The following is a 72,089-nucleotide window of genomic DNA, read 5'->3' on the forward strand; positions in this document are numbered from 1 at the left end:
CATTAACACTCTGATATACCCCACAACCCTCACTGTAATACTCTGATGAAACCCACACCCCTCACTGTAACACTCTGATGAACCCCACATCCCTCACTGTAACAATCTGATGAATCCCACACCCCTCACTGTAACACATTGTAGAACCCCACACCCCTAACATTAACACTCTGATATACCCCACAACCCTCACTGTAATACTCTGATGAACCCCCCACCCCTCACTGTAACCCTCTGAAGAACCTCACACCCCTCACTGTAACACTCTGATGAGCCCCACACCCCTCACAGTAACACTCTGATATACCCCACACCCCTCACTGTAATACACTGATGAACCCCACACCCGTCACTGCAACACTCTGATGAACCTCACAGCCCTCACAGTAACACTCTGATGAACCCCACACCCATCACTGTAATACTCTGATGAACCGCACTCCCCTCACTGAAACATTCTGATGAACCCCACACCCCTCACTGTAATACTCTGATGAGCCGCACACCCCTTCGTGTAACACTCTGATGAACCCCACACCCCTCACTGTAACACACTGATGAACCCCACACCCCTCACTGTAATACTCTGATGAACCGCACATCCCTCACTGTAACACTCTGATGAACGCCACAACCTCACTGTACCACTCTGATGAACCCCACACCCCCCACAGTAACACTCTGATGAACCACACACCCCTCACTGTAACTCTCTGACATACCCCACACCCCACAGTGTAACACTCCGATATACCCCACACCCCTCACTGTAATACGCTGATGAACCCCACACCCCTCACTCTAACACTCTGGTGATCCCCACCCCCCTCAATGTAATACTCTGATGACCCCCACACCCCTCACTGCTGTACTCTGATGAACCCCACACCCCTCACTGTAACACGCTGATGAACCCCACACCCGTCACTATTACACTCTGATGAACCCCTCACCCCTCACGTTAACACACTGATATACACCACACCCCTCACTGTAACACATTGATATACCCCACACCCCTCACTGTAAAACTCTGATGAACCTCACAGAACTCACTGTAACGCTCTGATTAACCCCACATCCCTCACTGTAATACTCTGATGACCCCCACACCCCTCACTGTAACACTCTGATGAACCCCACACCCCTCACTGTAACACTCTGATATACCCGACACCCCTCACTGTAACACAGTGATAAACCCCACACACCTCACTGTAACACTCTGATGATCCCCACACCCCTCACAGTAACACTCTGATGAACCCCACACCCCTCACTGTAAAACTCTGATGAACCCCACACCCCTCACTGTAACTCTCTGATGAACCGCACACCCCTCACAGTAACACTCTGATGAACCCCACACCCCTCACTGTAATACTCTGATGAACCCCACACCCCTCACTGTAACACTCTGATGAACCTCACAGAACTCAATACAACACAATACAATACAAATCGCTTTATTGGCATGATAAGGTACATCTTATGTTGCCAAAGCATCAAAATACATTTATGGTTGAACACATGAACGCGGTTCCATTCATACAGTGTATAAACAGCTATATCCCTGAGTTTATAAATATATTTTCGCCTGGTTTATATATACTCTTGTCTTAGTTTACTGGTTGTCCCTCTGTTCATGGCAAGCTGTAACATAGTGTGCCGCCAGTGTTACACAGCTTCTCTCCTCCCCCAGTAGGAATGGGAGTTTTTGGTTGTCAGTCAGATTTCTGAATTCAGGGCATATTTGTGAGAATTTTTGATAGAAATTCTCTCTGATGCCCTGATATTTTCCACAGGCTGTGAGGAAGTGCATCTCCATCTCAACTACTCCCTGACTGCAGTGAGAGCATATCCTGTCTTCTCTTGGCAGCCTGGTCTGCCTGTGTCTGCCTTTTTCGATCGCTAGGCTATGTTCGCTAAGTCTTTACCTTGTCAAGGTTCTTCTCAGTTTGTTATCCTTTACCATGGTCAGGTAATCAGCTATGTTGTATTGTCTGTTTAGGGCCAAGTAGCAATTGAGTTTGCTTTGGGTTTTTGTTGTTTCTGCCCAATATGACAGATATTTTTCCTTTTGCTTAGCGACGATTGTGTTGGGTCGAATTCTTTGTGTTACCCTGTCACTGTCCTGGGGCTGGTTATTGTTAGTTTTGTTATTAGTTACTTTATTGAGTCCCAGGACTAGTTGACTGAGGGTATTCTTCTTTATGGTCAGCTCTTGGCATTTCAGGGCGTCGTAGTGATAGCATTGGGGGTTGCTCATTTGTAGGTGATTCCAAAATTTGGTGGCTCTTTTTTGGATAGTGATTATTAATGGGTATTGGCCTAGTTCCGCCCTGCATGTGTTGTTTACTGTTTTCCTTTGAGTCCGGAGGATACTTTTACAGAATTCCGCATGTAGGATCTCAATTGGGTGATTGTCCCATTTTGCAAAATCTTGTTGTGTTAGTGGTCCCCAGACCTCACTGCCATATAGTGCAATTGGTTCAATTACTGATTTGAAAATTTTGAGCCAAATGCTAATTGGGATTTCTATTTGGATTGATTTTTTGATGGCATAGAAAGCCCTTCTTGCTTTCTCTTTCAGTTCATTCACAGCCAGTTTGAAGTTTCCCGTAGAACTGATTTTTAAGCCCAAGTATGTGTAGTGAGTGGTTTGTTCAATTTTGGTTGTTCCTACTGTGAAATTTATTGTGGGTCCATGTTGTTTGGATCTTTGCTGGAACACAAGGACTTTGGTTTTTTGGGGATTTATTGTCAGGGCCCAAGTCTGGCAGTACGACTCCAGCAGGTCCAGGTTCTGCTGTAGACCCTCCTTAGTTGGTGACAGCAGAACCAGGTCGTCGGCATAGAGGAGGAATTTAACCTTGGATTCATATAGGGTGAGGCCGGGTGCTGTAGATTGTTCAAGTAGTTTTGCCAATCCATTAATGTAAATATTAAAGAGTGTCGGTGAGATTGGCGAGCCCTGCGTCACCCCCCGCCCCTGTGGGAAGTATTTTGTTTGTTTGTCTCCAATTTTAACTGCACATTTATTGTTTGTATACATTGATTTAATTACATCATATGTTTTACCTCCTACCCCGCTTTCGATAAGTTTCAGGAATAAACCGTCATGCCAGATGGAGTCAAAAGCCTTCTGGAAATCTACAAAGCATGCGTAGATTTTGCTTTTGTTATGGTGAACGTGTTTGTCAATTAGGGTCTGTAGGGTGAAGATATGATCGGATGTTCTATAGTTTGGCAGGAATCCAATTTGGCTTTTACTCAAGACATTGTGCTCTTCAAGGAAGTTTATAAGTCTTTTGTTTATGATGCTACAGAATACCTTCCCCAGGTTACTGTTTACACAGATGCCTCGATAGTTGTTTGGGTCGATTTTGTCCCCACTTTTGTATATGGGTGTTATGAGTCCTTTGTTCCAGATGTCAGGGAAATAACCGACACTCAGAACCAAGTTGAAGAGTTTTAGGATAGCCAGTTTCAGTTTTTCGTCTGCGTGTTTAATCATCTCGTTTAGTATGCCGTCTGTCCCGCAAGCTTTTCCTGGTCGCAGGTCCTTGAGTTTTTCAAGAAGTTCTTTTTCTGTTATTATGGCGTCTAGCGGGTTTTGGTTATCTTTTATGGCCATTTCAAGCTTTTCAAGTTTTTTGCGTATTTGGTGTTGCTCTGGTCCTAGTGTGTTTTTCTGGTATAATTTTTCAAAGTGGTTTACCCATGTGTCCCCAATTTGAATGGACAAATCGTCGTGTTGTTTTTTGTGTAGTGTTTTCAAGTTGTCCCAGAAACAATTCGACTCAATGGATTCCTCCATGGAGCTGAGTGTATTCTTAATAAATTGCTCTTTTTTGGTCCTGAGTGTGTTTCTGTATTGTGTTAGCGTCTGACAATAAGTAAGGCGTAATTCCTCGTTTTCTGGATGTCTGTGTTTTTGGTTTGATAGTTTTCTAAGTTTTTTCCTCATGTTATGGCAATCATGGTCAAACCATTTTTCATAGTTTTTTGTTTTGGGTTTGTTCTTGCGAGCTTTCAAGTTTGCATTTGTTGCCAAATTATCAAAAATATTGTTTAGTTTACTAACTGCCCGGTTTACGCCTTCTTTACTGTGAGTGTATATGTTATCCAGAAAGGTGTCTAAGAGAGCTTGAGTTGATGCATTGCTAATTGTTTTCTGGTATTTTTCCGTGTCGTTTTTGGCCCATCTGTACGATTTTTTGGTGTTGTACAGTTTACTGGGTTGTGTTTCTATGTTGTTTGTTTCTGTCTTTTTGAGAAACATAGTAATTTGACTGTGATCTGACAGTGTTGTTTGTGGTTTGACTGTGAATGCTCTGAAAGAGGATGGGTCCAAGTCTGTAATCATATAGTCTACTGTGCTGCAGCCAAGAGGTGAGCAGTAGGTCGATCTTCCTAGGAGGTCTCCTATGAACCTACCATTGACAATGTACAGACCCAGGTTTCGACAGAGCTGTAGTAGCTGTTTACCGTTGGTATTTGACTGCTTGTCGCAGTTATGCCTGTATGGAAGGGAAGGGATGTCAAAGTGGTTATTCCCGAATACGTAATTGTTTCCCTGATTATTGGTGAAGTCTGGTTCTTCGCCCGTTCTTGAATTGAGGTCCCCACAGATCAACACGTTCCCCTGGGCCTGGTATTGGATAATTTCCCCCTCCATGTTGGAGAAGGTGTCCACTTTGTAGTACGGGGAATCGATTGGAGGGATATAAAGTGCACAAATGTAAACATCTTGGGTGTTTGAGATAATCTCCCTCTCAAGTTTGAGCCACATATGGTTTTCGCCCTTTTTTATAAATTTGATGTAATTCTTAAGTTCTGTTTTAAACCAGATCAGTATGCCTCCGGAGTCTCTGCCTTGGGTTACACTTGGTAATTTATTGGAGGGGACCACTAGCTCAGTGTACCCTTGGGGACAGCCGGTGTGTCCTTTTCCTTTATACCAAGTTTCCTGTAAAATGATAATATCTAGATCTTTAGTTTCCTCTATGAACTCTGGGGTCCTACTCTTCACTTCTCGCAGTGAAGAGCGTAGACCTTGGATATTCCAGGTCGAAATATATAAGGATTTCATGTTAAGTTTTATCTTTTTCTATGATAGGTTAAAGAGTGGTACGTGTTTGTCGTGTCTAAGTGTGGGGAAAAAAAATCACCCCAGTTGTCTACAAAAGTTAATACAATTTGGTTACAGTTCTTTCTATTAATTAGTCCTTGATCCATAAGGCGGAAGTAGATGCTGCTGCACATCTGCTTATTGTCTCTTAATGGATTGTTTCTGTCTGAGGTATTGCGTACGTCCTGTGCATCTCTCCCTCAGTCTGGCTGGTAGCGGTCCTATTCCCCTGTGGGACAGGAGTGGTGCAGGTCTGATAATGTTGTTTTGCATGGGGATCCTCTCCGGTCTCGGTTGGTGTGGTGGTGGTCTTTGTAGTGTTCCTGATATGTACCCCGCTGATCTCTGGTGGTCGGGGGGGGGTCCTCTTGGAGTCTGGGTATGGACCCGGTTAAAAGCGACGTCCTTCAGGGCTTTAGCAAAGATCGGTATTTTTTTGCCTTTGGATGTGGACGTGGTCGTAAAGACATTCTTCATCGAGGGTGGGGTGTTGGGCCAGGTGTACGTTGTGGTTTGATTCGCATTCTGTTGCTATGCTGGCATTTATCTCATGAATTGTGTTGTTGTTGAAGTCTGTTCTCGGCAATATTGTGGAAACAGTGATTCTTGTGTTTGGAAATGTACTGCTTGTCTTCCTAATCATTGCTCTGAGCGATGTTGCTACCTCTTTCTGTTTGGCCTTTAGGTCATTTGTGCCCGTGTGTATTATTATGTGTTGGGGGCAGCCTAATCTGGCTTTGGTCAGCCATCCCATGGCTCTGTCTGTTGTTGGGCACCAAATCTTTTCTACTTTACTTCTAGGGAAGAGCTTTTTCTCCCATAGAAATTTCCCATTTGAGTCTATGAGTATTACGACGTCAGCCTTGTTTGTGTTTACTGTCTGGTGGCTTTCGCCTGGACTCATAGTGTGTGTGCTGGGCTGGGGTGTCTGGTGTGTGCATACCTCTTGTGAGCGGCTCGCTTGTGGTTCCATGGTGGTGGGGGAAGATTGCGAGTCAGCATGCTGGTCGGTCTGTGTGGCACCCCTTGTATTGTGTGCCTGTTGCTTTTGTTCCGTGTGGGAGTGCAGCCGTTCCGTCCGGCTCTGTCTTGTCTTATCTCTAGTCTCTGGTTGCTGGTCTAATGGTGTTTTCTCTCCTCTATGGCTCTCTTCTTTTTCCTGCAGCTCTTTCACCTGATTCTTAAGTAGATTCACCTGGTTATCAAGTCTATTCAGCTCTCTCTTGTGTCTCTCCCTCTCCTGCTTTTGTTTGTCATTCAATTTGAGGACCTCCTCTCTAAGTTTAACCATCTCTATCTCTAATTGATAAAATTTATCTTTTGGTTGTATCTGGCTGTGTGATCCCGGGGTATGTGCCTGGTCGGCCCTGGAAGGCTCACTCACTTCCTGGCTAAGCTGGTCGGCCCTGGAAGGCTCACTCACTTCCTGGCTATGCTGCTCTTCTCTTGGTGGGCTGGGAATGGTAGTGGAACTATGTGTGGCTTCCTCCGTGGTAGTTATGCTGGGGTTTGTCAGTTGTATCGTGTGGCTGTGGTTCCCCGGGGTTAGTGTCTGGTTTGAACTGTGTGGCTCGTTTATCCCTTGACCATGCAGATTTTCTCCTGGTAAGTTGTCAATGTTGGGGGGAGTGCGGGCCACTCTGGGGCTGTTCATTCCCCTCGTAGTTGATCTTTTCAGTGTCCTGAAGGCCGTTGCAAATTTGTCGAGGTTGCCTTGCACTAATATTGTTCCGGTATTGTACGCGTTGACAGTCGTGATTGAATTGTCTCCTGGTGTGTTAATTTTCATTATGGACCCATTTGCGGTATTTTTTAGCTTAACACTGGTATAGTGTGATTTTATTGCTCTGATCCAAGCCGCTGGCTGATCTGAGTAGAATATGAGGTTACTTTTTGTCCCATTGTTGTAACAGTCAGTAAAGAGAGTTTCTGGTTTTTCTCTCATCTGAGCATGCTTGATCGTTTTTATAGCTTTTTTTGTGGTGTTGGGGGGAATCTGGAAGCGGGGCTGTTGTGGATCTTCTGATTCGCTCATTTTTGGTAAAGTATTGTTGATCTTAGAATAAGCTTTTCTGGGGCACCGGGTTTGGTGTTACCCTCTCCCTGTTCGCGAACTTTCCCGGTCCCCCTCTCCGAACCCGTGGTCCCTGGGCCTCGGCTCCTGGGTTCACCCTTCTCAGGTCTGAGTCTGTGAGCCACTGTTTCCCGGTGCCTTCGGGCTGTTCCCCTCCCCCTCAGAGGTCTCTGGGCCTCTGTTTCGGCCTGGCTCCTCGGGCCTTTCCCTGGGCCTCCCTCCCTGGGCCCTGTACTCACGGTCTTGGTTGCGAGCCTTCTGGTTGCTCTCCTTCTCCTCAGAGGTCTCTGTGCCTGCTGGCCTGGCTCCTCGGGCCTTTCCCGTGCTGGATTGTTGGGCTGTGGCCCGAGTCCCCTCGGCTGTGCTGATTGCTGGATTTCCGGGCTGCGTTCCGAATCTCCTCGGCTGTGCCGATATCTGCGATGCGGCCCGAGTCCTCTCCGCTGTGCCGATTGCCGGGCTGCGTTCTGGATCTCCTCGGCTGTGCCGATTTCTGGGATGCGGCCCGAGTCCTCTCCGCTGTGCCCGTTGCCGGGCTGCGTTCCGATTTCTGGGATGCGGCCCGAGTCCCCTCGGCTGTGCCGGTTGCTGGACCGCTGGGCTGCGGCCCGAGTCACCTCGCCTCCTCGAACTCGGTCCCGATGCCGCCGACTCAACCACCGCTGCTGAAGCCCCGTGTGGCTGCCGTTCACTGGTTTGTGTAGTTCTTCTCTTGTTTCTTTTTTTTTTTTTGCTTTGGCTTTTTTTTTTCCTCTATTTTCCTCTGGGTTTTTTTTTTTCTTTGGTAGTCTTTCTGGCGGTCTTTTCCTTCTCTACTTTGTCTAGACTAATCTAAACTTAAACTAACCTAAACTAAACTAACTTAACTAGAACTAAATTTAATTTTAAAACCTTTTTAAAAATTGAAATGAAATGAAACTTTTTTTTCCCCACTTTAGACACTAAAAACACTAAAATCTCAGCAGCCCATCTTCAGCATGTGTATTCACTCCGTCTGCAATTCTGAACTCACAGTAACACTCTGATGAACCCCACACCCATCACTGTAATACTCTGATGAACCGCACTCCCCTCACTGTAACATTCAGATGAACCCCACACCCCTCACTGTAATACTCTGATGAATCGCACACCCCTTCGTGTAACACTCTGATGAACCCCACACCCCTCACTGTAACACACTGATGAACCCCACACCCCTCACTGTAATACTCTGATGAAGAGCACACCACTCACTGTAACACTGTGATGAACCCCACACCCCTCACTGTAACACTCTGATGAACGCCACAACCCTCACTGTACCACTCTCATGAACCCCACAACCCTCACAGTAACACTCTGATGAACAACACACCCCTCACTGCAACACTCTGACATACCCCACACCCTAAAGTGTAACACTCCGATATACCCCACACCCCTCACTGTAATACTCTGATGAACCCCACATCCCTCACTGTAACTCTCAGATAAACCCCACATCGCTCACTGTAACACTCTGATGAACCCCACACCCCTCACTGTAACACTCTGGTGAACCCCACACCACTCACTGTAACACTCTGAGATACCTCACACCCCTCACTGTAACACTCTGATGAACCCCACACCCCTCACTGTAATACTCTGATGAACCCCACACCCCTCACTGTAATACTCTGATGAAACCCACACCCCTCACTGTAACACTCTGATGAACCCCACACCCTTCACAGTAACACTCTGATGAACCACACATATCTCTCTGTAACACTCTGATGAACCCCACAACCCTCACTGAAACACTCTGATGAACCCCACACCCATTACTGTAATACACTGATGAACCCCACACTCCTCACTGTAACTCTCTGATATACCCCACACCCCACAGTGTAACACTCCGATATAAACCACACCCCTCACTGCAATACTCTGATGAACCCCACATCCCTCACTGTAACACTCTGATGAACCCCGCACCCCTCACTGTAACACTCTGATGAACCCCGCACCCCTCACTGTAATACTTTGATGAACCCCACAACCCTCACTGTAATACTCTGATGAACCCCACACCCCTCACTGTGATACTCTGATGAACGCCACACCCCTCACTGTAATACTCTGATGAACCCCACAACCTTCACTGTAACACTCTGATGAACCCCTCACCCCTCACAAAAACACTCTGATAAACCCCAAACCCCGCACTGTAACACTCTGATGAACCCCACACCCCTCACTGTAATGCTCTGATGAAGCCCACAACGCTCACTGTAACACTCTGATGAACCCCACACACCTCACTGTAACACTCTGATGAACCCCACACCACTCACTAAAACACTCTGATGAAACCCACACCCCTCACTGTAATACACTGATGAACCCCACACTCCTCACTGTAACACTCTGATATACCCCACACTCCTCACTGTAACACTCTGACATACCTCATACCCCACAGTGTAACACTCCGATATAAACCACACCCCTCACTGTAATACTCTGATGAACCCCACATCCCTCACTGCAACACTCTGATGAACCCCACACCCCTCACTTTAACGCTCTGATGATCCTCACACCCCTCACTGTAATACTTTGATGAACCCCACACCCCTCACTGTAGTACTCTGATGAACACCACAACCCTCACTGTAATGCTCTGATGAAACCCACACCCCTCACTGTAACACTCTGATGAAACCCACACCACTCACTGTAACACTCTGATGAACCGCACACCCCTCACTGTAACACTCTGATGAACCCCACACCCCTCAATGTAATACTCTGATGAACCCCACTCATCTCACTGCTGTAATCTGATGAAACCCACACCCCTCACTGTAACACGCTAATGAACCCCACACCCCTCACTGTAACACTCTGATGAACCCCTCACCCCTCATGTTAACACACTGATATAACCCACACCCCTCACTGTAACACACTGATATACCCCACACCCCGCACTGTAACACATTGATATACCCCACACCCCTCACTGTAACACTCTGATGAACCCCACACCCCACACTGTAACACTCTGATGATCTCCACATCCCTCACTGTATTAATCTGATGAACCCCACACCCCTCACTGTAATACTCTGATGAAAACCACACCCCTCACTGTAACACTCTGATGAACCCCACACCCCTCACTGTAACACTCTGATGTACCCCACACAACTCACTGTAATACTCTGATGAACGCCACACCTCTCATTGTAACACTCTGATGAAGCCCACACCCCTTACTGTTACACTCTGATGAACCCCACGCCCCTCACTGTAACACTCTGATGAACCCCTTACTGTAACACTCTGATGAACCACACACCCCTCACAGTAACACTCTGATGAACCCCATATCCCTCACTGTAACATTCTGATGAACCCCACACCCCTCACTGTAACACTCTGATGAACCCCACACCCCTTACTGTAACACTCTGATGAACTCCACAACCTTTACTGTAACACTCTGATGTACCCCACACTCCTCACTGTAATACTCTGATATACCCCACACCCCTCACTGTAACACTCTGATGTACCCCACACCCCTCACTGTAATACACTGATGAACACCATACCCCTCACTGTAATACTGTGATGTACCTCACACCCCTCACTGTAACACTCTGATGAACCCCACAACCCTCACTGTAACACTCAGCTGAACACCACACCCCTCACTGTATTACTCTGATGAACCCCACAACCCTCACTGTAATACACTGATGAAACCCACACCCCTCACTGTAATACTCTGATGAACCCCACACACCTCACTGTAACACTCTGATGAACTCCACATCCCTCACTGTAACAATCTGATGAATCCCACACCCCTCACTGTAACACTTTGTAGACCCCCACACCCCTCACATTAACACGCTGATATACCCCACAACCCTCACTGTAATACTCTGATGAACCCCACACCCCTCACTGTAACACTGTGAGGAACCCCACACCCCTCACAGTAACACTCTGATGTACCCCACACCCCTCACTGTAACACTCTGATGAACTGCAGACCCCTCACTGTAACACTCTGTTGAACCCCACCCCCTTCAATATAATACCCTGATGACCCCCACACCCCTCACTGCTGTACTCTGATGAACCCCACACCCCTCACTGTAACACGCTGATGAACCCCACACCCGTCACTATAACACTCTGATGAACCCCTCACCCCTCACGTTAACACACTGATATACCCCACACCCCTCACTGTAACACTCTGATATACCCCACACCCCTCACTGTAACACACAGATAAACCCCACAACCCTCACTGTAATATTCTGATGAACCCCACACGCCTCACTGTAATACTCTGATGAACCCCACACCCCTCACTGTAACGCTCTGATTAGCCCCACATCCCTCACTGTAATATTCTGATGAACCCCATACCCCTCACTGAAACACTCTGTTGAACCCCACATCCCTCATTGTAACACACTGATATACCCGACACCCCTCACTGTAACACAGTGATAAACCCCACACCCCTCACTGTAACACTCTGATGATCCCCACACCCCTCACTGTAACACTCTGATGAACCCCACACCCCTCACTGTAATACTCTGATGAACCCCACACCCCTCACTGTAACACTCTGATGAACCCCACACCCCTCACAGTAACACTCTGATGAACACCACACCCCTCACTGTAGCACTCTGATGAACCCCACACCCCTCACTGTAACACTCTGATGAACCTCACAGCCCTCACAGTAACACTCTGATGAACCCCACACCCATCACTGTAATACTCTGATGAACCGCACTGCCCTCACTGAAACATTCTGATGAACCCCACACCCCTCACTGTAATACTCTGATGAACCGCACACCCCTTCGTGTAACACTCTGATGAACCCCACACCCCTTACTGTAACACACTGATGAACCCCACACCCCTCACTGTAATACTCTGATGAACCGCACACCCCTCACTGTAACACTGTGATGAACCCCACACCCCTCACTGTAACACTCTGTTGAGCGCCACAACCCTCACTGTACCACTCTGATGAACTCCACACCCCTCACAGTAACACTCTGATGAACCACACACCCCTCACTGTAACACTCTGACATACCCCACACCCTAAAGTGTAACACTCCGATATACCCCACACCCCTCACTGTGATACTCTGATGAACCCCACATCCCTCACTGTAACTCTGATAAACCCCACATCGCTCACTGTAACACTCTGATGAACCCCACACCCCTCACTGTAATACTCTGGTGAACCGCACACCCCTCACTGTAATACTCTGATGAACCCCACACCCCTCACTGTAACACTCTGACGAACCCCACACCCCTCACAGTAACACTCTGGTAAACCCCACACCCCGCACTGTAACATTCTGATGAGCCCCACACCCCTCACTGTAATACTCTAATGAACCCCACACCCCTCACTGTAACACTCTGATGAACCCCACACACCTCACTGTAACACTCTGATGAACCCCACAACCCTCACTGAAACACTCTGATGAACCCGACACCCATCACTGTAATACACTGAGGAACCCCACACTCCTCACTGTAACACTCTGATATACCCCACACTCCTCACTGTAACACTCTGACATACCCCACACCCCACAGAGTAACACTCCGATATAAACCACACCCCTCACTGTAATACTCTGATGAACCCCACATCCCTCACTGTAACACTCTGATGAACCCCACACCCCTCACTGTAACACTCTGATGAACCCCACAGCGCTCACTGTAATGCTCTGATGAAACCCACACCCCTCACTGTAAAACTCCGATGAAATCCACACCACTCACTGTAACACTCTGATGAACCGCACACCACTCACTGTAACACTCTGATGAACCCCACACCGCTCAATGTAATACTCTGATGAGCCCCACACCCCTCACTGCTGCACTCTGATGAAACCCACACCCCTCACTGTAACACGCTAATGAACCCCACACCCCTCACTGTAACACTCCGATGAACCCCTCACCCCTCACGTTAACACACTGATATACCCCACACCCCTCACTGTAACACACTGATATACCCCACACCCCTCACTGTAACACACTGATATACTCCACACCCCTCACTGTAACACACTGATAAGCCCCACACCCCTCACTGTAATATTCTGGTGAATCCCACACCCCTCACTGTAATATTCTGATGAACCCCACACCCCTCACTGTAGCACTCTGATAAACCCCACATCCTTCACTTTAATACTCTGATGAACCCCACACCCCTCACTGTAACACTCTGATGAATGCCACACCCCTCACTGTAACACACTGATATACCACACACCCCTCACTGTAACACACTGATAAACCCCACATCGCTCACTGTAACACTCAGATGAAACCCACACTCCTCACTGTAACACGCTGATGAACCCCACACCACTCACTGTTGTACGGTGATGAACCCCACACCACTCACTGTAGTACGCTGATGAACCCCACACCCCTCACAGTAACACTCTGATGAACCCCACACCCCTCACTGTAATACTCTGATGAAAACCACACCCCTCACTGTAACACTCTGATGAACCTCACACCCATCACAGTAACGCTCTGATGAACCCCACAACCCTCACTGTAATACTCTGATGATCCGCACACCCCTCACTGTAACACTCTGATGAACCCCTCACCCCTCACAGAAACACTCTGATAAACCCCAAACCCCGCACTGTAACACTCTGATGAACCCCACACCCCTCACTGTAATGCTCTGATGAACCCCACACCGCTCACTGTAACACTCTGATGAACCCCACACACCTCACTGTAACACTCTGATGAACCCCACACCACTCACTAAAACAGTCTGATGAAACCCACACCCCTCACTGTAATACACTGATGAACCCCACACTCCTCACTGTAACACTCTGAAATAGCCCACACTCCTCACAGTAACACTCTGACATACCCCATACCCCACAGTGTAACACTCCGATATAAACCACACCCCTCACTGTAATACTCTGATGAACCCCACATCCCTCACTGTAACACTCTGATGAACCCCACACCCCTCACTTTAACGCTCTGATGATCCTCACACCCCTCACTGTAATACTTTGATGAACCCCACACCCCTCACTGTAATACTCTGATGAACACCACAACCCACACTGTAATGCTCTGATGAAACCCGCACCCCTCACTGTAACACTCTGATGAAACCCACACCACTCACTGTCACACTCTGATGAACCGCACACCCCTCACTGTAACACTCTGATGAACCCCACACCCCTCAATGTAATACTCTGATGAAAACCACAACCCTCACTGTAACACTCTGATGAACCTCACACCCATCACAGTAACGCTCTGATGAACCCCACAACCCTCACTGTAATACTCTGATGATCCGCACACCCCTCACTGTTACACTCTGATGAACCCCACACCCATCACTGCAATACTCTGATGAACCGCACACCCCTCACTGTAATACTCTGATATACCCCAAACCCTCACTGTAATACTCTGATGAACCACCCACCCCTCAGTGTAACGCTCTGATGAACCCCACACCCCTCACTGTAACACACTGATGAACCCCACACGGTTCACTGAACACTCTGATGAACCCCACACCGCTCACTGTAATACGCTGATGAACCGCACACCCCTCACTGTAACACTCTGATGAACCGCACACCCCTCACTGTAACACTCAGATGAACCCCACATCCCTCACTGTAACACTCTGCTAAACCCCACATCCCTCACTGAAACACTCTGATGAACCCCACACCCCTCACTGTAATACTCTGTTGAACCCTACACCCCTCACTGTTACACACTGATATACCCCACGCCACTCACTGTAACACTCAGACATACCCCACAACCCAGAGTGTAACACTCCGATATACACCACACCCCTCACTGTAATACTCTGATGAACCAGACATCCCTCACTGTAACACTCTGATAAACTCCACATCCCTCACTGTAAAACTCTGATGAACCCCACACCCCTCACTGTAATACTCTGATGAACCCCACAACCCTCACTGTAATACTCTGATGAACCCAACACCACTCACTGTAATACTCTGATGAACCCCACACCCCTCACTGTAACACTCTGATGAGCCCCACAACCCTCACTATAACACTCTGATGAACCCCACACCCATCACAGTAATACTCTGATGAACACCACACCCCTCACTGTAACACTATGATGATCACCACATCCCTCACTGTAACACACTGATATACCTCACATCCCTCACTGTAACACACTGATGACCCCACAACCCTCACTGTAATGCTCTGATGAAACCCACACCCCTCACTGTAATACTCTGATGAACCCCACACACCTCACTGTAACACTCTGGTGAACTCCACATCCCTCACTGTAACAATCTGATGAATCCCACACCCCTCACTGTAACACTTTGTAGAACCCCACACCCCTCACATTAACACTCTGATATACCCCACAACCCTCACTGTAATACTCTGTTGAACCCCACAACCCTCACTGTAACACTGTGATGAACCCCACACCCCTCACTGTAACCCTCTGATGAAACTCACACCCCTCACTGTAACACTCTGATGAACCCCACACCCCTCACAGTAACACTCTGATGTACCCCACACCCCTCACTGTAACACTCTGATGAACCGCACACCCCTCACTGTAACACTCTGTTGAAACCCACCACCCTCAATGTAATACTCTGATGACCCCCACACCCCTCTCTGCTGTACTCTGATGAACCCCACACCCCTCACTGTAACACGCTGATGAACCCCACACCCGTCAGTGTAACACTCTTATGAACCCCTCAAACCTCACGTTAACACACTGATATACCCCTCACCCCTCACTGTAACACACTGATATACCCCACACCCCTCACTGTAACACTCTGATATACCCCACACCGCTCACTGTAACACACAGATAAACCCCACACCCCTCACTGTAACACTCTGATGATCCCCACACCCCTCACTGTAACACTCTGATGAACCCCACACCCCTCACTGTAATACTCTGATGAACCCCACACCCCTCACTGTAACACTCTGATGAACGCCACACCCCTCACGGTAACACACTGATATACCCGACACCCCTCACTGTAACACAGTGATAAACCCCACACCCCTCACTGTAACACTCTGATGATCCCCACACCCCTCACTGTAACACTCTGATGAACCCCACACCCCTCACTGTAATACTCTGATGAACCCCACACCCCTCACTGTAACACTCTGATGAACCCCACACCCCTCACTGTAATACTCTGATGAACCCCACACCCCTCACTGTAACACTCTGATGAACCTCACAGTCCTCACAATAACACTCTGATGAACCCCACACCCATCACTGTAATACTCTGGTGAACCGCACTCCGCTCACTGTAACATTCTGATGAACCCCACACCCCTCACTGTAATACTCTGATGAACCGCACACCCCTTCGTGTAACACTCTAATGAACCCCACACCCCTCACTGTAATACACTGATGAACCCCACACCCCTCACTGCAATATTCTGATGAACCGCACACCCCTCACTGTAACACTCTGATGAACGCCACAACCCTCACTGTACCACACTGATGAACACCACACCCCTCACAGTAACACTCTGATGAACCACACACCCCTCACTGTAACACTCTGACATACCTCACAGCCTAAAGTGTAACACTCCGATATACCCCACACCCCTCACTGTAATACTCTGATGAACCCCACATCCCTCACTGTAACTCTCTGATAAACCCCACATCCCTCACTGTAACACTCTGATGAACCCCACACCCCTCACTGTAACACTCTGGTCAACCCCACACCCCTCATTGTAACACTCTGATGAACCCCACACCCCTCACTGTAACACTCTGATGAACCCCACACCCCTCACAGTAACACTCTGATAAACCCCACACCCCGCACTGTAACACTCTGATGAGCCCCACACCCCTCACTGTAATACTCTGATGAAACCCACTCCCCTCACTGTAACACTCTGATGAACCCCACACACCTCACTGAAACACTCTGATGAACCCCACACCGCTCACTGTAATACTCTGATGAACCGCACACCCCTCACTGTGACACTCTGATGAACCCCACACACCTCACAGTAACACTCTGATGAACCCCACTCCCCTCACTGTAACACTCTGATGAACCCCACACCCCTCACAGTAACACTCAGATGAAGCGCACACCCCTCACTGTAAAACTCTGATGAACCCCAAACCCCTCACAGTAACACTCTGATGAACCCCACACCCCTCAGTGTAATACTCTGATGAACCCCACACCCCTCACTGTAACACTCAGATGAACCCCACACCCCTCACTGTAACACTCTGCTAAACCCCACATCCCTCACTGAAACACTCTGATGAACCCCACACCCCTCACTGTAATACTCTGTTGAACCATACACCCCTCACTGTAACACTCTGATATACCCCACACCCCTCACTGTAACACTCAGACATACCCCACAACCCACAGTGTAACACTCCGATATACCCCACACCCCTCACTGTAAAAATCTGATGAACCCCACACCCCTCACTGTAACACGCTGCTGAACCCCACAACCCTCACTTTAATACTCTGATGAACCCCACGCCACTCACTGTAATACTCTGATGAACGCCACACCCCTCACTGTAACACTCTGATGAGCCCCACACCCCTCACTGTAACACTCTGATGAACCCCACACCCATCACAGTAATACTCTGATGAACACCACACCCCTCACTGTAACAGTCTGATGACCCCACAACCCTCACTGTCATGCTCTGATGAAACCCACACTCCTCACTGTAACACTCTGATGAAACCCACACCACTCACTGAAACACTCTGATGAACCCCACACCCCTCACTGTAACACTCTGATGAAACCCACACCGCTCACTGTAATACTCTGATGAACCCCACACCCCTCACTGTAATACTCTGATGAACCCCACACCCCTCACTGTAATATTCTGATGAACCCCACACCCCTCACTGTAACACTCTGATGAACCCCACAACCCTCACTGTAATACTCTGATGAACCCCACACCACTCACTGTAATACTCTGATGAACCCCACACCCCTCACTGTAACACTCTGATGAACCTCGCAAACCTCACTGTAATACTCTGATGAACCCCACACCCCTCACTGTAACACTCTGATGAACCCCACACCTCTCACAGTAATACTCTGATGAACACCACACCCCTCACTTTAACACTCTGATGATAACCACATCCCTCACTGTAACACACTGATATACCTCACACCCCTCACGGTAACACACTGATGACCCCACAACCCTCACAGTAATGCTCTGATGAAACCCACACGCCTCACTGTAATACTCTGATGAACCTCACACCACTCACTGTAATACTCTGATGGACCCCTGATCCCTCACTGTAAAGCTCTGATGCAACCCACTACCCTCACTGTAACACTCTGATGAACCCCACCACCCTCACTGAAACACACTGATAAACCCCACACCCCTCACTGTAACACTCTGATGAACCCGACACCCCTCACAGTAACACTCTGATGAACCTCACAACACTCACTGTAATACTCTGATGAACCCCACACCCCTCACTGTAACCCTCTGATGAACCCCACACACCTCACAGTAACACACTGAACAACCCCACACCCCTCACTGTAACACTCAGATGAACCCCACACCCCTCACTGTAACACTCTGATGAACCCCACACACCTCACTGTAAAACTCTGATGAACCACACACCCCTCACTGAAACACTCAGATTAACTCCACACCCCTCACTGTAATACCCTGATGAACCCCACACCCCTCACAGTAACACTCTGAACAACCCCACACCCTTCACTGTAACACTCAGATGAACCCCACACCCCTCACTGTAACGCTCTGATGAACCTCACACCCCTCACTGTAATACTCTGATGAACCCCACAACCCTCACTGTAATGCTCTGATGAAACCCACACCCCTCACTGTAACACTCTGATGAAACCCACACCACTCACTGAAACACTCTGATGAACCCCACAACCCTCACTGTAACACTCTGATGAAACCCACACCGCTCACTGTAACACACTGATGAACCCCACACCCCTCACTGTAACACACTGATGAACCCCACACCCCTCACTGTAATACTCTGATGAACCGCACACCCCTCACTGTAACACTGTGATGAACCCCACACCCCTCACTGTAACACTCTGATGAACGCCACAACCCTCACTGCACCACTCTGATGAACCGCACACCCCTCACAGTAACACTCTGATGAACCACACACCCCTCACTGTAACACTCTGACATACCCCACACCCTAAAGTGCAACATACCGATATACCCCACACCCCTCACTGTAATACTCTGATGACCCCCACATCCCTCACTGTAACTCTCTGATAAACCCCACATCGCTCACTGTAACACTCTGATGAACCCCTCACCCCTCACTGTAACACTCTGGTGAACCCCACACCCCTCACTGTAACACTCTGAGATACCTCACACCCCTCACTGTAACACTCTGATGAACCCCACACCCCTCACTGTAATACTCTGATGAACCCCACACCCCTCACTGTAATACTCTGATGAACCCCACACCCCTCACTGTAACACTCTGATGAACCCCACACCCCTCACAGTAACACTCTGATAAACCCCACACCCCGCACTGTTACACTCTGATGAGCCCCACACCCCTCACTGTAATAATCTGATGAACCCCACACCCCTCACTGTAACACTCTGATGAACCCCACACACCTGATTTTAACACTCTGATGAACCCCACAACCCTCACTGAAACACTCTGATGAACCCCACACCCCTCACTGTAATACACTGATGAACCCCACACTCCTCACTGTAACACTCTGATATACCCCACACTCCTCACTGTTACACTCTGACATACCCCACACCCCTCAGTGTAACGCTCCGATATAAACCATTCCCCTCACTGTAATACTCTGATGAACACCACATCCCTCACTGTAACACTCTGATGAACCCCACACCCCTCACTGTAACACTCTGATGAACCAAACACACCTCACTGTAATATTTGATGAACCCCACACCCTTCACTGTAATACTCTGATGAACCTCACAACCCTCACTGTAATGCTCTGATGAAACCCACACCCCTCACTGTATCACTCTGATGACACCCACACCACTCACTGTAACACTCTGATGAACCGCACACCCCTCACTTAAACACTCTGATGAACCCCACACCGCTCAATGTATTACTCTGATGAACCCCACACCCCTCACTGCTGTACTCTGATGAAACCCACACCCCTCACTGTAACACGCTAATGAACCCCACACCCCTCACTCTAACACTCCGATGAACCCCTCACCCCTCTCGTTTAAACACTGATATACCCCACACCCCTCACTGTAACACACTGATATACCCCACACCCCTCACTGTAACACTCCGATGAAACCCTCACCCCTCACGTTAACACACTGATATACCCCACACCCCTCACTGTAACACACTGATATACCCCACACCCCTCACTGTAATATTCTGATGAACCCCACACCCCTCACTGTAATACTCTGATGAACCCCACACCCCTCATTTTAACACTCTGATAAACCCCACATCCTTCACTTTAATACTCTGATGAACCCCACACCCCTCACTGTAACACTCTGATGAATACCACTCCCCTCACTGTAACACACTGATATACCACACACCCCTCACTGTAACACACTGACAAACCCCACATCCCTCACTGTAACACACTGATGAAACACACACTCCTTACTGTAACACTCTGATGAACCCCACACCCCTCACTGTAGTACGCTGATGAACCCCACACCCCTCACAGTAACACTCTGATGAACCCCACACCCCTCACTGTAATACTCTGATGAAAACCACACCCCTGACTGTAACACTCTGATGAACCTCACACCCCTCACAGTAACGCTCTGATGAACCCCACAACCCTCACTGTAATACTCTGATGATCCACACACCCCTCACTGTAACACTCTGATGAACCCCACACCCCTCACTGTAATACTCTGATGAACCGCACACCCCTCACTGTAACACTCTGATGAACCCCACACCCCTCACTGTAACACTCTGATGAAGCGCACACCCCTCACTGTAAAACTCTGATGAACCCCACACCCCTCACAGTAACACTCTGATGAACCCCACGCCCCTCAGTGTAATACTCTGATGAACCCCACACCCCTCACTGTAACACTCAGATGAACCCCACATCCCTCACTGTAACACTCTGCTAAACCCCACATCCCTCACTGAAACACTCTGATGAACCCCACACCCCTCACTTTAATACTCTGTTGAACCCTACACCCCTCACTGTAACACTCTGATATACCCCACACCCCTCACTGTAACACTCAGACATACCCCACAACCCACAGTGTAACACTCCGATATACCCCACACCCTTCACTGTAATACTCTGATGAACCAGACATCCAATACTGTAACACTCTGATAAACCGCACATCCCTCACTGTAAAACTCTGATGAACCCCACACCCCTCACTGTAATACTCTGATGAACCCCACACCCCCCACTGTAACACGCTGATGAACCCCACAACGCTCACTGTAATACTCTGATGAACCCCACGCCACTCACTCTAATACTCTGATGAACCCCACACCCCTCACTGTAACACTCTGATGAGCCCCACACCCATCACTGTAACACTCTGATGAACCCCACAACCCTCACTGTAATACTCTGATGAACCCCACACCACTCACTGTCATACTCTGATGAACACCACACCCCTCACTGTAACAGTCTGATGATCACCACATCCCTCACTGTAATACTCTGATGACCCCACAAGCCTCACTGTAATGCTCTGATGAACCCCACACCCCCCACTGTAACACTCTGATGAAACCCACACCACTCACTGAAACACTCTGTTGAACCCCACATCCCTCAATGTAATAATCTGATGAACCCCACACCCCTCACTGAAACACACTGATATACCTCACATCCCTCACTGTAACACACTGATGACCCCACAAGCCTCACTGTAATACACTGATGAACCCCACACCCCTCACTGTAATACTCTGATGAACCCCACATCCCTCAATGTAATAATCTGATGAACCCCACACCCCTCACTGTAATACTCTGATGAACCCCACAACCCTCACAGTAATACTCTGATGAACCCCACACCACTCACTGTAATACTCTGATGAACCCCACACGCCTCACTGTAACACTCTGATGAACCTCACAACCCTCACTGTAATACTCTGATGAACCCCACACCCCTCACTGTAACACTCTGATGAACCCCACACCCCACACAGTAATACTCTGATGAACACCACACCCCTCACTTTAACACTCTGATGATCACCACATCCCTCACTGTAACACACTGATATACCTCACACCCCTCACGGTAACACACTGATGACCCCACAACCCTCACTGTAATGCTCTGATGAAACCCACACCCCTCACTGTAAAACTCTGATGAACCTCACACCACTCACTGTAATACTCTGATGAACCCCTGAACCCTCACTGTAAAGCTCTGATGCAACCCACTACCCTCACTGTAACACTCTGATGAACCCCACCACCCTCACTGAAACACACTGATGAACCCCACACCCCTCACTGTAACACTCTGATGAACCCCACACCCCTCACAGTAACACTCTGATGAACCTCACAACCCTCACTGTTATACTCTGATGAACCCCACACCACTCACTGTAACACTCTGATGAACCCCACACCCCTCACAGTAACACTCTGAACAACCCCACACCCCTCACTGTAACACTCAGATGAATCCCACACCCCTCACTCTAAAACTCTGATGAACCCCACACCCCTCACTGTAAAACTCTGATGAACCACACACCCCTCACTGAAACACTCAGATAAACCCCACACCCCTCACTGTAATACTCTGATGAAACCCACAGCCCTCACTGTAACACTCTGATATACCCCACACCCCTCACTGTAACACTCTGACAAACACCACACCCCACAGTGTAACACTCCGATATATCCCACACCCCGCACTGTAATACTCTGATGAACCCCACACACCTCACTGTAATACTCTGATGAACACCACACCCGTCACTGTAACACTCTGATGAACCTCACACCCCTCACTGTAATACTCTGATGAACCCCACAACCCTCACTGTAATGCTCTGATGAAACCCACACCCCTCACTGTAACACTCTGATGAAACCCACACCACTCACTGAAACACGCTGATGAACCCCACAACCCTCACTGTAACACTCTGATGAAACCCACACCGCTCACTGTAATACTCTGATGAACCCCACAACCCTCACTGTAATACTCTGATGAACCCCACACCCCTCACTGTAACACGCCGATGAACCCCACACCCCTCACAGTAATACTCAGATGAACACCACACCCCTCACTGTAACACTCTGATGAACACCACATCCCCCACTGTAACACATTGATATACCTCACACCCCTCACTGTAATACTCTGATGAACCCCTCAACCCTCACTGTAATGCTCTGATGCAACCCACAACCCTCACTGTAACACACTGATGAACCGCACACCCCTCACTGTAACACTCTGTTGAACACCACCCCCTTCAATGTAATACTCTGATGACCCCCACACCCCTCACTGCTGTACTCTGATGAACCCCACACCCCTCACTGTAACACTCTGATGATACCACACCCGTCACTGTAACCCTCTGATGAACCCCTTACCCCTCACGTTAACACACTGATATACCCCACACCCCTCACTGTAACACACTAATATACCCCACACCCCTCACTGTAACACTCTGCTATACCACACACCCCTCACTGTAACACACAGATAAACCCCACAACCCTCAGTGTAATATTCTGATGAACCCCACATCCTCACTGTAACGCTCTGATTAACCCCACATCCCTCGCTGTAATACTCTGATGAACCCCACACCCATCACTGTAACACTCTGATGAACCCCACACCCCTCACTGTAACACACTGATATACCCGACACCCCTCACTGTAACACAGTGATAAACCCCACACCCCTCACTGTAACACTCTGATGATCCCCACACCCCTCACTGTAACACTCTGATGAACCCCACACCCCTCACTGTAATACTCTGATGAACCCCACACCCCTCACTGTAACACTCTGATGAACCCCACACCCCTCACAGTAACACTCTGATGAACCCCACACCCCTCACTGTAATATTCTGATGAAACCCACACCCCTCACTGTAACACTCTGATGAACCTCACAGCCCTCACAGTAACACTCTGATGAACCCCACACCCATCACTGTAATACTCTGATGAACCGCACTCCCCTCACTGTAACATTCTGATGAACCCCACACCCCTCACTGTAATACTCTGATGAACCGCACACCCCTTCGTATAACACTCTGATGAACCCCACACCCCTCACTGTAACACACTGATGAACCCCACACCCGTCACTGTAACACTCTGATGAACCGCACACCCCTCACTGTAAAACTGTGATGAACCCCACACCCCTCACTGTAACACTCTGATGAACGCCACAACCCTCACTGTACCACTCTGATGAACCCCACACCCCTCACAATAACACTCTGATGAACCACACACCCCTCACTGTAACACTCTGACATACCCCACACCCTAAAGTGCAACACTCCGATATACCCCACACCGCTCACTGTAATACTCTGATGAACCCCACATCCCTCACTGTAACTCTCTGATAAATCCCACATCGCTCACTGTAATACTCTGATGAACCCCACACCCCTCACTGTAACACGCTGAAGAACCCCACATCCCTCACTGTAACTCTCTGATAAATCCCACATCGCTCACTGTAATTCTCAAATGAACCTCACACCCCTCACTGTAATACTCTGATGACCCCCACAACCCTCACTGTAATGCTCTGATGAAACCCACACCCATCACTGTAACACTCTGATGAAACCCACACCACTCACTTAAACACTCTGATGAACCCACACCCCTCACTGTAACACTCTGATGAAACCCACACCCCTCACTGTAACACTCTGATGAAACCCACACCCCTCACTGTAATACTCTGATGAACCCCACACCCCTCACTGTAATACTCTGATGAACCCCACACTCCTCACTGTTATACTCTGATGAACCCCACACCCCTCACTGTAATATTCTGATGAACCCCACACCCTTCACAGTAACACTCTGATGAACACCACACACCTCACTGTAACACTCTGATGTAACCCACACCCCTCATAGTAACACTCTGATGAACCGCACAACCACGACTGTAATGCTCTGATGAAACCTACACCCCTCACAGTAATACTCTGATGAACCCCACACCCCTCACTGTAATACTCTGATGCACCCCACAACCCTCACTGTAACACTCTGATGAACCCCACACCCCTCACTATTACACTCTGATGAACCCCACACCCCTCCCTGTAACACTCTGCTGATCCCCACACCCCTCACTGTAACACTCTGATGAACCCCACACCCCTCACTGTAATACTCTGATGAACCCCACACCCCTCACTGTAATACTCTGATGAACACCACACACCTTACTGTAACACTCTGATAAACACCACACTCCTCACTGTAACACTCTGATGTACCCCACACCCCTCACTGTAATACTCTGATGACCCCCACAACCCTCACTGTAACACTTTGATGAAACCCACACCCCTCACTGTAACACTCTGATGAACCCCACACCCCTCACTGTAATACTCTGATGAGCCCCACACCCCTCACTGTAACACTCTGATGAAACCCACACCCCTCACTCTAATATTCTGAAGAACACCACACCCCTCACTGTAACCCTCTGTTGACCCTCACACCCCTCACTGTAATACTCTGATGAACCCCACAACCCTCACTGTAATACTCTGATGAAACCCACACCCCTCACTGTAATACGCTGATGAACCCCACACCCCTCACTGTAACCCTCTGATGAACCTCACACCCCTCACTGTAATACTCTGATGAACCCCACACCCCTCACTGTAACCCTCTGATGAACCTCACACCCCTCACTGTAATACTCTGATGAACCACACACCCCTCAATGTAACACTCTGATATACCCCACACCTCTCACTGTAACACTCTGATATACCCCACACCCCTCACAGTAACACTCTGATGTACCCCACACGCCTCACTGTAATATTCTGATGAACCCCACACCCCTGACTGTAACACTCTGATGTACCCCACACCACTCACTGTAACACTCTGATGAACCCCACACCCCTCACTGTAACACTCTGATGAACCCCACACCCCTCACTGTAACACTCTGATGTACCACACACCCCTCACTGTAACACTCTGATGAACCCCACACCCTTCACTGTAACACTCTGATGAACCCCACACCCTTCACTGTAACACTCTGACATACCCCACACCCTCACTGTAATATTCTGATGAACCCCACACCCCTCACTGTAACATGCTAATATACCCCACACCCCTCACTGTAACACTCTGAAATACCCCGCATCCCACAGTGTAACACTCCTATATACCCCACATCCCTCACTGTAATGCTCTGATGAACCCCACACCCCTCACTGTAACACTCTGATGAACCCCACACCCCTCACTGTAATACTCTGATGAAACCCACACCCCTCACTGTAATACTCTGATGTATTCTACACCCCTCACTGTAATACTCTGATGTACCCCACACCCCTCACTGTAACACTCTGATAATCACCTCACTTTAATCCTCTCTTACTTATCCCAAAACTCTCACTGTGACGCTCCGATATACCCCAATCACCACATTTTAACACTCTGATATACCACTCACCCCTAAATGTAACACGCTGATATACCCTACACCGCTCACTGTAACACTCTGATGTACTCCACACCCCTCACATTGGCACTCTGATATACTCCACACCCCTCACATTGGCATCTGATATACCCCACACCCTTCACATTGGCACTCTGATATACTCCTCACCCCTCACATTGGCACTCTGATACACCACAAACCCCTCACATTGGCACTCTGATATACTCCACACCCGTCACATTGGCACTCTGATATACTCCACACCCCTCACATTGGCACTCTGATATACTCCACACCCCTCACATTGGCACTCTGATACACTCCACACCCCTCACATTGGCACTCTGTTGTACTCCACAACCCTCACATTGGCTCGCTGACATACTCCACACCCCTCACATTGGCACTCTGATATACTCCGCACCCCTCACATTGGCACTCTGATATACACCACACCCCTCACATTGGCACTCTGATATACTTCACACCCTTCACATTGGCACCCTGATGTACCCCACACCCCTCACATTGGCACTCTGATATACTCCTCACACCTCACATTGGCACTCTGATATACTCCACACCCCTCACATTGGCACTCTGATATACTCCACACCCCTCACATTGGCACTCTGATATACTCCGCACCCCTCACATTGGCACTCTGATATACTCCACACTCCTCACATTGGCACTCTGATACACCACAAACACCTCACTGTAACACATCGATATATTCCACACCCCTCACTGTAACACCCCGAAATGTCCCACACCATTCACTGTAATACTATGATATACCCCACACCACTCAGTGTAAGACTTTCATATACCCCACACAACTCAATATAAGACTCTGATATACACCACACCCCTCACTGTAAGAGTGATTTATCACCCACCCCTCAATTTTACAGTGATATAGCCCACACCTCTTACTGTAACACTGTGATTTATCCCACACCTCTCGCTGCAACACTGTGATTTATCCCACACCTCTCGCTGTAACACTGATATACCCCTCACCCCTCGCTGTAACACTGTGATATATCCAACACTCCTCACTGTAACACTCTGACATACCCCACACCCCTCTCTGTAACACTGATATACCTCACCCCTCACTGTAACACTGATATGCACCACAACCCTCACTGTAAGACTCTGATATACCCCAAAACCCTCACTTTAACACACTAATATGCCCCACATCCCACACTGCAACAGACTGATATACTCCACATCCCTCACCCCTCACTGTAACATTCTGATACATACCACACCCCTCACTGTAACACTCTGATATACCCCACACCCCTCACTCTAACTCTCTTATATCCCACGTGTCTCACTGTAACACTCTGATATACCCCACATACCGCACTGTAACACACTGATGTACTCCACATCCCTCACCCCTCACTGTAACATTCTGATATATACCACACCCCTCACTTTTACACTCTGATATACCCCACATCCCTCACTCTAACTCTCTTATATCCCGCGTGACACACTGTAACACTTTGATATACCCCACACATGCACTGTAACAGTCTGATGAACCTCACACCCCCCACTGTTACACTCTCTGATATATTCCTTACCCCTCACTGTAATCCTGATATACCCCACACCACTCACTGTTGTATGCCAGTTCGATCCCATGGGCTTCAATTTTGGTAACATGCGATATCTTGTCAAGCACCTTTTCAATTATAGGTAAATTGGGACAGTGTGAGCAGTATCAATCATACAACCTTATAATTGGTGAGCCAAGTGTTGTTCTCAATTTGTTTAGCGTACTTGATGCCCCACTCTGATCACAGTCCGCTTCTGGTTTCAATCAATGAATTACAAAATCATTGATTTTAATCCTATTTTATTTTTTCAATGTATTTGTTGTCAGGATATGTTTGATGCTGTCAGGGCCGGGTCACTTGCCCTTCCCTAGTTACCCATGAGAAAATGTTTGGCCTTCATCTTGAGCCGCTGCAGTCCCTGTGGTGAAGGTGGTCCCACAATACTGATATGGAAGGAATTTCAGACTTTTGCCCCAGTGATGATGAAGGAACGGCGATATATTTGAAGGGTACGGTAGCATAGTGGTTATGTTGCTGGTCTAGTAAACCAGAAGACTGGACAAATGAATCAGAATTCAAATCACACCAGCTGCGGAATTTAAATTCAATTAGTTAAACAAATCTGAATTAAAAAGCTAGTGTCAGTAATGGTGGCTAAGAAAGTACCAGCTTGTCATAAAAATACATCTGGTTCACTAATGACCTTGTATAGGGCAGGAAATCTGCAGCCCTTACCTGGTCTGGCTGAAGTGTGACTCCAGATTCACTGCAATGTGATTGACTCTCAACTGGCCACTGAAATGGCTCAGCATGACAGTCGCTTGTCACAGGCGGCTCACCACCACCTTCTCCATGGCAATTAGGGATGGGCAATAAATGCTGGCTTTGCCAGCGAAGCCCAACTCCCCAGAATGAATTATAAAAATGATTTATTAAGCGTCATCATGATTTTAATAGCTTCAAAATGTTTTATTGATGGTCATTATCATTTACTAAGGGTTAGAAAGATCTGTAAAGTGCTGTAATGATGGAATAATGATTAATAAAGTCCTGGTGGCGGGCCTTCTCCTCCCCGGGCTGGGCTGTTCGGGCTCCTGTGGGCCGGGCCAAGTCGGGCTGCTCCAACTCGCCGCCTGCTCTCGTGGAATCTGGAGTTCCAGCTGCTGCTGCCCTCAGGAAGCCCACCTGCCTCCCGCCACCAGTAAAAGGTCCCGAGAGACAGCCGCAATTTTTGTGCGGCGTCCGAGAGCCGCAATCTTTGTGCGGGGCCCCAGAGCCGCCATCTTCGTTCTGAGACCCCAGAGCCGCAATTTTTGCATGGGGCCCCAGAGCTGCCAACATTGTGCGGGGACCCCAGTGCCGCCATCTTTGTGCTGGGCCCCAGAGCCACTATTTTTGCGTGGGGCCCCAGAGCTGCCAACTTTGTGTGGGGACCCCAGTGCCGCCATCTTTGTGCTGAGCCCCAGAGCCACCATTTTTGCACTTGGCCCCAGAGCCACCATCTTTGTGCGGGACCCCAGTGCCGCCATCTTTGTGCTGGGCCCCAGAGCCGCCATCTTTGTGCGGGACCCCAGTGCTGCCATCTTTGTGCTGGGCCCCAGAGCCGCCATCTTTGTGCGGGGACCCCAGTGCCGCCATCTTTCTGCTGGGCCCCAGAGCCGCCATTTTTGTATCAGGCCCAAAGCCGCCATATTTGTGCGGGACGCCAGTGCTGCCATCATTGTGCTGGGCCCCAGAGCCGCCACGTTTGTGCGGGACCACAGAGCCGACAACTTTGAACTGGGCCCAAGAGCCGCCATCTTTATGCATGGCACCAGAGCCGCCATATTTGTGCGGGGCCCCACAATATCAGGCCCAGGGAAATTTCAACTCTGAGGCTGCAAATTCTCCGATTCTTCTCACCCTTTAATGAATTTTACAATCAGAGTAAAGGGATATTTCCCCACATTCTTCAACTGCTCTCTGAACTTAGTCTGGGTCACGGCGTAAATCCCAGTGTTTGTGCAGCAACTCAGCAGCTGCAGCATGAATCCCAGTTCCATTACATAATATTGTAGAAATACAGACTGATACCCCAACCAAAACATCCGCCACCATATAGAATACAAAACAAACATTGCCCATAACAGGATGAAATTGCCGGAGATAACAAGCAGTAAAATGATGGATTTCCTGCGGCTCTCCATCTCTGGGTCTCTGGGACTCTCCCCACTGCTGGGACCCCGGAGTCTCCTGCGGGCTCTGCTGGACACTAAAATGTGTCTGACGGTGACAGCATTGAGCAGCAGAATCACAACAAATGGGACCCCCGGGGTGAGAATATAATGAAGGAGCTCGATTTTTCCCCAGACCGGTGATATCAAAACAACGAATTTGACAACACAAAACCAGGCAGCGTTCCCAAGCCAGTACTCACCTGTGAACATAAAATACCAGAAAATGTTTTTTAAACCGCTCAGCACAATCACTGTTCCCAGAACCACAGCCGCCGTTTTCTCTGTGCAATATTTAGGTTTCAGCTTCTGGCAACAAATGGCCACAAATCGATCAAAGGTGAAAGTGATGGTGAACCAGACAGAACAGTCTGTGGCTGTGAACAGCAGGACGGCGTGGATATTACAAACGGGGATGTACCGCACGAAATATAACTGTTCCCTATAAACAATCGGAATGTGCCTCAATATCAGGTCGAGGATAACGACCAGTAGATCCGCCGTTGCCATGGCCACCAGGTAGCGAGTGATACATTTGGAGAGACCACACTTTCCCCGAGACAGGATCACAATCGTCACTAAGTTCCCTGTGAGGAAGGGAAATAAACAGAAATTATACATCAGGCTGGGAGCAAGAGCAGCAGTTTGATGGAATTCGGGGAGGAATCTGCGACTCATCTAATTCTATTGCCTGTGGAGCTGAATACAGGATTTATTGTGTGGATAACCGGGAATACATAGTGGAATCAATAAATTAAATTGGAATGACTACCACATGAAAATAACAGATGTTTGATCAATGAGGTATTAAATGATCAATCTACCTTTCGCCCAACAGACAAAATCACCGCCCGAGGTAACAGGGACACAAACGACCAGAACATCTCAGGGAGACTTCGTGTCTCGGGATCAGTCAGCATTTGGAGCAGAGATGTTCGCTTCCATGCCCCTGTGTTAGGGAGAGGGAAATCCCACTTGGATTCCTGCTCCTGTTGTGAATATCCGTTCTATTTAGAACGTAAATGAATGCAACAGCAAATACAGAAACTGCAACCTAGGCATGCAATAATTATAGGCAATTGTATGTAAAATGTACTGATGTAATATGACAATGCTGAGATAATAAATAAAAGTGCACTGCAGTTATAAAGATAACTTTGCTCTCTGAAGTATTTTGAAGATTGAGTTTCCCACATTTTTGTTGAAATACTCAAACCATCGCTCAATGAAAGGAAGATTTTCCAAATAACATTGCAAATTTCATCAATAAGAATGGACTCTGAATTAAAGTCAATAGTGATGATTGACCAGGCAATGTACCAATAAATGCATTTATCAGCATCGAAATCAGACGATTTATCCCACAGGCAAAATTTCGCCGACTGCTGTGCAAAATATCTTAACACAAATAGAAGAGATTTATTCTTGTACTTTTTCACTTGTTGTTTCTATCTTGTGTAGAGAATATTAGACGAGAAGATATCAAAGGTTTTTCTTATCATCATTACTTCAGTTACAATCAGCGACGATTGTTCATCCTGAAGTACAGCAGGAGGCAATAGAGAATCACTCTGGGTCTCTCTGACAGATCTACTGAACTGTGACAGATGGGCAAGGGAGCTAATTGTGAATTCAAAACAAAGATTGGAAATAAATGTATTCAAATCTGGCTGAATGAACGTCGTGTGAGAATGTAAATTATCCTTGTAATCCTAGTTTAACCATCAGAAGCAATGCCACTAATGCAGAACTGGAGAGGGTGGGAAAGGAGACACTGACTGGAACTGAATGATTAGCGGATATTTCAGACAATTGAAGATGTGGATGTGATCTGCCAGGGTTTGTTCCTGTGACTCTAAGTAGCCATACTGAGCATCAGGTGATAACCAAAGCAAAATAATGCAGATACTGAAAATCTCAAATGAGAGCAGAAAATGGTGGAAATACTCAACGTGTTAAGCAGTATCTGTGGAGAGAGAGAGAAACAAAGTTAACGTTTCAGGTCGATGGTCTTTCGCCGTTCGGTGAAAAGTCTCCCAAACCAAGACAGCATTCTTCTGATCAGATACTAATGTTCAGTGTAGATAGCAAACTGAAATTCGTTAAATAAAGAGTCACTGCCAATAAGTTTGCTGGAGTTCAATACAGAACTTTTGAATCTTGGGAACACGATATCTCCTTCAGAATCAATGGCTGACAGCAGCGTAGATGGGATGGGGAACAACAAAGAGACAAACATAGTGAAACATGCGGTGAAAAAATCATTTGGTTAGCGCCTTCAGGGGGCGCTAGATGCTTAGCGCCTGTGCATGGCTATTATAGCACTGGTTGCGAAATTGATCAGTCATTTTGCACGATCTCATGCCCCCACAGATCATGACATCAAGCAAGCATGCAACGCCCTGGACCAGATATTGAGTCACGTCCCCTGCCTTAGCGCCTGCTAGAGTGATAGAGTGGATCGTTTTCAAGTCGGGAACGGGCTGAGAGAGTGTTATTTAATGGCGGCCGATTATCCCTTTTATTTTCCGCAAAATATTTGCTACATGCAGGTTGAGTGGGAGAGAGACGGCTGGAGGGATTCTGTGCTGACCGAAGGAGTTTCGCGTCCTCAGCACCACTTTCCAGGTTCGATGGGGACTGCACTAAATTGGGACGTCGTCATCATCCAGCTTCACCTTCGGAGGGAGCAGATGTGCAGACAGAGAGTGGCAAACATGGCCAGTAGGAGGAAGGCTATCAGGCCTCTGCACAGGAGACCTCACTCTCCCAGGGTATTCAGGGAGTAATTCTCCTCCTACATCCATTTGTCTGAGGAGCAGTGTTTCCAAAGGCTGTGCTTCAGCGAGGAGCTGGTCACTGAGTTCCGCCACCTCCTGCAACCAAATCTGCAGCCTCAGCTCAGGACCAGGGCATCTCTGTCGGTGGCTGTGAAGGTGACAGTGGCTCTGAATTTCTAAGACAGCGGTTCCTTTCAGGCTTCTACTGGGGATATAGCAAATATCTCCCAGTTTGCTTTTCATTTTTGCATCCACGAGGTGAAAAAGTCTTTGTAGAAGTGGAGACGCCAGTAGCTCTCTGCCCATGAACCAGGACAAAGAGCGTGAATGTGGCTTTGCGAGGATAGTGGGCTTCCCCATGGTCCAGGGTGCCATTGAATGCAGGCATGTGGCATTGTGGGCTCCTCATAAGAATGCAGAGGTCTTCTGAAACCACAAGGGCTGCCACTCTCTGAATTTCCAGTTGGCCTGTGACCACAGACAGCTCATATTCGCCGTCAATGCCCGCTATCCTGGCAGCAGCCATGATACTTATATCCTGCGCCAGTCTGGTGTCCCAGGTTTCTTCCAAGCACCGTGTCAACCTAGTGGATGGCTCCTCGGGGACACGGGTTATCCACTCGGCACCTGGCTGATGACACCGCTCTGTAACCCCAACACCCCTGTCGAGCTGCAATACAATGAGAGCCGTAGCGCCACCAGGAACCTCATAAAGCAGACGGTCAACATCTTGAAACAATGGTTCTGGTGTCTGGACCACTCAGGAGGAGCCCTGCAGTACTCGCCCGAGCGAGTCTCCCTCTTCATTGTTGTGTGCTGCATGCTTCATAACATTGCAATCATGAGGGCCCAGCTATTGCCACCAGGGATTGGTGTACAACCTGAGGAGGAGGGTGAAGATGGAGAAGGGGAGGAGGAGGATGAAGAGGAAGATCAGCAGCACCAACGTGGGAGGGAGGCGAACAATTTTGCCACTGCAAGGGCCGTCCCTGAACAGCTCATAAGACACCAATTCTAATACGTTACTGAGAAGATGGCTTCTGGGATGAAGAAGCACATCAATGAAAGCATCCTGCACCCCCTGTTTCCGCGCAAAGCTGCAATGAGTCAATTCATAAAAATGTAAAGTAACAATAAAAAAAAAAATTTACGTTACAAACTCTGTGTCATTTATTCAGGACAAATCAATTAGAAACAAACCCAACAAATCAAGAACTAACAAAACTCGTTCACGCAACATGGAGGTAAACAGCAAAACAATCAGCAGATATAATAACAATAACCACGAACTTTGCCCACAAGCATTCCCCCGATTTATATACAGATTGTTCTGTTGGGCCTTCGAGGGTGATTTCGATCCCCTGCGCACTTCCCCCCTACTCACCCTACTGCTCCTCTTAATGTGGCCACAGTGGCTGCAGCAAGGCTGGTGGAAGGCTGCTGAATGCTAGATCCAGACATTGCCTGGAAGGACGCCCTCAATTAGATCTGTGCGGAGGGCCCGGCTGTAGACTGCACCAACACTGCATGGGCGGCAGCAGTCTGGGCTGGCTGTTTTGCAGGTCATGCCAAGTGTAATGTGGAAGTGACAGTGGTGCGAGCAGGAATGCTGTAATCCTGAGAGAGGACAGCATCTTCCTGCTCAACCGACATGCTGCCACTCCCACGGGGTAGAACCTTAGCATCTGGAGCAATCTGCTGTGGTACTGAGAGATTCCCGGGGGACTGAGGGTGACCCAGCGAGGATGGCAGCAGTCAGTGCTTGCGTTTCATCAAACTGAGATTGCATGAGAGCAGTCTGAGACTGGATGTCACAAGCCAATGACTCAATTGCAGCTTTAAGCCGTTGCGTTGTGTTGGCCTGTGCTGCAATGAATCCTGCCTCCTCACCCATTACACGTGGGTCTGGTTCACCAGAGTCCCCTGCAATTGAACCATTCTCTGCAATGAGGCAAGGATGGGTTCGTGGGTTTGCACACGGATGAAAGCTGTACTAGCGGCAGACAACTCCACGCTCCTCGACAGTGCATCCATGTTGTTGGGCACCCTTGCCTTTGCAACCACTAACTCAGTGTGCATGCACAAGTCCTGGGTATTCATGGCCGCAATGTCGAGGTCCTCATCCGAGTCCTGTGCAGCAGAACTTGGGTGCCTACTCACCCACTGGGTAGATGGCCCCTGAGCTTCCCACCCCTATGTCATTGCTGCAGCCCGCTGGGTCCAGGAGTTTCTCTTTCATCAGACACTAACACCTTGCTCCCCTCCAGGGAAGGCGTTTCCCTAGTGTCTGATGTGTCACCCTCGGGAGACACATGCGGAGAGGCTCCAGCTTCCTCTTCCTCCTCATCTGGCGCGTCGCTGGCACTGGCAGGCTGAGGGACAGACTGGTCAGCTGATGTGCCGTCCTGCTTTCACATAGCGAACAAAGTGCGGCTTTAGCGTGAGGGGGGCAGGAAGGGAGCAAGCACTGGAGACAGTTAGTTGGATTGAAAGTGTAAAAGGCTTGTGTTGTGAGGGGGATGTGGTATGAGAGAAGAGAGAATGCTGATGAACATACCATTGCTGTCCCAAGGGGGTCGGCCACTCCAGTGGCCAAGGCACCTGGGAACTGGCTGACAACGATCCTGTGCATTCTGTTCTCCAACTCAGTCAGGGGGTGTAAGTCCGCCTGTTCTCCTCCAGTGCGTTGCTGCTCCTGTCTGTTATGAGGGAGCTCGGCCTGCAAGAAAATGAACAGCGTATGAGTGAGTTCCCAGGCATGTGTTTGGCAGATGTGTCTACCATAGTTGAAAGCAGTTATTGTGTGCAGCCATGTGTTTGGCAGATGTGCCTGCCATAGTTGAATAGCCGTTAATGTGTGCAGCCCATGTGTTTGGCAGATGTGCCTGCCATAGTTGACTGGCGATTATTTTGTGCAGGCATTTGTTTGTCAGATGTGCCTACCATAGTTGAATAGCTGTTATTCTGTGCAGCTATGCGTTTGGAAAATATGGCTAGCATAGTTAAATAGCCATTACTATTTGCAGCCAGGTGTTTGGCAGATGTGCCGAGCACTATTGAATAGGCATAAGATCATAATAAGAAGTAGGAGCAGGATTAGGCCATACGGGCCCTCGGGCCTGCTGCACCATTCAATAGGATCATGCCTAATCCGAACCTAGACTCATGTCCACTTTCCTGCCCGCTCCCCGCAACCCCTAATTCCCTTATCAGCTAGGAAACTGTCTATCTCCGTTTTAAATGTATTAAATGTCGCAGCTTCCACAGCTCTCCGAGGTAGCAAACTCCATAGATTTACTACCCTCTGAGTGAAGAAGTTTCTCCTCATCTCAGTTTTGAAATGGCAGCCACTTATTCTAAGATTATGCCCCCGAGTTCTAGTCTCACCCTTCAATTGGAACATCCTCCCCGCATCCACCCAATCAAGAACCCTCAGAATCTTATATTTTTCGATAAGAACTCCTCTCATTCTTCTGAATTCCAATAAGTAGAGGCCCAAGTCAACCCCCTCATCTCCGGAATCAACTGAGTGAACATTCTCTGAACGGCCTCGAGAGCAATTATATCTTTTCTTAAATATGGAAATCAAAACTGTACGCAGTATTCCAGGTGTGGCCTCACCAGTACCCTCTATAACTGAAGCAAGACTTCCCTGCTTTTATACTCCATCCCTCTTGCAAAAAAATCCAAGATTCCATTGGTCTTCCTGATCACCTGCTGCACCTGCATACTAACCTTCTGTGTTTCATGCACCAGGATCCCCAGATCCCTTTGTACTTTGCAGTTTCTCTCCAATTAGATAATAACTTGCTTTTTGATTTATTCTGCCAAAGCTCATAACCTCACAATTTCCAACATTATATTCCATCTGCCAAATTTCTGCCCACTCACTTAGCCTGTCATTATCGTGGGCAGCCATGTGTTTGGCAGATGTGCCTACCATAGTTGAATAACCGTTACTGTGTGCAGACTTGTGTTTGGCAGATGTGCCCACCATAGTTGAATAACCGTTACTGTGTGCAGCCATGTGTTTGGCAGATGTGCCCACCATAGTTGAATACCCGTTATTTTGTGCAAGGTGTGGGATGTGCATGTGTGTTTTATGAGATGGCCATAGGTCTTGGATGAGTGTTGGGCATTTGTATTTGTAAACCCTCTGGGCACAGAGTGAAGTTGAGATGGAGGGATGTAGAGGTATTGAATAGTAGGTACTCACCCTGACCACACGAGTGAGGTCGTTGAAATTCTTCCGACATTGGGTGTGGGTCCTTGGCATCAGGCTCCTCGAGCTGATGTGCTGAGCCTCCTCTCTCCACACCCTTCTAAACTCCCGGGGTAATAGCCTCCTGCCACTCTCAGGGAACAGCACTGCCCGTCGCCTTTCAACAGCGCCAACCAGAGCCACCAATGCCTCGTCACTGAAGTGCCCAGCTCTTTCTCTGGGACTCCGTTATGTAGAATTAATAACTGGACATAAATCCTTACTATGAACACCAACAGCAGTGAGGAAGTAATAGTACATATTTTGTATATCAGAACATATTCCGAATATCCAACACATCATCCCAATCCATGCCTTCCATTCTGTGAATGCCTGGTGCTCTTTGTGTTGGGGCAGCGCGCTGACTATGTGAGGTGACACAGTGAAGCGAGCTCCTTAGTTAGAGCAGAGGGTATCCCAGAGTGACATCACTAGGCCTCACTGTAACTGGCATTAATTACAGTCATTGAATAAACAGACTCATTGAACCATTGTTATCAGAACGCTTTACTGCAACACAATCTAGCTCACCTTATTGTACAGTTTTAAAATAAGTGTGAGCGAATATGCAATATTTCACCCGCCCATAAACATCAAAACATAAGAATTCGGAGCAGGAGCCCTTCATGAATTATATCATGGCTGATCTTCGACCTCAAATCCACATTCCACCCACACCCAACCCATCATCATATTCCTTGACTCCTGTAGTGTCCAAAACAACTGAGGACAGAACAGAGAGAAGTGAGTTTATCTTCCTGTATTGATCTAAACCTGAGAACAAAAGATGAGAAAATGACAGAAATAGGAAGGAATAATGTGTCAGCTGTGGCTCAGTGGGCAGCGCATTCGTTCCTGACTCAGAAGGTTGTGAGTTCAAGTTTACTCCCGAGACTTGTAGCACATAAATCTAGGCTGACACTCTCGTGGAGTGCTGCACTGTCAGAGGTGCCGTCTTTTGAATCAGACGTTAAACAGAGGCCCTGTCTGCGCTCTCAGTGGATGTAAAATTTCCCATGGCCATTTTTCGAAGAAGAGCAGGGGAGTTATTCCCGGTGTCATGGACAATATTAATCCCGCAATCAACATAACCTAAATAGATTATCTTGTCATTGGCACATTGCCGTTTGTGGGAGCTTGCTGTGCACAAATTCGCTACCGCATTTCCCGCATTACAACAGTGACTACACTTCTAAAGTAATTCATTGGCTGTAAAACGCTTGGAGAAGTCCGGTGGTCGTGAAAGGTTGTATATCAATGCAAGTCTTTCTGTCTTAAAAGATAGAATTGTTACAACGCAGAAGGAGGCCATTCGGCCCGTCAAGCCCGTGCTGGCTCTCTGCAAGAGCACTTCAGCAAGTCCCACTTTCACCTATAGTCCTTCGATTGTTTTTCCTTCAAGCACTTATCCAATTCCCTTTTGAAAAACACGATTAATTCTGCCTCCACCACCCTGTATGGCAGCACTCGCTGCACAAAAAATAGTTTTTTCCTATGTGTCCTTTGGATATTCTGCCAATCACCTTAAATCTGTGTCCTCTGATTCGTGAGCTTTCCAACAATGGGAACAGTTTATCTCTCTCTTCTCTGTCCAGACGCCTCATGATTTTGAACACCTCTATCACATCTCCTCTCAACTTTCTTCACTCAGAGAGTGGTGAACCTGTGGAACTCATTGCCACAGAGGGCAGTGTACGCCAACTCATTAAATATATTTAAGAGGGAATTAGATATATTTCTACGGGCAAAAGGGGTTAAGGGTTACGGAGAGAAGGCGGGGACGGGATACTGAATTAAAGGATCAGCCATGATCTCATTAAATGGCGGAGCAGGCACGAAGGGCCGAATGGCCTACTCCTGCTCCTATCTTCTATGTATCTATGTATCTATGTAACCTTCTCTGCTCTAAAGATAACAACCCCAGCTTCTCCAGCCTATCCTCGTAACTGAAGTCCCTCATTCCTGGAATCATTCTCGTAAATAATTTCTGCACCTGCTCTAAGGACTTCAAATCCTACCTAAAGTGCAGTGCCCAGAGTTGGACACAATACTCCAGTTGAGGCCGATACTCCAGTGTTTTATATAGATTCATCATATCTTCCTTGTTTCTGTACTCAATGTCTCTATTTATGAAGCCCAGGATCCCATATGCTTTTTCACCAGTTTTGCAACCTGCCCTGAAAACATCAAAGATTTGTGCACATATACCCCAGGTGTCTCTGTTCATGCACCCCTTTTAGAAATGTACCCTTTAATTTATATTGTCTCTCCTCATTCTCCCTACCAAATTCTATCATTAAATTTCATCTGCCATGTGTCCGCCCATTCCACCAGCATGTCTATGTCCTCTTCAAGTCTATCATTATATGCCTCACTGTTCACAATACTTCCAACTTTTGTTTCATCTGCAAATTTTGAAATTGTTTGCTCTACAGCCAAGTACAAGTCTTTAATATATATCAAGAGAAGCAGTGGTCCTGGAACCATCCCCTGGCAAACACCACTGTATACCTTCTGCCAGTCCAAAAAACAACCGTTCTCCAGTACTCTCTGTTTCCTGTCACTCAGCCAATTCCGTATCCCTGCTGCCACTCTCCCTTTTATTCCATGGGCTTTAGCTTTGCTTGCAAGCCTATTATGTGGCACTTTAGCCACGTCATTTGGAAATCCATGTACACCACATCAACCGTATTGAGCTCATCAACCCTCTCTGTCATCTCATCAAAAAACTCGATCAAGTTAGTTAAACACGATTTGCCTTTGACAAACCCATGCTGGCTTTCCTCAATTAATCCGCACTTGTCCAAGTCACTGCTCATTTTGTTCCAGATTATCGTTTCTAAAAGCTTCCCAAACACAAAGGTTAAACTGACTGCTCTGTAATTGCTGGGTTTCCCCTTGAAGAGGGGTGTAGCATTGGCAATTCTCCAGTCATCTGGCACCACACCATATCTAAGGAGGATTGGAAGATTATGGCCAGTACCTGCGAAATTTGCACCCTTACTTCCCTCAGCATCCGAGGATGCATCCCATCCGCTCCTGGTGACCTATCTACTTTTGGTACTGCCAGACTTTCCATAACCTCATCTTTATCAATTTTTAGCCCATCCAATATCTCAACTACCTCCTCTTTCAGTTGCCTTTGGCAGCAGCTTCTTCCTTGGTAAAGGCAGATGCAAAGTATTCATTTAGTATCTGAGCCATGCCCTCTGCCTCCATTTGTATGTTTCCTTTTTGGCCTTTAATCAGCCCCACCCCTTCTCTTACACCTCGTTTACTATTTATATGCTGATAGAAGACTTTTGGATTCCATTTTATGTTTGCTGCCAATCTATTCTAATACTCTCTCTTTGCCCCTCTTATTTCCCTTTTCACTTCCTCTGTGAACCTTCTATATTCAGCCAGGTTCTCACCTGTATTCTGAAGTCGACATATGTCAAACGCCCCATTTTTCTGTTTCCTCTTACTCTATCTCTTTCGTCATCCAGGGAGATCTGGCTTTGGTTGTCCTATCAAATCGCCTCTTGCGAATTTACCTCAATTGTACCTGTATCAACTCTTCCTTAAAGGCAGCACATTGTTCGATGACAGTTTTGCAGGCCAATCTTTGATTCCAATTTACCCAAGCCAGCTCTGATCTCAACCCGCAGAAATTGTCCCTCCCTCAATTAAGTATTTTTATTCTAGATTGCTCCCTGTCCTTTTCCATAGCTAATCTAATCATTATGATACAATGATCACCATTCCCTAAATGTTCGCTTACAAACACTTGTTCCACTTCACGTACCTAATTCCCCAGAACGAGCTCCAGTAATGCCTCCTTCCTTTCTGGGACAGAAATGCACCAATCAAGAATGTTCTCTTGAACTCACTTCAGAAATGTGTCCCCCTCTCTGCCCTTTATGCTATTACTATCCCAGTCTATATTAGGATAACTGAAGTCCCCCATTATTACTACACTATATTTCTTCCACCTCTGTAATTTTCCAGCAAATTTGCTCCTTTTTCTCCTTCCCATTAGTTGGTGGCCTCTAGAATAAAATAAGTACTGTAATAGTACCTCTATTGTTTCTTAAATCTAATCAAATATATTGTCCTTGATCCCTCCAGGGGCATCCTCTCTCTCCAGCATTGTAATATTCTCCGTAATCAATATCATTACCCCACCTCATTTCTTTCCCTATCTATCTGAAAAATCTTATATCCAGGAATATTTAGTACCCAGTCCTGCCCTCTTTAGAGCCTGGTCTCTGTTATCACAACGACATCACTTTCCTACATGGCTATTTGCGCCTGCAGCTCACCAAGCTTTTTACCACACTTATGGCGTTTACACACATGCACTCTAAACCTATCTGACAGTGTCAGCTGTGGCTCAGTTAGTAGCACACTAGCCTCTCAGTCAGAAGGTTGTGGTTTCAAGTCCCTCACCAATGACCTGAGCCCATAATTCCAGGCTGACACTCCAGTGAATTATTGAGGAGGTACTGCACTGTCGGAGGTGCTGTATTTCCAAAGAAACATTAAACCGAGGCCCAGTCTGCTCTCTCAGGTGGATGTAAAAGATCCCATTACACCCCGGTGTCCTGGCCATTGTTTAATCCTCAATCAACATAACAAAAACAGATTATCTGGTCATTATCACAGTGCTGTTTGTGGGAACTTGCTGTTCCAAAATTGCCTGCTATGTTTCTCACATTACAACAGTGACTACACTCCAAAAGTATTCATTGGCTGTAAAGCACTTTGAGACGTCGGGTGGACGTGAAAGGCGCTATATAAATGTAAGTCTTTCTTTTTCCTTTGTCTTAGAATTAAAATAGCAAAATAATGCAGATGCTGGAAATCTGAAATAACAACAGAAAATGCTGTAAACACTCATGTCAGGCAGCATTGTGGAGAGAGAAACAGAGTTAACGTTTCAGGTCAATGACCCTTCATCAGAACTGGACAAATTTTGAGATGTAACAGGTTGTAAACAGGTATAGAGGCAGGGGAAGTGGAGTAGGGGGAGGGAAGAACGAAAGGGACGCTCTGTGATCGGGTGTGAATCAGTACTGGGTAAATGTTGCAAATGGGTAAGGCAAAATCATCAAATGCTGCCACCTGAAAAAAGAGGGGTGGAGGATATGATCTGAAATTCTTGAAATCAGTGTTGAGTCCAGAAGGTTGTACAGTGCCTAATTGAAAGATGAGGGGCTGTTGTAAGAGGCAGAGGACAAAGAGGTCAGAGTGGGATGGTCAGCTTTACACATTAAGCCTCCACTCCACTCCCACTCTGACAGCAGTTCATTTCTCTATTGCCTGAAACTAGAACAAGAACAACATGTTTAGAAAGATTGAACTTACCCAGAGAGCCAGGTTATGGTGTTTTACCGAGGGGAAGAATAATTAAAAGGAGCAAAGGGTTGATACCAAGGAATCAAAGGGATATGTTAAAAATATTAACCAATATGAATAAATTTTAAAGAAACGTTAATTTCTCGCATAGTCATACTCACAGAAGCATAACTATCAGTCAATATCCCGAATACTCCATCACCATCCCAGACTGTTTCCTGTTCCACTGGCAGCACAGGCCCACCAGAGATGTGGGCACAGTGTTATACAGTCATGTGGGCAAGTCCCTGCGTGTTCTCAACATTGCATAAGGATATAATGAAGTCTAATGGCTTCCAGTCAGACATGAGCAAGGTAACTTCCCGTTGTTTACCACCGACCACCCTCCCTCAGCTGATGAATCGGCAAATCTTCATGCTGCACACCAGTTGATGGGAGCACCCAGAGCAGAAAGGATACAAATTATACTCTAGGTTGGGAGGGGGGAAATTTCAATGGCCATCACCAAGAGTGGCACGGAATTACCAGCATTAACCGAGCGCTGAAGAACACAGCTGCCAGACTGGGATTGCAGCAGGTAGTGGGAGAACCAACATGGGAGAATAGACTGCTTGACATCGTCCTCTCCAACCGAGCTATCACATATGTATCTGTCCATGACGACATTTGTAGAACTGAACACTGCACAATATTTGTGGAGAATAAGTCTCGCCTTCACCCTGAGACCACACTTCAGCTTATCATAAGTACATAAGAAATAGGAGCAGGAGTAGGCCATTTGGCCCCTCGAGCCTGCTGCACCATTAAATTAGATCATGGCTGTTCTGTTCTTGGGCTCAGCTCCATATCCCTGCCTGCTCCCAATAATATTTCACTCCCTTATTTTTCAAATATCTGTCTATCTCCACCTTAAATATAATCAATGACTCAGCCTCCACAACTCTCTGGAGCAGAAAATTCCACAGATTTACGACCCTCAAAGAAGAAAATACTCCTCATCTCAGTTTTAAGTGGGCGACCCCTTAATGTGAAACTATGGCCCCTAGAGGGGAAACATATTCTCTGCACCTGCCTTGTCGAGCCCCCTCACTGACTTATATGTTTCAATAAGATCACCTCTCATTCTTCTAAACTCCAACTGTACGCAGTACTCCAGGTGTGGTCTCACCAGGACTTCCCTGCTTATATACAGCAACCCCCTTGCAATATAGGCAAACATTACATTTGCATTCCTGATTAATTTCCGTACCTGCATGCTAACGTTTTCTGTTCAAGGACCCCCAGGACCCTCTAAAATGCTGCATTTTGTAATCTCTCTCCATTTAAGTAATAATTTGTTGTTTTATTATTCCTACCAAAGTGGATAACCTCACACTTTCCCAAATTATACTCCTTCTGCCAAATGTTTTCCCACTCACTCAGCCTGTCTATATCCCTTTCCAGACCCCTTGTGTCCTCTTCACAACTTGCTTTCCCACCTATCTTTGTATCATCAGCAAATTGGTTCTGACAGAGCAGTGATCACTCAATATTGCCCTGCTGACATTGATGCACTCCCTCAGTACTGCCACTCTGACACTGATGCGATCCCTCATTACTGCCCCTCTGACAGTGATGCGATCCCTCATTACTCCCCATCTGTCACTGAAGATCTCCCTCAGTATGCCACTCTGACAGTGATGCGCTCCCTCATTACTGCTCCTCTGACAGTGATGCGCTCCCTCATTACTGCCCCTCTGACACTGATGTGATCCCTCATTACTGCCCCTCTGACACTGATGCGATCCCTCATTACTGCCCCTCTTACACTGATGCACTCCCTCAGTATTGCCCCTCTGACACTGATGCGATCCCTCATTACTGCCCCTCTGACAGTGATGCACTCCCTCAGTACTGCCCCTCTGACACTGATGCGATCCCTCAATACTGCCCCTCTGACAGTGATGATCTCCCTCAGTATGCCCCTCTGACAGTGCAGCGATCCCTCAGTTCGGCACTGCCGTGTTAGCCTAGATATTTGTACTCAAGTCACTGGAGTGGAACTTGAACCCACAAACTTCTGACTCAGAGCCGAGAGTGCTACGACGTGAGCCTACTGAATCTGCATACACCAGACTTTGAGTTCATTCCAGATCATAAAATCTCACTGTGTGACAAAGTTCTTCTCATCGGCTCCCTGTTTCTTTTACCAATTGGCTAAGAGACACAAAGCAGAGAGTAGTGCTAAACGGTTGTTTTTCAGACTCAGTCTACATTGGTGTTCACCAGGGGTCGGTATTAGGACCATTGCTCCTTTCATGTATATCAGTGCCATGGACTTGGGTATACAGCACATAATTTTAAACACGTAAATGTTAATAAACAGTCAGAAGGGTAGTAACAGACTTCAGGAGGACACAGACAGACTGGTAAAATGGGCAGGCGCATGCAGATACAATTTATTTAAGAAAAGGGTGAGGAGAGACATGTAGTTAGGAAGCAAGAATAGGGGTGATATGAACTAAACTGTACAATTTTAAAAGAGGTGCATGATCAGAGAGGCCTTGGGCGTACTTACACAAATCTTTGAAGGTGGCAGGACCCGTTGGAATGGCTGTTAATATAACATATGGAGTCCCTGGCTTTACAAACAGAATCAGAGTAACAAAATGCAGGATGAAATGCTAACGTTTTATAAATCATTGGCTATGCCCTATCTGGAATATTGTGTCGAATTCTGAACACTTTCTTGGGCAAGCATGAAAAGGATTAGAGAAGGTGTTCAGGAGATTTACCAGAATGGTGCCAGGGATCTGGGACTTCAGTTATGTAGAGAGACTGGAGAAGCTGGGATTGTTCTTTTTACAGCAGCGAAGGTTAAGAATAATAGATTTATAGAATCATAGATATTTATGACACAGAAGGAGGACATTCGGCTTATCGTGTCTACGACGAATGAAAAAGATCTATCCAGCCTCATCCCACTTTCCAGCTCTTGGTCCGTAGCCCTGTAGGTTACAGCACTTCAAGTGCATATCCAAGTACGTTTTAAATATAAAAAGAGTTTGTGCCTCTACCACCGTTTCAGGCAGTCAGTTCCCGACCCCCACCGCCCTCTCTGTGAAAACAGTTCTCCTCATCTCCAGTCTAGTCCTTCTACCAATTACATTAAATCTATGCCCCTGGTTATTGATTTCTCTGCTAAGGGAAATAGATGCTTCCTATCCACTCTATCTAGGCTCCTCATAATTTTATACACCTGAATTAAGTCTTCCCTCAGCCTCCTCTGTTCTAAAGTAAACAACCCCAGCCTATCCTATCTTTCCTCATAGCTAAAATTCCCCAGCCCACGCAACATCCTCGTAAATCTCCACTGAAATGTTACGAATACAATCACACATTTTCTGTAATGTGGTGACCAGAACTGTACACAGTACTCTAGCTGTGGCCTAACTAGTGTTTAATACAGTTCAAGTTTAACCGCACTGCTCTTATGTTCTATGCCTAGGCTAATAAAGCAAAGTATGCCATAGGCCTTCTCAACTACCCTATCAACATGTCCTCTACTTTCAGGGATCTGCAGACATGCAGTCCAAAGTCCATTTGTTCCTCTACATCTCAGTATCCTGCCACTTATTGTTTATTCCCTTCTGTTTTTAGCCCTCCCCAAATGCATTACCTCACACTTCAATGGATTGAAGTCCATGCCACATTTCTGCCCACCTGACCACATCATTGATATCTTCCTGCAACTTACAGCTTTCTTCCTAACTATCAAACACAAGGCCAATTTATGTATCATCAGCAAACTTCTTAATCATGGCCTCAACATTGAAGTCTAAATGATTGATATATACCGCAAAGAGCAGGGGACCAAGTACTGAGCCCTGTGGAACCCAGCTGGAAACAGACTTCCAGTCACAGAAACACCCATCTCCCATTAAATTTTGCTTCCTGCCACTGAGACAACTTTGGATCCAACTTGCCACTTACACTTGGATCCCATGGGTTTTACTTTTTGACCAACCTCTCATGTTGGACCTTCTCAAAGGCCTTGCTAATATCTATGTGGACGACGTCAAATACACTACCCTCATCAATTCTCCTAAAAAATTCAATCAAGTTAGTCAGACACAACCGTCCCTTTACAAATCCATGCTGACTGTCCTTGGTTAATCTGTGCCTTTCTAAATGCCGATTTATAATATCCCTCAGAACTTTTCTAACACTTTTTCCACCAACGAGGTTAGGCTGACAAGCCTGTAATTGTTTGGTCTAACCCGTTTTCCCTTTTTAAACAGAGGTACAACTTTCGGAGTCCGCTGGCACCACACCAGTAGCCAGAGCCTGTCGAAACATGATGGCCTGAGCCTCTGCTATTTCCTCCCTTAGCTTTCTTACCAGCCTGGGATACATTACATCCGGGCCTCGTGATTTATCTAATTTCAAAGATGCTAATCCCCTTAATATTTCCCCTCTCGCTACGTTGATCTCATCTAAAATTTCACGCTCCTCAACTACAATGTCTGCATTGTCCCTCTATCCTCTGAAGACAGACGCCAAGTATACATTAAGAACCTTACAAAACATCTTCTGCCTCCACACTGTGGTTAACTTTTTGTTCACTAATAGGCCCAACTGTTTCCTTAGTTATCCTCTTGCGAGTTATGCATTTATAAAGCCTCTTTGCGTTTTCCTTGACTTTACTTGCCAATATATTTTCGTGCCCTCTCTTTGCCTTCGTAATTTCTTTTATAACTTCAATCCTGCACTTTCTATACCACTCTCGGCTTTCTGTAATACTGAGCTCTCGGTATCTGTCAAAAGATTACAATTTACTGCTCATACTACCCTATATGTTAATGATATCCAGGGGAATCTAGAATTGGGAGTCACATCCTATTTCTTTGTGGCAACATATTTGCACTGAACCCTCATTATCTCCTCCTTGAATGCTTCCCACGGCACTGAAACTGATACCCCTTCAAGTAGCTATTTTCAGTCCACTTTTGCTAAATCTCATGTCTGCTGAATACAAATTAGCCGTTCCGCAATTGAGAACTTTTACACCTGGTCTATCTTTGTCCTGTCCCATAAGGGGAGATTTAATATAGAAGTTCAAAATCATGATGGGTTTTGATAGAGTAACTAAGCCGAAACTGTCTCCAGTGGCAGAATGGTGGGTAACCAGAGGGCACAGATTTAAGGCAATTGTTGAGAGCTGGAATGCACTGACTGAGAACGTGGTGGAAACAGGTTCAACAGTAACTTTTGAAAGGGAATTGGATAATTAGTTGAAGGCGAAATCTTTACAGGGCTCTGGCTAAACAGTAGGACCCATTAGATGTCTCTTTCAAAGAGATGGCATGGACATGATAGGCCGAATGGTCTCCTTCTGTGCTGTGCCATTCTATGATTCTATGAGCAGGAGGCACAGAGAGAGAGAAGAGGGGGACAATGAGAAAGAGTGAATGAGAGAAATACTAATAGAGACAGAAAGACTGTGAGTGGTACAGAGGGAATAAAATAACTTTAAATGCGGAATTGGAAAAGTACATGAAGGGGAAAAATTAGCAGCACTATGGGAAAAGAGCTGGGGAATGGGAGGGGTGAGGTCATAGTGGGATTTGAACAAAAAGAGTAGAATAATAAGATTAAGGCTTTGCCGGATTGGGAGCAAATGTTTTTCAGCGAGCAACAGTGATGTGTGTAGGATAAGGGCAGCAGAATTGTAGATGAGCTCTAGTTTATGGAGGCTTCTAACAGGGAGGCCAGTCAGGGGAGCATTGGAATAGTCGAGTCTGGATTTAACAAAGGCACCAAGGAACAGGGTTTATGCAGCGGAAGTGTTAAGGCGGTGCAGAGACAGGCGATATTGGGGAGGTGGCGGTCAGCAGGACTGCTAATTCCGAGAATTACAGATCTATTTTCTCGATATAACAGTGACACCAACAGCAGCAAAGAGGGAAAAGTACATTACCAGAACATTAATACAGTTAGCAAAGGTTTGCAGAGTTAATAGTTGGATACAGTGACTTACCCGGAACAACAACAGCAGCGAGGAGGGGAGAGTGAATGACAAGAACAGTAATGCAGTTAAACGTGGTCTATAGGATTAACAGCTGGAGAGAGAGACTTACCAGGAACACCAACAGCAGCGAGGAGGGGATAGTAAAAGTGTTGAATAAGCAAAAGTGCGTAATAGAGTCGTTCCCCTAATGATATTCTACCATAAGAATTTGAAAGATTGTTAAACTCCCGGATTTTAATCCTGCTCATTGTTGTAACATTCCAATCAACTGTTCTCAGATTCCAACCCATTGTTGTAACATTCCAATCTACTGTTCTCAGATTCTGACTCTCTCACGGTGGAGCAGAGCGCTGATCCCTGTTAGTGCCAGAGGTGATGCTCTCTCTGATACTATGGGATAACACATTGAAAGGAGTCCCTTATTAATAGAAGAGGGCAAAACAGCACTGACAGAATTAGGGTCCATTGAGACTTACATTATTCACAGTCACTGAACAAACATATTCAGGTAACCTGTGGAGACTGACATTAATTACAGTCACTGAACAAACAGATTCAGTTAACCCGTGGAGACTGACATTAATTACAATAACTGAACAAACAGCTTCAGTTACCCGTGGAGCCTGACATTAATTACATTCACTGAACAAACATATTCAATTAACCTGTGGCGACTGACATAAATTACAATCACTGAACAAACAGCTTCAGTTAACTCCTTTCAATCCATCACTCTTTGTGCCACAGTAAAGTAGTACATTGACCCGGTCCGGATGGGATGTATGAGGGTTGCTGGGGGAAGGAATGGTGGAAACAGCGCAGGCTCTAGCCAGAGTATTTCTATCCTCCTTGGATATGGGAGTGGTGCCAGAGGACTGGAGGGTTGCAAATGTTACACAATGATTAAAACAGCAGAGGGGGATAAACACTGTACCTGCAGCCCAGTCAGCCTAACGTTGGTGGTGGGGAAACTTCCAGAGGCCATATTCCAGGACAAAATTATGTCATTTGGAAAAACTTGGAGGAATAAATGACAACCAGCACAGATTGTTTAAAGTGCAGTCTCTCTGACAAACTTTATTGTGTTCTTTTATAAAGTAATGGAGAGGGTTGATGTGGTTAGTGCGGTTGATGTTGTATATATGGACTTTCAAAAGTTGTTTGATAAAATGCCATTTAATAGACTTGATAGGGAAACGGAAACTCATGGGATTGAAGGGGCGGTGGCTGCGTGGATGTGACATTGACTGAGGGACAGATAACAGAGAGTAGTGGTGAACGGTTGTTTTTCAGACAGAAGAGAAGTGTACAGTGGTGTCCCCCATGGGTTGATATTAGAGTCAGTGCTCTTTTTGATGGACATCAATTGCCTGGACTGAAGTCTAAAGGCAACATTTCAAAGTTTGGAGATGACACGGAACTCAGAAATGTAGTAAACAGAGAGGAGAGTAGCAGCCTCAGGAGCACAGAGACAGACTGGTGAAATGTGCAGACATGTGGCAGATACAATTTAACGCAAAGAAATGTAAAGTGATACACTTTGGGAGGAAAATGAGGAGAGGCAATATTAACTAAATAGTACAATTTTAAAAGGACTGCAGGTACAGAGAGAACTGGGAGTTTATGTGCACAAATCTTTGAAGGTGGCAGGACAAGTAGCTAAGATTGTTAAAAACACAAACAGGATCTTTGGCTTTATAAATAGAGGCAGAGAGTACAAATGCACGGAAGTTATGCTAAACCTTTATAAATGACCGGTTAGGCCTGAGCTGGAGTATTGTCTCCAATGCTGGGTATCGCAAATTAAGATGGATGTCAGCACCTTGGAGAAGGCACAGTGGAGAATTACTAGAATGCTAGCAGAGATGAAAGATTTCAGTTATAATGGGGGACTCGAAAAGCTGAGATTTTTCCCCTTCGAGCAGTGAAGGTTAACGGGAGATTGAATGGAGGTGTTCAAGGGTTTGGATAGAGTAAATAATGTGAAACTGTTTCCAGTGGTAGAAGAGTTGGTAACCAGAGGAAACAGATTTAAGATAATTGGCAAAAGAATCAGAGGGAAGATGAGGAGAATTACTCAGCGAGATGTTATGATCTGGAATGCACTGCTTGAAAAGGTGATAGAAGCAGATTCAGAAATAACTTTCAAAAGATAACGGGATCAGTACTGGAAGTGAGGGATTTGCAGGGCTATGGGAAAAGAACAGGGGAGTGAGACGAATTGAAAAGCTCTTTTAAGAGCCAGCACAGGCACGATGGACTGAATGGCCTCCATCTGTGCTGTATGAAACTGTGATTCTGTGATCACAAAAGCGACTGAGTCCTTGTCTCGTGTACAATCGACATTCTGCAGTTATTGAGCCAAATTCCAATCGCTCCTTGCACTCTGATAAAGGTGAAAGCAGGAAAGCAAACACAATGGGCTGGTGAGACAAGGTGCGTTGACAATTTTATAAATAGATTTTAAAAAAGCAGAAATCATGAAATAATTATGAGACTAAAAGTAGGGGCCATGAATATAACAAAGTCACCAATAAATCCAATAGGGAATTCAGGAGAAACTTCTGCACCCAGAGAGTGGTGAGAACTCACTACCACAGGGAGTAGTGGAGGCGAAAAGCACAGATGCATTTCAGGGGAAGCGAGATAAACACATGAAGGAGAAAGGAACAGACGGTTATGCTGATCGAGTTAGATGAAGAGGGGAGGAAGGAGGCCAAGTGGAGCATAAAGCCGGGCATGGAGCATTGGGCTGAATGGCCTGTTTCTATTCTGTACATTCTTTGTAATTTGCTTAGCTCTGATCACAGGCCTCGCCTGGATTCAATCAGTGAATTAAAAATCATTGATGTTATTCCAATTTTATTATTTCTATCTATTTGTTCTCAGGATAAGTGTGATGCTGTCAAGGCCGGGATTACTTGCCCATCCCTAGTTACCCAAGAGAAAATGGTGGGCCTTTATCTTGAGCCACTGCAGCCCGTGAGGTGACGGTGCTCCACAATACAGTTATTGAACGAATTTCAGGCATTTGATCCAGTGACGATGAAGGAATAGAAATTTGGCTGGTAGCACCACCAATTAGTGCCTAACGAGGCCGAAAAGTGGGGTGGTGGCCAATTTCCGGCCGGGTGCAGGGCGCACAGCACCTCGCCCCATATTTAGCATGCAGTTAGCGCCGGCGCTAAATTTTAGCGCCTGCTCATGGGCGCAGGCAGCTTATGACGTCATTTGAGTGTGCAATGCCTTTTGGGCTCCCCGGACTGGAAATTCAGTGGCGCCCCCCTCTGTAGCGCCTGGCGCTAATAGTGACAGCTTATCTGGAAGCTTACCAAGTCGGCCTCGGGCTGGAGTAGCGTTATTTAAAGGGGACTGGTGTGGTTTAAATGCGGTTTCCATTTTTGGAGCACAACTTCATCGAGAGCTAGAAAGAGTTGCTAAGCTGCACCCTGAGAGCCTTTTGACCACTGAGCCCATGCAGGCAGAGGAACTTCAGCCTTCTGAGCATCGCCTTGCTGTTGGTGAGCATTGACAACGGGAAAATTCCTGTGTGCACTTATTATGGGTGCTGCATTTGAGGGGAGCGTACTGCTGCTGAATCATCGGGGAAGGGCACAGAGAAACATGGTGAGAGGGGCAGGCATGGCCAGATGGAGGAGGGCCAACAGACGTCGCCACACCAGACCTTACGCTGGCATGGTTTTCCGAAAGCAGTTTTCCTACATGGACATGTCAGAGGAGCAGTGTATCAGAAGGCTGCGCTTTCCAAAGGAGGTGGTGTCTGAGCTGAGCCAGCTGCTTTTGCCAGATCTGCAACCTCAGAGAAGGCACAGGACATCTCTGTCGGTGGCTGAGAAGATGCCTGCTGCTCTGAACTTCTACGGGAGCAGCTTTTCTCAGGCTGCGCGTCAGAGGCTGATCAGAATTAGCTTCTAGGAACCTCTCATGGAATGCTTGCTGCCATTCCAAGAACAGAAATGGAACCGGTCTGATACCCCCAAGCCTGTGAAGGGCAAGATGCATGTAAATAGCAGACATTGCCATTATAAATGAAGAAAGTGTTTTATTACACAAATTGTGGTTCCTTCAAACATGAGAAAGCAATGGCAACAGAAAGCAAAACTAATACACTGACACATAACAACTCTCACACCCGGGAGACTGTCCAAAACATAAATCACATTCCGACCATTTTCCTTGGCCTTGATTCCACTGCGCCAACCAAAGCATCCAATGCCCCATCAGTGATGCATTCCACCCTCTGCCTCACCCTTTCCATGTCTTGCTAGGCTGGTGCGCCACAGGAAGGCTCCCACCGATTTCAAGGCCTACAAGGCAGTGAATGTGTCTGGTGAACCTAATTGACCCGCCCCTTTAAGAGCTGTCCGGCGCCACTGTGTCTCGGGGTCAGTGATTATTGAGAGCACCTGCGCTGTGCCTGGCCGCCGCGAAATTGGTTTGCGCCGCCGGGTTAGTGCCTTAGGAGTCCCGTGCAGCGCCTGATTTAACTCCACAATCAACACCATGGGCGCAACTGCGCAATATCACGCTAGGTGGCGCTAAATTGCGCCTGGTGCTAAACTTAGTGCTTCGCCAGGACTAGCGCCCCAAACGGGGCGATACCGAATTTCTAGATAGAGTTATACAGCACAGAAAGAGGCCCATCAGCCCATCGTGCCCACGCCGGCCATCAAGCCCTGTTTATTCTAATCCCATTTTCCAGCACTTGGTCCATAGCCTTGTATGCTATGGCATTTCAAGTGCTTATCTAAATGCTTCTTGAATGTTGTGAGGGTTCCTGCATCTACCACCCTTTCAGGCAGTGAATTACAGATTCCAACCACCTTCTGGGTGAAAATGTTTTTCCTCAAATCTCCTCTAAATCTCCTGTCCCTTACCTTGAAACTATGCCCCCTGGTTATTGACACCTCTACAAAGGGAAAACGTTCCTTTCTATCTATCCTATCTATGCCCCTCATAATTTTGTACACCTTAATCAGGTCCCCCGTCAGCCTTCTCTGCTCTAAGGAAAAGAACCCCAGCCTGTGCAGTCTCTCTTCATAGCTGAAGCATTCCAGCACTGGTAACATCCTGGTGAAAGTCTTCTGCTCCCGCTCAATGCAAGCACATCCTTCCTATATATTGGCGACCAGAACTGCACAATATATTCCAGCTGTGGCCTAACTAGCGTTTCGTACAGCTCCATCATAACTTCCCTGCACTTACATATTCTATGCTCCTCCTGTAACATGTGGGAAATCAGGGACGCTTCCTGTGTCCCTGACGACTATGTGTGCAGGAAGTGTGTCCAGCTGCAGCTCATGTGGGACCGCATGACGGCCCTTGAGCTGCAGGTGGACTCACTTTGGAGCATCCACGATTCTGAGAGGGGTGTGGATAGCACATTTAGTGAGTTGGTCACACCGCAGGTTAAGGCCAGCGTAGACAGTACATGGGTGACCAAAAGGCAGAGCAAGGGCAGGAAGGTAGTGCAGAAATCCCCTGGGGTTGTCTCCCTTAGCAACAGGTTCACCGCCTTAGGTACTGTTGTCGGGGGGGGTGACACATCGGGGGAAGGCACCAGCAGCCAGGCTCATGGCACCATGACTGGCTCTGTTGCAAAGAAGGGAGGGAAAAAGAGTGGCAGGGCTATAGTAATAGGGGATTCGATTGTAAGGGGAATAGATAGGGGTTTCTGTGGTCGCGACCGAGACTCCAGGATGGTATGTTGCCTCCCTGGTGCAAGGGTCAAGGATGTCTCGGCGCGGGTGCAGAACATTCTGGAGGGGGAGGGGGAACAGCCAGTTGTCGTGATACATGTTGGTACCAACGACGTAGCTAAAAAAAGGGAAGAGGTCCTACAAGTAGAATTTAGGGAGTTAGGAGCCAAACTAAAAAGTAGGACCTCGAAGGTAGTAATCTCTGGATTACTACCAGTGCCACGTGCTAGTAAGAGTACAGAGAACAGGATAGTTAGGCTAAATACGTGGCTTGAGCAGTGGTGTAAGAGGGAGGGTTTTAAATTTTTGAGGCATTGGAACCAGTTTTGTGGTAGGTGTGACCTATACAAAAGGGACGGTCTACACCTGTGCAGAGATGGAACTGATGTTCTCGGGGTAATTTTTGATAAAGCAGTTCGGGAGCATTTAAACTAGTATGGCAGGGGGCTAGAAACCTATGTAGTGAAATAGAGGAAAGTGAAAGGCAGACAGAAATAAATGATAAAAGGGTGAGGAACAAAAAACAAAGGGCCAAACGAATTCATAAAAAATGTGAGCATAAAAAAAGCCTGAGGGTTTTATACCTTAATGCGAGAAGCATCAGGAACAAGGTAGATGAATTAGCTGTGGAAATAGAGGTTAATAATTATGATCTAATTGGGATTACGGAAACATGGTTGCAGGGTGAGCAGGGCTGGGAGCTTAACATACAGGGGTATTCAGTATTTAGGAAGGATCGACAAAAAAGAAAGGGAGGAGGGGTAGCATTGCTCGTAAAAGAGGGGATAAATGCAATTGAAAGGAAGGATATTAACTCAGTTAATACAGAATCTATATGGGTGGAGCTAAGAAATAGCGAGGGGCAAAAAACATTAATAGGAGTGGTATATAGGCCTTCAAATAGTAAAATAGAGGTTAGGGAGGGCATCACGAGGGAAATTAGAGAAGCGTGCAATAAGAGCACAGCTGTCATCATAGGTGACTTTAACTTACATATAGATTGGACTAGCCTAATCAGTAAAAATAATGAGGAGGAGGAATTCCTTGAGTGTTTGAGGGATGGTTATCTGGATCAATATGTCGAGGAACCAACTCGGGAACAGGCTATATTGGACTGGGTACTGTGCAATGAGAAGGGACTAATCAGTAATCTTGTTGTACGGGGACCCTTGGGTCAGAGCGATCATAACATGATCGATTTCTCACTCGAAATGGAGAGCGAAGAAATTGACTCAGAGACTAAGGTCCTGAATTTAAACAAGGGGAATTATGATGCCATGAGACGGGAACTGAGTAGGTCTGAGTGGACAACGTTCCTGGGAGGACTGGAGGCAGATAAACAATGGCAAACATTTAAAGATAGAATGACAAAATTGCAAAAATTGTTTATACCAATCTGGCATAAAAGGAAATCTAAAAAGGTGACTCAACCGTGGATAACAGGGGAAATTAGAGACAGCATAAAATCCAAAGATAGGGCGTATAAAATAGCCAAAAAAAGCGCCAGAGCGGAAGATTGGGAACAGTTTAAGATAGAGCAAAGGAGGGCAAAGGGCATAATCAAGAGGGGCAAAATAGCTTACGAAAACAAGCTGGCGGAAAATATAAAAACTAACTCCAAAAGCTTTTATAAGTATATCAAAAGGAAAAGACTGGTGAAAACCAAAGTTGGTCCATTGCAGTCAGATACGGGGGAATATATAATGGGAAATAAGGAAATGGCAGATCAACTAAATGCATACTTTGGGTCAGTCTTTACGAAGGAAGACACAAAAAACCTCCCTGGGATATCGGGAAAAATAGGGACATTGGCAAAGGAGGAACTGACGCAAATCAATATCTCTAAGGATATGGTGTTAAGGAAGCTAAAGGGATTGAAGGTGGACAAATCCCCAGGGCCTGATAACATGCATCCTAGGGTACTGAAGGAGGTGGCCCTAGAGATAGCGGATGCACTAAGGATGATTTTTCAGAATTCATTAGACTCGGGAACAGTACCGATGGATTGGAGGGTAGCTAACGTTACCCCACTATTCAAAAAGGGGGGTAGGGAAAAAGCAGGTAATTACAGACCTGTAAGCCTTACATCAGTTGTGGGCAAAATGCTGGAGTCCATCATTAAGGATGAAATAGCGGAGCACTTAGCAAATGGGGACAGGATAGGACAGAGTCAACATGGATTTACAAAGGGTAAATCGTGCTTGACTAATCTATTGGAATTTTTTGAGGGAGTAACTGGTAGAATAGATGGGGGAGAGCCAGTAGATGTGGTGTACCTGGACTTCCAAAAGGCCTTCGATAAGGTCCCACATAAAAGATTAGCATGGAAAATTGAGGCTCATGGGATAAAGGGGAAAGTTTTGGCGTGGATAGGGAACTGGCTGTCAGATAGAAAACAGAGAGTTGGAATAAACGGCTCATTTTCTGAATGGCAGGCAGTAACAAGTGGGGTACCACAGGGATCTGTCCTGGGCCCCCAGCTGTTCACAATTTACATTAATGACCTGGATCAGGGAGTCGGATGCAGCATTTCCAAATTTGCAGACGACACTAAACTAGGAGGGGGGGTGGGCTCAGAGGAAGAGACCAGGAAGCTCCAGAGCGATTTGGACAGACTGGGCGATTGGGCGGATAAATGGCAGATGCACTATAATGTGGACAAGTGCGAAGTTATCCACCTTGGGTGCAGGAACGGGAGGGCAAATTATTATTTAAATGGCAATAGATTGGGAGAGGGGGAAGTACAGAGAGACCTGGGTGTTCTTGTACACCAGTCACTGAAGGCGAGCATGCAGGTGCAACAGGCGGTCAAGAAGGCAAACGGTATGCTGGCCTTCATAGCAAAAGGGTTAGAATACAGGAACAGGGATACCTTGCTGCAGCTGTACAGGGCACTGGTGAGACCACACCTCGAGTACTGTGTACAGTTTTGGTCGCCTCATCTGAGGAAGGATGTTCTTGCCATGGAGGGGGTGCAGCGGCGATTCACCAGGCTGATACCAGGAATGGCGGGAATGACCTATGAGGAGAGACTATGTAGTTTAGGGATGTACACACTGGAGTTTAGAAGATTGAGAGGGGACCTCATAGAAGTGTATAAAATTCTGACAGGTCTAGACAGACTGGATGCAGAAGGAATGTTTCCCTTGGTGGGTGAGAACAGAACTAGAGGACATAATTTAAGGATAAGGGCTAAACCATTTAGGACAGAGATGAGGGGGAATTTCTTCACTCAGAGAGTGGTGAACCTGTGGAACTCATTGCCACAGAGGGCAGTGTACGCCAGCTCATTAAATATATTTAAGAGGGAATTAGATATATTTCTACGGGCAAAAGGGGTTAAGGGTTACGGAGAGAAGGCGGGGACGGGATACTGAATTAAAGGATCAGCCATGATCTCATCGAATGGCGGAGCAGGCACGAAGGGCCGAATGGCCTACTCCTGCTCCTATCTTCTATGTATCTATCTATGTATCTATGTATCTATGCCTTGGCTAATGAAGGCAAGTATCCATATGCCTTTTAAACCAACTTATCTTCCTATCCTGCTGCCTTCAGGGATCTATGTACATGCACACCACGGTCCCTCTGATCCTCTGCCCTTCCTAGCGTCCTACCATCATTTGTGTATTCCCTTTAGTCCTCCCAAAGCTCATCACCTCACACTTCTCAGGGTTATTTCCATTTGCCAATATTCTGCCCATTTAACCAATCCGTCTATACATCCTGTAGCCTGAGGATTCCCTCATCACTATTTACCACTCCAACAATTTTTGTGTCATCTGTGATCTTACTGATCATACCTTCTACATTCATATCTAAATCATTAATGTACACTGCAAAACAGCAAAGGACCCAGCACTGATCCCTGGAGTACACCATTGTACACAGGCTTCCAGTCACAAAAATATCCTTCGACCATCAGCCTCTGCCTCATGCCACTCATTCAATTTTGGATTCAATGTGCCAAATTGCCCTGGATCCCATGGGCTCTTACCTTCTTGACCAGTCTCCCACAATACAGTTACTGAAGGAATTTCAGGCATTTGACCCAGTGACGGTGAAGGAATGGCGATATATTTCCAAGTCTGGATGGTGTGTGACTTGGAGTGGGTGGTGGAACTTGGAGGTGATGGTGTTTTGTGCTACAGTCCGAGTCCAAATCTACCCCTTGCCCTATGACTATTGTCCCCTTGATGCCAATTTTAGGAATCAAACTGTTATCCTGGGCTGAAAAGTACTTACGGTAAAATATTAAACACAAGTTAATATTTGGCATTTTGGGGATACAATTCCTTTACTAGGCACTTGGCAATGAGTTGCGCCTGAACTGAGGATGTGAATTTTAAATCAAGGCTTTGCCAGACCGGGAGCCATTGTAGGTCGGTGAGCACAGGGGTGATTGGAGAACGGGACTTGGTGAACGGGACTTGGTGAACGGGACTTTGTGCGAGTTAAGACATGACCTCAAGTTTAGACAGGCTGCAATGTGGGAAGTCGGCCAGGAGGGCATTCGAAAACTCATGTCTAGTGGTAGCCAGGGCATGGATGAGGGATCCAACAGAAGATGAGCTCAGGCAGGGGCAGAGATGGGTGATTACATGGGGAGGGCCGTGGCGGGCTTGTTGATGGAGGGGATATGGAGTCGGGAGCTTAGCTCAGGGTCAAATAAAACGCCGAATTTGTTTAAAGTAGGGTTCAGCATCAGACCGTGGCTGAGCAGAGGGATGGAGTTTGAGGCTGGAGCCTGTTGAGGCAGATCACGATGGGAAATGGCTGATACACCTCCTGTGATTCAATAGCAATGCTCAACACTGACAAATGCATGGACTACCTGAGAAAACTGAACTCAGCGAGAGGCAGAACCTTCTGGGTGATAAGAAAGACGTTTGTAATAACAGGACTGACCAACATGAACAATGTCTCTGAGTTTAATGCTCAGCAGTGCGATGTGTAGGGAATAGAAACTGTGCCCCTAGCAGATCCAACATGTGTTAGATACCGAGTAAAGCTCCATCTACACTGTCCAATCAAACACTCGCAGGGCAGGTACAACACGGGTTAGATACTGAGTAAAGCTCCATCTGCACATTTCCATCAAACACACCCAGGGCAGGTACAGCACAGGTAAGATACAAAGTAAAGATCCCTCTACACTGTCCAATTAAACACTCACAGGTCAGGTACAGCACCGGTTAGATACAGAGTAAATGTCACTCCATACTGTCCCATCAAATACTCCCAGTGCAATTACAGCACCAGTTATATACAGAGTAAAGCTCCCTCTACACCTTCCCATCAATCACGCCAAGGGCAATTGCAGCACCGGTTAGATTCAGAGTATATCTCTCTCTGCACTGTCCCATCAAACACTCCCACACAGGTACTGCACAGTTTAGATATAGAGTAAAGCTCCCTCTACACGACCCAGCCGCACACTCCCATGGCCGTTACAGGAAGGGTAGGACACTGAGCAAAGCTCCCTCTACACTGTACAATCAAACACTCCCAGTGCAGGTACAGCACCGGTTAGATACAGAGTAAAGCTCCCTCTACACTTTACAATCAAACAATCCCAGTGCAGGTACAGCACCGGTTAGATACACAGTAAAGCTCCCTCTACACTGTCTCATCAAACACTCCCAGGGCAGGTACAGCTCGAGTTAGATACAGAGTAAATCTCCCTGTACACTGTCCCATCAAGCACTCCCAGTGCATGTACAGCACAGTTTTGATGCAGAGTAAAGTTTCTTCTCCACTGTCCCATCAAAAAATACACCAGGTTATAGTCCAACAGCTTTATTTGAAATCACAAGCTTTCGGAGCACTGCTCCTTCGTCAGGTGAAGTGAAGAGAAGCATATAGGCACAGCATATATAGTCAGAGAACACAGCCAGATGATTACAGGTAATCTTTCTAACTGCCATTTATCAACCCTCGGCAGAGAGATAATCACAGCAGTCACAGGTGTGAATGGTGTCCAAACAGGTCAGTCAGGAAAACATTACATCAAAGAACAATGAGGTGGGGTCACAAGGGGTCAAATGTTGCAGATGCTGGGTTCTGTATGGAAAAAAAAAAACAAACAAAAAACGATTGTTTTGCTGGAAATCACAGCAGGTCCGGCCGCATCTGTGTAGAGAGAACAAGCCAACGACGACTCGAGTCTGGATGACTCTACGTCAGGTGGGGTTACATGTAGCGTGACATGGACCCAAGACCCCGGTTGAGGCCATCCTCATGAGTGCGGAACTTGGCTATCAGTTTCTGCTCGATGATTTTGCGTTGTCGTGTGTTTCGAAGGCCACCTTGGAGAATACTTACCCGAAGATTGGATGCTGAATGTCCTTGACTGCTGAAGTGTTCCCCGACTGGGAGGTACACACGAATATCCATGAAAGACGGACACCTCAGCAATTCACTCTGCCGCAAGCCCACGGAAAACCTCACGATGCTCCACTTCTCCAGCTTCCACCCTAACCACGTTAAAGAAGCCATCCCCTATGGACAAGCCCTGCGAATACACAGGATCTGCTCAGAAGAGGAGGAACGCGATGGACACCTACAGACATTGAAAGATGCCCTCATAAGAACGGGATATTATGCTCGGCTCGTCGATCGACAGTTCCGACGGGTCACAGCGAAAAATCGCATAGACCTCCTCAGAAGACAAACACCAGACACAACCAACAGAGTACTCTTCGTCATCCAGTACTTCCCCGGAGCGGAGAAACTATGCCATGTTCTTCGCAGCCTTCAACATGTCATCGATGACGACGAACACCTCACTAAGGCCATCCACACGCCTCCACTACTCGCCTTCAAACAGCCGCCTAACCTCAAACAGAACATCGTTCGCAGATAATTACCCAGCTTTCAGGAGAACAGTGACCATGACGCCACACAACCCTGCCACGGCAACCTCTGCAAGACATGCTAGATCATCAACACAGATACCATCATCACACGGGAGGACACCACCCACCAGGTACATGGTACATACTCATGTGACTCGGCCAACGTTGTCTACCTCATACGTTGCAGGAAGGGATGCCCTAGAGCATTGTACATCAGTGAAGCTCCATTTAAACTGTACAATCAAAAACTCCCAGAGTAGGTAGAGCACAGGTTAGATACAGAATATAACTCCCTCTAAACTGTTCCATCAAACAGGCCCAGGGCAGGGACAGCACAGTTTAGATACAGAGTAAAGTTCCCTCTCCAGTGACCCATCAAGCACTCCCAGGAGAGGTACAGCACGGGTAAGATAAAGTGTAAAGCTCCTTCAAAACTGGCCCATCAAGCACTCCCAGGGCAGGAACAGCACAGTAAAGATACAGAGTAAAGCTCCATCAACACTGGCCCATCAAACACTCCCAGGGCAGGGACAGCACAGATTAGATACAGAGTAAATTTCCCTCTCCAGTGCCCCATCAAACACCACTAGGGCCGTTTAACATCATTAGATACGGAGTGAATTTCTCTCTACACTGTCTGATCAAACAATCCAGGGCAGGTACAGCACAGTTTAGATACAGAGAAAACCTTCTTCTGCAATGTCCCATCAAACACTCCCAGGGCAGTTACAGCACGGGTTAGATACAGAGTAACTTTCCCTCTCCAGTGTCCCATCCAGCAATACTAGTGCAGTACAACACACGCCAGATACAGAGTAAAGCTCCCTATGCACTTTCCCATCAAACACTCCCAGCGCAGGTACAGCACCTGTTAGAGACAGAGTAAACTTCACTCTACATTGTCCCATCAAAAACTTCCAGAGCAGGTACAGGACAGATTTGATACAGAGTAAAGCTCGCACTACACTGCCCCATTAAAGACACCGAGGGCAGGTACAGCACCGTTTCGATACATAGTAAACACCCTCTATACTGTCCCATTAAAAACTCCCAGTGCAGGTACAGCACCGGTTAGATACAGAGTAAAGCTAACTCTAAAATGCCCCATCAAACACTCCCAGGGGAGGTACAGAAACGGTTAGATAGAGAGCAAAGCTCCCGCTACATTGTCTCATCAAAAAATCCCAGCGCAGGTAAAGCACAGGTTAGATACAGAGTAAAGCTTCCTTTACACTGACGCATCAAACACTCCCAGGGCAGGTGCAGCACAGCTTAGATACAGAGTAAAGTTCCCTTTACACTGAGCCATGAAAAACACCCAGAGCAGGTACAGCACTGGTTAGATACAGAGTAAAACTCCCTGTCTACTGTCCTGTCAAAAACTCCGAGTTCAGGTACAGCACACGTTAAGATACAGAGTGAAGCTCCCTCTCCACTGCCCCATCAAACACTCCTGGTGTAGTTACAGTACAGGTTAGACACAGTGTACAGCTCCCTCTAACTGCCCCGTCAAACACGTCCAGGGCAGGTACAGAACCGGTTAGATACAGAGTAAAGCTCCCTCTACACTGTCCCAACAATCACGCCCAGGGCAGGAACAGCACGGGATAGTTAGCGTGTAAAGCTCCCACTACACTGCCCAATCAAACATTCCTATGGCCGATACAGCAAGTGTAGGATACAGAGTAAATCTCCCTCTACACTGTCCAATCAAACACTCCGAGGGCAGGTAAAGCACAGTTTGGATAAAGAGTGAAGCTCCCTCTACACTGCTCCATCAAACATTCCCAGGGCTGGTATAGCAAGGTTTAGATACAGAGTGTGATAAACCACTTTTATCGTTCACTATCGTTACACTATAGTTATCACTGTTATATCGCTACTCTATGGTTGTCACTGTTCACACTGTTGTATCACTATACGAGGTCGCCTCTTGTCACGCTGCTATACCTGGGCTGACCACTGCTGACTCCGCCCATGGCTCCACCTACGTGCCCAGGTATAAAGGTAGTCGACTGGCTGGCATTCCTCCTTGTTGTATCCGATCACCCACGAGGGTGGGCTCTGTTATTTAGCCAATAAAAACCTATAGTTACTTTCTTAACTCGTCGCTTTTCATTGGATGAATTGATAGGTATATCACAGAGTAAAGCTAACTCTAAACGGTCCAATCAAACACTCCCAGGGCTGTACAACATGCGATAGATACAGAGTAAAGCTGCATCTGCACTGTCCCCTCAATCTCGCCCAGGGCAGGTAAAGCAGGGGTTGGTTACAGAGTAAAGCTCCCTCTAAACTGCCCAATCAAACATTCCCATGACCGATACAGCAAGGGTAGGATACGGAGTAAATTTCCCTCTACACTGTCCAATCAAACACTCCCAGGGCAGGTACAGCGCAGATTGGATGAAGAGTGAAGCTCCCTCTACACTGTCCCATCAAACACGCCCAGGGCAGGGATAGCAAGGGTCAGATACAGAGTAAAGCTAACACTAAAAAATACAATCAAACACTTACATGGCAGTACAACACGCATTAGATAAAGAGTAAAGCTGCCCGTATACTGTCCAATCAAATATTCCAAGGGCTGGGACAGGACTGGTAAGATACAGAGTAATGCCCGCTCTGACCTTTTCCATCAAACACTCCCAGTGCAGCTACAGCACCGGTTAGAGACAGAGTAAATCTTCCTCTACACTGTCCCATGAAAAGCTACCAGGGCAGGTACAGCACAGGCTTGATACAGAATAAAGCCCGCTCTACAATGTCCCATCCAACACTCCCATTGTTAGGACAGCACGGGTTAGATACAGAGTAAAACTCCCTCTACACTGTCCCATCAATAACTCCCAGGGCAGGTTCAGCACAGGTTAGATAGAGAGTAAAGTTCCCTCTCCGCTGTCCCATGAAATACTCCCAGGGCAGTACAACAGGTGCTAGATACAGAGTAAAGCTCCCTCTGCACTGTCCCTTCAAACACTCCAATTGTTAAGACAGCACGGGTTAGATACAGAGTAAAACTCCCTCTACACTGTCCCATCAAAAACTCCCACGACAGGTACAGCACAGGTTAGATAGAGAGTAAAGTTCCCTCTCCGCTGTCCCATGAAACACTCCCAGGGCAGTACAACAGGTGCTAGATACAGAGTAAAGCTCCCTCTGCACTGTCCCTTCAAACACTCCAATTGTTAAGACAGCACGGGTTAGATACAGAGTAAAACTCCCTCTACACTGTCCCATCAAAAACTCCCACGACAGGTACAGCACAGGTTAGATAGAGAGTAAAGTTCCCTCTCCGCTGTCCCATGAAACATTCCCAGGGCAGGTACAGCAGGGTTTAGATACAGAGTAAAGCCCCCGCTACAATGTCCCATCAAACACTCCCATTGTTAGGACAGCATGGGTTAGATACAGTAAAACTCCCTCTACATTGCCCCATCAAACACCCCTAGTGTAGTTACAGTACAGGTTAAATACAGTGTACAGCTCCCTCTACACTGTCCCATCAAACACGCCCAGGGCAGGTATAGCAGCGGTGAGATACAGAGTAAAGCTCCCTCTACACTTTCCCAACAATCACGTGCTGGGCACGTACAGCACCGTTTACATTCAGAGAAAAACTCCCTCTACACTGTCCCATTAAACACTCCCAGGGCAGGTAGAGCACGTGTTAGATGCAGAGTAAAGTTTGTCCTACACTGTCCCATCAAAGACCCCCAGGGCAGGGACAGCACCAGTTAGACACAGAGTAAAGCTCCATCTACACTGTCTCTTCAAACACTCCAAGGACAGGGTCAGCACAGTTTAGATACAGAGGAACGTTCCCTCTCCAGTGTCCCATCAAATACTATTAGGGCAGTGCAACACGCATTAGATACAGAGATAAGCTCCTTCTAAACTCTCAGATTAAACACTCCCAGGGCAGGTACAGCACGGGTTAGATATAGATTAAAGCTCCCTCTACAACCACTCCCAGGGCAGGTTCAGCACGGGTTAGATACAGAGTAAAGCTCCGTCTACACTGTCCCATCAAACTGTCCCAGGTCAGGTGAAGCTCCGGTTAGATGCAGAGTAAAGCTCCATCTACACTGTCCCATCAAACTCTCCCAGGGCAGTTTCAGCAGAGTTTAGATACAGAGAAAATTTCCCTCTCCACTGTCCCAGCAAACACTATTAGGCCAGTACAACACACGTTAGATACAGAATTAACCTCTTTCTAAACTGTCCCATTAAACACTCCCAGGGCAGGTACAGCTTGGGTTAGCTGCAGATTAAAGCTCCGTCTTCACTGTCCCATAAAACAATCCCAGGGCAGGTACAGCACAGTTTAGATACAAAGGAAAGTGCGCTCTCCAGTGTCCCAACAAACACGACTGGGGCAGGATAAAACGAGTTAGATACAGACTAAAGCTCCATAAGAACATAAGAACATAAGAAATAGGAGCAGGAGTAGGCCAATCGGCCCCTCGAGCCTGCTCTGCCATTCAATAAGATCATGGCTGATCTGATCCTAACCGCCAATCTACTATCACAGAACCATTTCCTGAATCTAACAGAATTAGACACACGAAATAGGAGCAGGATCAGGCTACGCGGCCCCTGGGCCCGCTCCGCTACCCACAGGGCCATGTCCGATCCGAACCTAGACTCATGTCCAAATTCTTGCCCGCTCCCCGCAACCCTTAATTCCCTTTGCTTCTCGGAAATTGTCTATTTCTGTTTTAAATTTATGTAATGATGTAGCTTCTACAGCTTTTTGGGGCAGCATATTCCATGGACCTACCACCCTCTGAGTGAAGTAGTTCCTCCTCATCTCAGTTTTGAAAGAGCAGCCCCATATTCTAAGACTATGTCCCCTAGTTGTAGTTTGACCCATCACCGGGAACATCCTCCCCGCATCCACCCGATCCAACCCCTTCACAATCTTATATATTTCAATAAGATCGCCTCTCATTCTTCTGAACTCCAATGAGTAGAGTCCCAATCTACTCAACCTCTCCTCATATGTCCATCCCCTCATCCCCGGGATTAACCGAGTGAACTTTCTTTGTACTGACTCGAGAGCAAGTATGTCTTTTCTTAAGTATGGACACCAAAATTGTATGCAGTATTCCAGGTGCGGTCTCACCAATACCTTGCACAACTGAAGCAATACCTCCCTATTTTAATATTCTATCCCCCTAGCAATGAAAGCCAACATTCCATTGGCCTTCTTAATCACTTGCTGCACCTGCATACTAACCTTTTGAGTTTCGTGCACCAGGACACCCAGATCCCTTTGTACTTCAGTACTTTCCAGTTTCTTGCCATTAAGATAATAACTTGCTCTACGATTTTTCCTGCCAAAGTGCATAACCTCACACTTTCCAGTATTGTATTCCATCTGCCCACTTATTTAGCCTGTCTATGTCCCCTTGCAGGTTTCTTATGTCCTCCTCACTCACTACTTTCCCTCCCATCTTAGTATTATCTGCAAACTTTGATATGTTACACTCGGTCCCCTCCTCCAAATCGTTAATATAGATTGTAAAGGGTTGGGGACCAGCACTGACCCCTGCAGAACGCCACTACTTACTGATTGCCAGTCTGAAAATGAACCATTTATCCCAACTCTCTGCCTTCTGTTAGATAGCCAATCCTCTATCCATGCCAAAATATTACCCCCAATCCCGTGATTTTTTATCTTAAGCAATAATCTTTTGTGTGGCACCTTGTCAAATGCCTTTTGGAAGTCTAAATACACTACGTCCACTGGTTCCCGTTTATGCACCCTATATGTTACTTCCTCAAAGAACTCCAGCAAATTTGTCAAACATGACTTCCCCTTCATAAAACCAAGCTGAATTTGTCCGATTAGATTATGATTATCCAAATGTCCTGTTACTGTCTCCTTAATAATGGACTCCAAAATTTTACCTACCACAGATGTTAGGCTAACCAGTCTATAGTTTCCAGCCTTCTGTCTACTGCCATTTTTAAATAAGGGTGTTACATTAGCAGTTTTCCAGTTTGGCGGGACCTTTGCCGAGTGCAGGGAGTTTTGGAAAATTATTACCAATGCATCCACAATCCCTACCGCCACTTCCCTCAAGACCCTAGGATATAAGCCATCAGGTCCAGGTGATTTATCCACCTTGAGTCCCATTATTTTACCGAGTACCTCTTCCTTAGTGATTTTGATCCTGTTTAGCTCCTCCCCCCCTATAGGCCCCTGTTTGTCCAGTATTGGGATATTTTTAGTGTCCTCTACTGTAAAGACTGATACAAAATATTCATTCAGTGTTTTTGCCATCTCCATATTTCCCACCATTAATTTCCCAGTCTCATCCTCTAAGGGACCAACATTTACTTTAGCCACCCTTTTTATTTTTATATAACTATAAAAACTCTTACTATCTGTTTTTATATTTTTTGCTAATTTACTTTCATAATCTATCTTCCCTTTCTTAATCAATCTTTTTGTTATTTTTTGCTGTCTTTTAAAGTTTTCCCAATCCTCTATCCTCCCACTAGATTTGGCTACCTTACATGCCCTTGTTTATTGTCGAATACTATCCTTAATTTCTTTACTTAGCCACGGATTGCTTTCTTTTCTTTTACACCCTGTTCTTCTCAGTGGAATATATATTATTTGGAAGTTGTAAAATAACTCCTTAAATGTACACCACTGATCATGTATCGTCTTACCCTTGAATCTATTTTCCCGATCCACTCTACTCAATTGCGCTCTCATACCTTCATAGTCTCCTTTATTCAAGCTTAGCACGCTTGTTTCAGATCCAACCTTCTCACCCTCCCTCTGCACTGTCGCATCAAACTCTCCATTAGCAGGTACAGCACCGAATGCATACAGAGTAAAGCTCCCTCTGCACTGTTCCATCAAATATTCCAAGGGCTGGGACAGCACGGGTTAGATGCAGAGAAATACCTCCCTCTCCACTGTCCCATCAAAATCTACTAGGGCAGTACAACTGGCGTTAGATATGGAGTAAAGCTCCCTTTGCACTGTCCCATCAAAAATTCCCAGGACATTTACAGCACAGGTTAGGTACAGAGTAAAGCTCCCTCTACAATGCCCTAACAATCACTCCCAGGGCAGGGACAGCACACTTTAGAAACAGAGTAAAGTTCCCTCTCCAGTGTCCCAACAGACACTACTAGGGCAGTATAACAGACGTTAGATACAGACTAAAGCTCACTCTGCACTGTCCCATCAAACACTCCCAGGGCAGGGACAGCACAGGATTGATACAGAGAAAATCTCACTCTACACTCTCCCATCAAAAACTCCCAGGGCAGGGACAGCACAGGTTCGATACAGAGTAAAGTTCCCTCCACAGTGTCCCATCAAACAATACTAGGGCAGTACAACATGCGTTAGATAAAGAGTAAAGCTCCCTCTGTACTTCCCGATCAAACACTCCCAGGTCAGGTACAGCACCGGTTAGAGTCAGAGTAAACTTCACTCTACCCTGTCCCATCAAAAATTGCCAGGGTAGATTCAGTGCAGGTTAGATACAGAGTAAAGTTCCCCCTACACTGTCCCATCAAACGCTCCCAGGGCAGGTACAGCACTGGTTATTTACAGAGTATAACTCCCTCTCTACTGTCTAGTCAAACAATCCCAGTGCAGGTACAGCACCTATTAAGATACAGGGTAAATTTCCCTCTACACTGCCCGACCAAACACAACTAGGGTAGGTACAGCACAGGTTAGATACAGAGTAAAGCTCCCTCTACACTGTCCCATCAATCATGCCCAGGGTAGGTGCAGCACGGTGTAGATAGAGTAAACTTCCTCTCTGGCCAATCAAGCGCTCCCATGGCGGTTACAGCAAGGGTAAAATTCGGAGTAAATCTCCATCTACACTGAACAACCAAACACTCTCAGGACAGCTACAGCACGGGTTAGTTACAGAGCAAAGCTCCCTCTACACTGCCCAATCAAAATTTTGCATGGCCGATACAGCAAGGGAAGGATACAGAGTAAAGCTCCACATACACTGTCCAATCAAAAACTCACAGGGCAGGTACAGCACGGGTTGGTTACAGAGTCAAGCTCCCTCTACGGTGTCCAGTGAAACACTTCCTGGGCAGGTACAGCACGGGTTAGATACAGAGTAAAGATCCCTCTACACTGCCTCATCAAACACTCCCAGGACAGGTACAGTACGGGTTAGATACAGAATATAGCTCCCCCTACACTGTCCAATCAATAACCCCCAGGGCAGGTACAGCACGAGTTGGTTACAGATTCATGCTCCCTCTTCGGTGTCCAGTGAAACAGACCCAGGGCAGGGATAGCAAGTGTTCCAGACAGAGTAATGTTCCCTCTCCACTCTCCCATCAAACACTATTAGGGCAGTACAAGATGCGTTGGATACAGAATAAAGCTCCCTCTATACTTTCCCATCATATACTCCAAGGGAAGGTACAGCACTGTTTGGAGACAGAGTAAAGCTCCCTCTGCACTGTCCCACCAAACACTCGCAGGGCAGGGACAGCACTGGTTAGGTAAAGAATAAAGCTCCCTCTACACTGTCCCAGCAAACACACCCAGGACAGGTACAGCACCGGTTGGAGACAGAGTAAAGCTCCCTCTACACTGTCCCACCAAAAACTCGCAGGGCAGGGACAGCACTGGTTAGGTGCAGAGTAAAGATCCCTCTACACTGTCCCATTAAACAATCCCAGGGCAGGGTCAGCACAGTTTAGATACAGAGTAAAGTTCCCTCTCCACTGTCCCATCAAACTCTACTAGGGCAGCTGCAGCACGGGTTAGAAATAGAGTAAAGCTCCTGCTGTGCTGTCCCATCAAACACTCCCAGGAAAAGTACTGTACCGTTTAGATTCAGAGTAATACTCTCTCTTCACTGTCACATAAAAAACTCCCAGGGCAGTTAAAGCACGGGTTAGATACAGAGTAAAGCTCGTCCAACACTGTCCCGTCAAATACTCCTAGTGCAGGTATAGCACAGGTTAGATACAGAGTGAAACACCATCTACACTGCTCCATCAAACACTCCCAGGGAAGTGATAGCACAGATTAGATTCGGAGTAAAGTTGCCCCTCCACTGTGCCATCAAACACTACTAGGGCAGTGCAGCACACGTTAGATACAGTGTATTGATCCTTCTAAACTGTCAGATTAAACAGTCCCAGGGCATAGCAGAACGGGTTCGATACAGAGTAAATCTCCGTCTACACTTTACCATCAAGCACTGCCAGGGCAGGGCAGCACGGGTTAGATACAGAGTAAAGCACCCACTACAGTGTCCCCTCTAACAGTCCCAGGGCAGGGAAAACACGGGTTGGATAAAGAGCAAAGCTTTCTCTCCACTGCCCCATCAAATAATACTAGGGCATTAAAACACGTGTTAGATACAGAAGAAATCTGCATCAAAGCTCGACCATCAAACACTGCCAATGCAGGGGCAGCACAGGTTAGATAGAGAGTAAAGCTACCTCTGCAGTGTCCCATCAACACTCCCAGGACAGCTGCAGCACAATTTAGATATAGCGTAAATCTCCCTCTTCACTGTCCCATCAAATAATCCCAGGGCAGGTACAGCACCGGTTAGATACAGAGTAAATCTCCCTCTACACTGTCCCACCAAAAACTCGCAGGGCAGGGACAGCTCTGGTAAGATATAGAGTCAAGCTACCTCTGCAGTGTCCCATCAAACACTCCCAGGACAGCTAAAGCACAATTTGATATAGCGTAAATCCCCCTCTTCACTGTCCCGTCAATAATGACCAGGGTAGGTGCAGCACGGTTGAGATAGAGTAAACTCCCTCTACCCTGGTCAATCAAACGCTCCCATGGCCGTTACAGCAAGCGTAAGATTCAGAGTAAAGCTCCCTCTACACTGTCCCATCAAACACTCACAGGGCAGCTACAGCACGGGGTTAGATACAGAGTAAAGCACCCTCTTCACTGTCCCATCAAACACTCTGTGGGCAGGGACAGCACGGCTTAGATACAGAGTAAAATTCCCTATGCACTGTCCCATCATACACTCCCAGGGCAGGTACAGCACGGCTTAGAGACAGAGTAAAATTACCTCAGCAATGTCCCATCACACACTCCCAGGGCAGAGCAGCACTG

At 46.9% G+C, this 72,089-nt stretch overlaps 1 protein-coding gene across 1 annotated transcript; it reads right to left on the reverse strand.

Moving 5' to 3' along the window:
• Positions 1-30,695: 30,695 nt before the first annotated feature.
• On the reverse strand, positions 30,696-49,778 carry LOC147091203 (putative G protein-coupled receptor 139). Its single transcript, XM_085976523.1, has 2 exons — positions 49,514-49,778; positions 30,696-31,600 (listed from the first exon to the last, which is right to left on the reverse strand). Exons 1-2 carry the CDS (start codon positions 49,692-49,694, stop codon positions 30,699-30,701), a joined length of 1,083 nt encoding a protein of 360 aa, XP_085832649.1. The 5' UTR covers positions 49,695-49,778; the 3' UTR covers positions 30,696-30,698.
• Positions 49,779-72,089: the final 22,311 nt, after the last annotated feature.

This window comes from Somniosus microcephalus, unplaced genomic scaffold (genome assembly GCF_052327205.1).
Source record: "Somniosus microcephalus isolate GS21.2 unplaced genomic scaffold, FLI_Smic_1.0 unresolved_chr3, whole genome shotgun sequence".
NCBI lineage: Eukaryota > Metazoa > Chordata > Chondrichthyes > Squaliformes > Somniosidae > Somniosus > Somniosus microcephalus.

What these genes read in the sequence shown, in the direction of transcription:
- LOC147091203 (XM_085976523.1), bottom strand. Translation starts at nt 49,694, where the DNA reads ATGGGTTGGAATCTGAGAACAGTTGATTGGAATGTTACAACAATGAGC. An exon ending in CGCTGCTGTTGGTGTTCCTG is followed by an intron (nt 31,601 to 49,513) that starts GTAAGTCTCTCT and finishes CCTTCCTCACAG; the next exon opens with GGAACTTAGTGACGATTGTG.